General features: G+C 49.6%; 28 protein-coding genes across 28 annotated transcripts; 15 read left to right on the top strand and 13 right to left on the bottom strand.

Annotated features, from left to right (window-relative positions):
• On the bottom strand, nucleotides 1–534 carry ASPGLDRAFT_43330 (uncharacterized protein; the record flags this gene model as incomplete). Its single annotated transcript, XM_022545792.1, has 1 exon — nucleotides 1–534. A coding segment is annotated over one exon (534 nt), but the record flags the coding sequence as incomplete, so codon positions are not given.
• Nucleotides 535–990: 456 nt separating this feature from the next.
• ASPGLDRAFT_120148 (uncharacterized protein) lies at nucleotides 991–1,725 on the top strand (the record flags this gene model as incomplete). Its single annotated transcript, XM_022540119.1, has 1 exon — nucleotides 991–1,725. One exon carries the CDS (start codon nucleotides 991–993, stop codon nucleotides 1,723–1,725), a length of 735 nt encoding a protein of 244 aa, XP_022403563.1.
• A 231-nt stretch (nucleotides 1,726–1,956) lies between these two features.
• Nucleotides 1,957–3,491, bottom strand: ASPGLDRAFT_119666 (uncharacterized protein; the record flags this gene model as incomplete). Its single annotated transcript, XM_022540080.1, has 6 exons — nucleotides 1,957–2,293; nucleotides 2,352–2,463; nucleotides 2,513–2,575; nucleotides 2,629–2,686; nucleotides 2,738–3,295; nucleotides 3,354–3,491. 6 exons carry the CDS (start codon nucleotides 3,489–3,491, stop codon nucleotides 1,957–1,959), a joined length of 1,266 nt encoding a protein of 421 aa, XP_022403564.1.
• A 307-nt stretch (nucleotides 3,492–3,798) lies between these two features.
• ASPGLDRAFT_22956 (uncharacterized protein) lies at nucleotides 3,799–4,593 on the top strand (the record flags this gene model as incomplete). Its single annotated transcript, XM_022543230.1, has 3 exons — nucleotides 3,799–4,265; nucleotides 4,308–4,501; nucleotides 4,544–4,593. 3 exons carry the CDS (start codon nucleotides 3,799–3,801, stop codon nucleotides 4,591–4,593), a joined length of 711 nt encoding a protein of 236 aa, XP_022403565.1.
• Nucleotides 4,594–6,572: 1,979 nt separating this feature from the next.
• On the top strand, nucleotides 6,573–7,234 carry ASPGLDRAFT_43334 (uncharacterized protein). The gene has a single exon (XM_022545793.1). The coding sequence runs from the start codon at nucleotides 6,739–6,741 to the stop codon at nucleotides 6,892–6,894; it is 156 nt and encodes a 51-aa protein (XP_022403566.1). The 5' UTR covers nucleotides 6,573–6,738; the 3' UTR covers nucleotides 6,895–7,234.
• A 1,324-nt stretch (nucleotides 7,235–8,558) lies between these two features.
• On the top strand, nucleotides 8,559–10,763 carry ASPGLDRAFT_22958 (F-box domain protein; the record flags this gene model as incomplete). Its single annotated transcript, XM_022543231.1, has 1 exon — nucleotides 8,559–10,763. The coding sequence occupies one exon, from the start codon at nucleotides 8,559–8,561 to the stop codon at nucleotides 10,761–10,763; it is 2,205 nt and encodes a 734-aa protein (XP_022403567.1).
• Nucleotides 10,764–12,197: 1,434 nt separating this feature from the next.
• Nucleotides 12,198–13,578, bottom strand: ASPGLDRAFT_165097 (Efg1 domain-containing protein). Its single transcript, XM_022542594.1, has 2 exons — nucleotides 13,194–13,578; nucleotides 12,198–13,135 (listed from the first exon to the last, which is right to left on the bottom strand). Exons 1-2 carry the CDS (start codon nucleotides 13,531–13,533, stop codon nucleotides 12,525–12,527), a joined length of 951 nt encoding a protein of 316 aa, XP_022403568.1. The 5' UTR covers nucleotides 13,534–13,578; the 3' UTR covers nucleotides 12,198–12,524.
• A 213-nt stretch (nucleotides 13,579–13,791) lies between these two features.
• ASPGLDRAFT_165101 (uncharacterized protein) lies at nucleotides 13,792–17,226 on the top strand. The gene is made up of 4 exons (XM_022542595.1): nucleotides 13,792–14,556; nucleotides 14,610–15,611; nucleotides 15,660–15,752; nucleotides 15,807–17,226. Exons 1-4 carry the CDS (start codon nucleotides 13,992–13,994, stop codon nucleotides 17,078–17,080), a joined length of 2,934 nt encoding a protein of 977 aa, XP_022403569.1. The 5' UTR covers nucleotides 13,792–13,991; the 3' UTR covers nucleotides 17,081–17,226.
• A 493-nt stretch (nucleotides 17,227–17,719) lies between these two features.
• Nucleotides 17,720–18,829, top strand: ASPGLDRAFT_120087 (tRNA 2'-phosphotransferase; the record flags this gene model as incomplete). Its single annotated transcript, XM_022540115.1, has 2 exons — nucleotides 17,720–17,878; nucleotides 17,942–18,829. The coding sequence occupies 2 exons, from the start codon at nucleotides 17,720–17,722 to the stop codon at nucleotides 18,827–18,829; spliced, it is 1,047 nt and encodes a 348-aa protein (XP_022403570.1).
• Nucleotides 18,830–18,937: 108 nt separating this feature from the next.
• On the top strand, nucleotides 18,938–19,830 carry ASPGLDRAFT_1098872 (DUF3716 domain-containing protein). The gene has a single exon (XM_022539566.1). The coding sequence runs from the start codon at nucleotides 19,067–19,069 to the stop codon at nucleotides 19,544–19,546; it is 480 nt and encodes a 159-aa protein (XP_022403571.1). The 5' UTR covers nucleotides 18,938–19,066; the 3' UTR covers nucleotides 19,547–19,830.
• A 491-nt stretch (nucleotides 19,831–20,321) lies between these two features.
• On the top strand, nucleotides 20,322–20,929 carry ASPGLDRAFT_1098902 (DUF3716 domain-containing protein). Its single transcript, XM_022539567.1, has one exon. It carries the CDS (start codon nucleotides 20,380–20,382, stop codon nucleotides 20,836–20,838), a length of 459 nt encoding a protein of 152 aa, XP_022403572.1. The 5' UTR covers nucleotides 20,322–20,379; the 3' UTR covers nucleotides 20,839–20,929.
• Nucleotides 20,930–21,725: 796 nt separating this feature from the next.
• ASPGLDRAFT_64202 (intradiol ring-cleavage dioxygenase) lies at nucleotides 21,726–22,716 on the top strand (the record flags this gene model as incomplete). The annotated part of the gene is made up of 3 exons (XM_022548743.1): nucleotides 21,726–21,973; nucleotides 22,036–22,465; nucleotides 22,516–22,716. 3 exons carry the CDS (start codon nucleotides 21,726–21,728, stop codon nucleotides 22,714–22,716), a joined length of 879 nt encoding a protein of 292 aa, XP_022403573.1.
• Nucleotides 22,717–22,836: 120 nt separating this feature from the next.
• Nucleotides 22,837–23,910, bottom strand: ASPGLDRAFT_43346 (alpha/beta fold hydrolase). The gene is made up of 2 exons (XM_022545794.1): nucleotides 23,451–23,910; nucleotides 22,837–23,386 (listed from the first exon to the last, which is right to left on the bottom strand). The coding sequence occupies exons 1-2, from the start codon at nucleotides 23,881–23,883 to the stop codon at nucleotides 23,022–23,024; spliced, it is 798 nt and encodes a 265-aa protein (XP_022403574.1). The 5' UTR covers nucleotides 23,884–23,910; the 3' UTR covers nucleotides 22,837–23,021.
• A 502-nt stretch (nucleotides 23,911–24,412) lies between these two features.
• ASPGLDRAFT_22963 (uncharacterized protein) lies at nucleotides 24,413–25,372 on the bottom strand (the record flags this gene model as incomplete). Its single annotated transcript, XM_022543232.1, has 1 exon — nucleotides 24,413–25,372. One exon carries the CDS (start codon nucleotides 25,370–25,372, stop codon nucleotides 24,413–24,415), a length of 960 nt encoding a protein of 319 aa, XP_022403575.1.
• Nucleotides 25,373–25,512: 140 nt separating this feature from the next.
• Nucleotides 25,513–26,824, bottom strand: ASPGLDRAFT_1098948 (aldo/keto reductase family protein). The gene is made up of 4 exons (XM_022539568.1): nucleotides 26,616–26,824; nucleotides 26,546–26,556; nucleotides 26,411–26,468; nucleotides 25,513–26,350 (listed from the first exon to the last, which is right to left on the bottom strand). The coding sequence occupies exons 1-4, from the start codon at nucleotides 26,685–26,687 to the stop codon at nucleotides 25,637–25,639; spliced, it is 855 nt and encodes a 284-aa protein (XP_022403576.1). The 5' UTR covers nucleotides 26,688–26,824; the 3' UTR covers nucleotides 25,513–25,636.
• A 537-nt stretch (nucleotides 26,825–27,361) lies between these two features.
• Nucleotides 27,362–28,684, top strand: ASPGLDRAFT_64205 (putative translation factor pelota; the record flags this gene model as incomplete). Its single annotated transcript, XM_022548744.1, has 3 exons — nucleotides 27,362–27,439; nucleotides 27,507–27,995; nucleotides 28,046–28,684. The coding sequence occupies 3 exons, from the start codon at nucleotides 27,362–27,364 to the stop codon at nucleotides 28,682–28,684; spliced, it is 1,206 nt and encodes a 401-aa protein (XP_022403577.1).
• Nucleotides 28,685–28,838: 154 nt separating this feature from the next.
• ASPGLDRAFT_22966 (uncharacterized protein) lies at nucleotides 28,839–30,355 on the bottom strand (the record flags this gene model as incomplete). Its single annotated transcript, XM_022543233.1, has 4 exons — nucleotides 28,839–28,891; nucleotides 28,968–29,263; nucleotides 29,434–29,578; nucleotides 29,737–30,355. The coding sequence occupies 4 exons, from the start codon at nucleotides 30,353–30,355 to the stop codon at nucleotides 28,839–28,841; spliced, it is 1,113 nt and encodes a 370-aa protein (XP_022403578.1).
• Nucleotides 30,356–30,610: 255 nt separating this feature from the next.
• Nucleotides 30,611–32,177, top strand: ASPGLDRAFT_165117 (uncharacterized protein). Its single transcript, XM_022542596.1, has 4 exons — nucleotides 30,611–31,120; nucleotides 31,170–31,371; nucleotides 31,424–31,825; nucleotides 31,876–32,177. Exons 1-4 carry the CDS (start codon nucleotides 30,849–30,851, stop codon nucleotides 32,149–32,151), a joined length of 1,152 nt encoding a protein of 383 aa, XP_022403579.1. The 5' UTR covers nucleotides 30,611–30,848; the 3' UTR covers nucleotides 32,152–32,177.
• A 140-nt stretch (nucleotides 32,178–32,317) lies between these two features.
• ASPGLDRAFT_22968 (uncharacterized protein) lies at nucleotides 32,318–32,794 on the bottom strand (the record flags this gene model as incomplete). Its single annotated transcript, XM_022543234.1, has 1 exon — nucleotides 32,318–32,794. One exon carries the CDS (start codon nucleotides 32,792–32,794, stop codon nucleotides 32,318–32,320), a length of 477 nt encoding a protein of 158 aa, XP_022403580.1.
• A 277-nt stretch (nucleotides 32,795–33,071) lies between these two features.
• ASPGLDRAFT_165122 (uncharacterized protein) lies at nucleotides 33,072–33,974 on the top strand (the record flags this gene model as incomplete). The annotated part of the gene is made up of 3 exons (XM_022542597.1): nucleotides 33,072–33,185; nucleotides 33,246–33,740; nucleotides 33,803–33,974. 3 exons carry the CDS (start codon nucleotides 33,072–33,074, stop codon nucleotides 33,863–33,865), a joined length of 672 nt encoding a protein of 223 aa, XP_022403581.1. The 3' UTR covers nucleotides 33,866–33,974.
• A 1,635-nt stretch (nucleotides 33,975–35,609) lies between these two features.
• Nucleotides 35,610–36,954, bottom strand: ASPGLDRAFT_165123 (uncharacterized protein). Its single transcript, XM_022542598.1, has 4 exons — nucleotides 36,842–36,954; nucleotides 36,130–36,786; nucleotides 35,996–36,061; nucleotides 35,610–35,938 (listed from the first exon to the last, which is right to left on the bottom strand). The coding sequence occupies exons 1-4, from the start codon at nucleotides 36,926–36,928 to the stop codon at nucleotides 35,735–35,737; spliced, it is 1,014 nt and encodes a 337-aa protein (XP_022403582.1). The 5' UTR covers nucleotides 36,929–36,954; the 3' UTR covers nucleotides 35,610–35,734.
• A 1,781-nt stretch (nucleotides 36,955–38,735) lies between these two features.
• Nucleotides 38,736–39,841, bottom strand: ASPGLDRAFT_120424 (ER lumen protein-retaining receptor; the record flags this gene model as incomplete). The annotated part of the gene is made up of 3 exons (XM_022540137.1): nucleotides 38,736–39,335; nucleotides 39,396–39,682; nucleotides 39,745–39,841. The coding sequence occupies 3 exons, from the start codon at nucleotides 39,839–39,841 to the stop codon at nucleotides 38,736–38,738; spliced, it is 984 nt and encodes a 327-aa protein (XP_022403583.1).
• A 1,692-nt stretch (nucleotides 39,842–41,533) lies between these two features.
• ASPGLDRAFT_1099348 (SANT/Myb-like DNA-binding domain-containing protein) lies at nucleotides 41,534–43,203 on the top strand. Its single transcript, XM_022539570.1, has 7 exons — nucleotides 41,534–41,606; nucleotides 41,714–41,762; nucleotides 41,972–42,344; nucleotides 42,416–42,463; nucleotides 42,522–42,554; nucleotides 42,615–42,698; nucleotides 42,790–43,203. Exons 2-7 carry the CDS (start codon nucleotides 41,758–41,760, stop codon nucleotides 42,829–42,831), a joined length of 585 nt encoding a protein of 194 aa, XP_022403584.1. The 5' UTR covers nucleotides 41,534–41,606; nucleotides 41,714–41,757; the 3' UTR covers nucleotides 42,832–43,203.
• A 356-nt stretch (nucleotides 43,204–43,559) lies between these two features.
• On the top strand, nucleotides 43,560–45,811 carry ASPGLDRAFT_43357 (purine-cytosine permease family protein). The gene is made up of 4 exons (XM_022545795.1): nucleotides 43,560–44,340; nucleotides 44,392–44,618; nucleotides 44,668–45,487; nucleotides 45,556–45,811. Exons 1-4 carry the CDS (start codon nucleotides 43,879–43,881, stop codon nucleotides 45,637–45,639), a joined length of 1,593 nt encoding a protein of 530 aa, XP_022403585.1. The 5' UTR covers nucleotides 43,560–43,878; the 3' UTR covers nucleotides 45,640–45,811.
• Nucleotides 45,812–46,042: 231 nt separating this feature from the next.
• Nucleotides 46,043–47,395, bottom strand: cox5b (cytochrome c oxidase subunit IV; the record flags this gene model as incomplete). The annotated part of the gene is made up of 6 exons (XM_022542599.1): nucleotides 46,043–46,410; nucleotides 46,470–46,560; nucleotides 46,614–46,714; nucleotides 46,776–46,934; nucleotides 47,061–47,105; nucleotides 47,302–47,395. 6 exons carry the CDS (start codon nucleotides 47,393–47,395, stop codon nucleotides 46,313–46,315), a joined length of 588 nt encoding a protein of 195 aa, XP_022403586.1. The 3' UTR covers nucleotides 46,043–46,312.
• A 487-nt stretch (nucleotides 47,396–47,882) lies between these two features.
• On the bottom strand, nucleotides 47,883–48,955 carry ASPGLDRAFT_120238 (SANT/Myb-like DNA-binding domain-containing protein; the record flags this gene model as incomplete). Its single annotated transcript, XM_022540124.1, has 2 exons — nucleotides 47,883–48,002; nucleotides 48,056–48,955. The coding sequence occupies 2 exons, from the start codon at nucleotides 48,953–48,955 to the stop codon at nucleotides 47,883–47,885; spliced, it is 1,020 nt and encodes a 339-aa protein (XP_022403587.1).
• Nucleotides 48,956–51,996: 3,041 nt separating this feature from the next.
• Nucleotides 51,997–59,514, bottom strand: prp8 (U4/U6-U5 snRNP complex subunit PRP8; the record flags this gene model as incomplete). The annotated part of the gene is made up of 2 exons (XM_022548746.1): nucleotides 51,997–54,484; nucleotides 54,917–59,514. The coding sequence occupies 2 exons, from the start codon at nucleotides 59,512–59,514 to the stop codon at nucleotides 51,997–51,999; spliced, it is 7,086 nt and encodes a 2,361-aa protein (XP_022403588.1).
• A 466-nt stretch (nucleotides 59,515–59,980) lies between these two features.
• On the top strand, nucleotides 59,981–60,690 carry ASPGLDRAFT_22978 (60S ribosomal protein eL34; the record flags this gene model as incomplete). Its single annotated transcript, XM_022543235.1, has 4 exons — nucleotides 59,981–60,004; nucleotides 60,067–60,080; nucleotides 60,192–60,315; nucleotides 60,505–60,690. The coding sequence occupies 4 exons, from the start codon at nucleotides 59,981–59,983 to the stop codon at nucleotides 60,688–60,690; spliced, it is 348 nt and encodes a 115-aa protein (XP_022403589.1).
• Nucleotides 60,691–61,880: the final 1,190 nt, after the last annotated feature.

Consider the following 61,880-nt stretch of genomic DNA (forward strand, 5'->3'; position numbering starts at 1 on the left):
CCAATATGTCTGTGCGAGCTGTCTCAGGCGTTGTTCTTCCCTATCCAGCATTGATTGGCTATCCTTTTGCTCAAACAGTTTGGACAGCTGATCAGCTAGGCGGGAGTCTGTGGAGGATGTGTTGGCATTCATCTGTGCCTGGCGGAGTTTTGACATCTCCTCATCCTTCTGCTCAAGTCTGCGCCATAATTCCGCAATGAGGTCGTGGCTAGACTTCTTAGCAGGTCGTTGAGCAGCTTGGGTAGACTGCTCAGGCCTTTCAGACACTTGAGGCCTTTCCAGAGCCTTTGCCCGATGAAAGTCTTGTTCCTGAGGCTGGGGGCTTGATTGGTCCCCCCCTCGAATCGGTGTCGATGGTGTGTCGTCAGGGAATCCTCCCTGAGTAGTCGTCTCGTCGACGGGGTAATCACCTGGAGTAGGCGTTGTGTGGTCGTCAATATCCATTGAATCAGCCTGTTGGTGGCTATCATGCTGGATAGTTTGTGGGGTTGGCACCTGGGTAACTGGTGCCATCTTGGCCTTTCGGGGGGCCATATCGACGCAGAGGCAGTGGAATCAACTGTTATCGTCGGCGTCATAGTCAATTTTTGATTGATTGATATCGGAGCGCTTCAGTATGGATATAAAGCTTTTCCGACGAAAAACGTTTTCAGGGATAAACAGAGTGTACGATAGCGATTGATTCTTATAGGCAAATAGCGTAAACTGTTAGGCCAAACAAGAATAGCTCACTAAAGGAACCAACACATATATCGCTCTTCCCTTTATCGAGCAAGAGGGCTCATAACCTTTTGGTGTGTGGTGAATGGTTGATTGGTTTATGGCCTATCGGCTGAGCTAACTATATAAACTACCGGGCAGAAAGCGAGGGCGGTCAGACACGTGACCCGATGGGTACTAACATCTCCGCTATCTTATCGCAACGACCCCAAAAGTTCGACGAAGACAAAGAAACCTCTGCAAGCATACATACAAAAACCACCAATCAGAATGCCTGACAATATTTCAAATCAAACCGCAACCCCCGACTCCCTCATCAACCGCGATGCCTCGATAAAATACTGGAACGACATGCCCGCAACCGCAGGCGGCATGCTCGCCATGCTCGGCTCGTATCCCTGGTATACCCGCATCGACCTCCGCGGCTCGAAAGCCTTCCTCGCCAAAGCCCGTCGCTTGGTACCTGGCTGCTCAACAGAGGGCAAGATAACGCAAGCTGTTGATTGCGGTGCGGGAGTCGGGCGCGTGACGGAGGGGTTCCTCAGCCATGTGTGCGAGAAGGTTGATGCGGTGGAGCCGGTGGGCAAGTTCACGGACGTCATACACGAGAGTCAATTAAAGAAAGATGGTGTTGTGGGGGATATATACACAATGGGTATTGAGGATTGGTATCCGGAGAAGAAATATGATTTAATCTGGACGCAGTGGTGTGTGGGACATCTGACAGATGCGCAATTGGTTGATTATATCGTGCGGTGTCGGGAGGCTTTAAATGAGACGGGGATTTTGGTGTTGAAGGAGAATTTGTCGACGGACTCAGATGGGGAGGATATGTATGATGATGAGGATAGCAGTGTGACGAGAACGGATGAGAAGTTTAGGAAGATCTTCAAGGAGACTGGGATGAATGTTATCTCGTCTGAGATCCAGGGTGGCATTCCGAAGACGATGAAACTGCTGCCCGTTAGGATGTATGCTTTGCGCCCGATGAGCGCGTTGCGATAGACCTATCTTTATGCTGCGGCGGGCGTCTCATATTCATGATCCATAATGACATGCCTCATTAACATAAATAGAACCGATCTTCGCAAGAATAAATTCATGGAAATACACAAAAGGTACCTGCTATATCAACAAAACTTGTAGATCCGGCATCATATATATACCCTTCAATGCTCCAATGAACAGGATGGTTCGCTCAAGCATATCCAAAAACGCTGTCATATACCCAAGCCATCACTCAGTATCGGTATCTTCCCAAGCAACCGCATTCAATGCACCTTCACACAACGACTTGATCTGCTTCCATCTGTTCAATATCATTGATACCCTCGTATTCCGGCGCTCATCTTGCCCAGCGGCAATGTTCGCCTCAAGACTTTCAATTGACATCTCGCATTCTTTCAGGTAAGCGTTAATCCAGTCGGAGATGATCTCGGCTGTCTTCTGTGTATCAACGCCCTCGTCCGAATTGCTTTCCATGATGTGCGGCCAATTTTGGCGGTCCATGTATTTCATGCATGCGACTGCCCCGATGCGGCGGCAAGGTCCCTCTGAGGTGATTTCGTAGTTGCTGCCCAACGAGACCCATGTTAATTTGGATACTGTAAATGTAACCAGAAGGCACGTACCCATAGTATTCCCACTGCTTCAGCTCTTCTTCATCAGCTGGGCTCAGTTCTCGGAATATGATACCGTCTAGGTATACTGCGTCGCACACATTTTGGTCGAGAAAAAAGCCATCTGGTTGTCGTTAGTCTCCCATTTAGCTAAAAAGGTGAATGCAGCTTACACTCAATCAAGAGAAAGTCATTTGTGTGTGCGCCGTAGCTGATGTATATTTCCTCATCCTTTTCTGGAACGCGATGTCAGCTGCTATGTCCTTCTACTACTGATACGGGGTATTACCAATCCGTCGATTCGCCTTGAAAGTGTAATCCGTAGGTCTGAACGCGACATCACAAGTCTTCCTTTTGTCAGTGCTTCGCTATGGCGCATCTATGTCGGAGATACACACCCATTCATCCGAATGATTGAGGTAATCCACAAAAGGCACCAACCCTAGAGCATCATTCCAATCCTCCGGATCCTCCTTTCCTGGACCAACATAATAAAAGCTCCTCGTGTTAACAATACACCAATTATACGAAAAAGAATCCCAGTTCATATCAGGGATCACAGAAACAACATCCTCCCACGAACGCTGAAGACGCGTCCGTTGTCGGGAGAGGATATTCTGATATATCTCTTTATCACCTTCGCCCAATGGATTCGCCTGGGATGTTTCCGAGATCCCAGAAGCAGAAGGTGGTAGGATAATCCCACCAGCTCCTGAATCGCTCTGCGACAATTCGGGCCATAATAGGGGCATACTATCTTCGAATACCTGTCGACTCGGCCATACTTTACGCCATGCATCCCATTTCTTGAGCGATCTCCTATCGCCGTGAGTGAGATATGCAGCAAGAATAGCTTGGGTCGGAGTACCGGTTCGGAACTTCTTGACAAAAGTTGATGGGATACTGTCAACTGTCAACATCACTGACGATGGAATTATGATAATCGTCTCATCTTCCTTGAACAGATCGATTAGTCGAATGTTTCCCCCGTTGTATGGACATGCTTGTGCTCACTTCTATCGTTCTGGTTGCCACCATCCCAAGACCTCGACCGGGGAATCGGGCTGGAGTGACGCCACGGACTTCAGCGCCATGGGATATCGCCCATTCCATGCACTCAAGGTGCTCTTTTGGTAAGCCATCTGTTGCCATCGTATAAATATACTCTGGGGTTCGTACAATCGATGAGACGCGTCGCGATGAAGATAAACGAAAGTCACGTGAATCACGTGGAAGCGGAATATTTACATTCCGATCGCCGTGAAATTGGGGCTTAGGGCTGGCTCATGAAAAGATGACAGACATTCAAAGAATATGATGATGTCAAAGTTTGTAGCCTAGCATTTGCCTATAAATATCTAGAGAGCATTCCAAATATAATTAGTCCAACAAACTTGAACTATCCAACTATTGAAACTACTACTACGATTTGACGATCATCTACAGAACGTATCACAGAATGGAAGAACAATACCTTCCTGAATTCCACTGCCTCGGTCGAGGCTCTTGCGGAAGCGCCTGCGCAGAATCAGAGCGCGGGTCGGCGTTCAAGAGAGAAGATGGCTCGACGAGCCGATCTTCGCAGAATGACTTCGGCGTGCACCGGCGTGTACTTGAGAGCATAAACCGACTGATGGAAATCAAGAAGACTAGAATCTTACCTGCTAAGCGCGATGGGTTTCCGCAGATACAAGTCCCAGAATGCCGCAATTTTGTTCCACCACGTGATCACTGGTGGACGGCTAATGTCTCGAGGTTCAGGGCAGATTACCAGCCTTGCAACGCTCTCGAGTCTCAGCGTATCCCACCATTCCCCGACGCGACAAGAGATCTGCTGATCCAGAACTACCGTACACCCGAGAATAGGCATCAGGCCAGCGCACACAAAGCTAACCACGACTGCCTGATCAGACCATACCTGGGCCGGTGATGGATACGCAAAGAGCCCTCGAAATCCATCTCTCTCAGGAAGTATTCGTTCCATGTAGACCAGATGGAAGACATTGGCTTGTCGTCCCATGATATCAGCTTCTATGCCCGGACCTTGGCAGAGGCTTTGGCTACGCTGTACTGGATTGGAAAGGTGTACGGGAATGATGTTGAATTTGTCTTGGCGCCTCCGGATGGACAGCAGCGGGAAGATACCATGTCGAATATCCTGGGTGAGCATACCATGTGAATGCTTGACTTCGACCTGTGTATAGACATGGGAATGGACGAAGAGGGCGTGCGGAAGGCTGTTCGGGCGTATTGACGCAACGATCCGTTTCATCCTCGCCCGGGTAAGGAACCGTGGAAGGAGTTCCGGGAGAAGTATCTGCAAACTAGCCACGAGATCTGTGAAAGTTCAGAACTACTGGGACTTTCAAAATTGTTCATCGACTTTATCAAACAAGGAATAAAGGACTAGATAGTTAATGCAGTGAATGTCATACTTGCTCATGAATAGTTCCGCAGTCTGAGCGCTTTTATTCACGTAGACTCGCAACGTATATAACTACACAGAATCTTTCCCCTCTAGCCATCTCTTTTCTTCTTTTTACCGGTACTAGACAATCCATTCTATATTGCATCGATATGGAATATGGCAACTAGACAAAACAAACATGCCAGCGTATGGCCTACGTGTCAGTCCCTAGCATCTATTGAGCCACTGTGCTTTATCTAAGTTTCTACTATTTTACTTATCTCAGAACGCCCTAGGGACAATTGACATAGGCGCTCACTATTCCACTGAGCTTCGGGCACTGATATCTGCAGCAGCCCGTTCTTAATACCTATCCCCCCACGAACGCCCCGTCTCCGATAACTACATCTCTGTGATGAAGGCTTCCATAGCACTCGTTCCAAAGCATTGTAGCATGTACGCAGTTCAGTACGGCCACTGTTTGTTCGAGAGCTAAGCTCGGTGACGGGGCGGTCATTCCCCGCTCATTTACGAAGGAACTACAAAAACAGTCCCACACGAAATGCGTTTCAAGGGCTTATACGGTCCATTTCCTTTTGGATACAGCGTTTCGAGGCGATGAGAAAAACAGGAATATAGCAAATACGTTGCGACACAGTGATAACGTGGATATTTTGCCGGTGTGCAATTACCTAGAGGACAATACACTGTCACGCAAACCGTCAAAATGGAGTCTTAAGGTGAAGTTGACTTCTCGGATGATTAGCCACTCCCATACCGAAGAAAAAACGAGTGCACACTTACCATCCTGCTCCAGGTTATCAGCGAAATATAATGTGTCATCCTCTCCCGGGGGATGCGATTCTGCCATTTTGGCCATGACAGTCCATGATGGCTGGTCATTGTCGACCGAAGTGATCTTTTTGGTGGTGCACGTGACTTCAAAATTGAGATATTACTAAGCAACTGTATAGTTTTCATTCAGTGAGAAAATCTGTAGAAGTCTGGGTGGAAGAAGATACTGTTTGCTGGATTGAGAAAAAAGGTTGAATAGGAGGCCATGTGAATGTGATGCTTTAATGGACAATTGTGCCCCCTCCTCGTACTTCCCCACATCTTCGTCTATCCTGCTATTGCAAGTCAGGCTCATCTCGCGCCAAATTAGTGTCATTGTACCTCTTTAGTCAAACGAAGCTCATCAGAGAGGTATCCGTATTAATTATTTGATATGCAGGTATGTCAGATTAAAGAGAGGTACGATATCAAAATGTGTCTCGCGTGTTTGAGCATGCAATAATTGGAAACATATTCCGCAGTACATGCCTCTCTCGAACCCACGGAAAGCTTAGACACCAGGGCCTTTGATCTTATAGCGACCTCAAAGCGTCTTCAACCACCCAAACCCGGTACATTTTTATGCGCATGGACATCGACTGTCGGCTTAGATCTACCAGACATTGTGTATGAAAGATTCAATGTGCCACGAGTCGCGTAGCATGCAAGCAGAGACTCCGACTTTTGGAAAGAGGAAACTGGGCCTCTTTCTCGACACTCCAGCGTTTCCACGTGGTCGACGGGAGTTCCTCTACATAATACCAGGAGCGGCCGCCATGTCTTGATTGATCTTACCTGTACACAGACGGCAACTGGAAACAATAACTGTCTCATTCGTCTATACCTGGAAAGTCAATGCTTATCGACCAGGCGAAGCATGTTTTTCACGCTGCGAAATTTCAAAATGCATGCAGACCAAATCACGAAGCTTGACCAAAACGTTTGTCCAGCTGAAAGGGCCTAGAGACCTTTGATTTCGCTTCGCGCAAATGGTTGTGCCTAGCGCATATTTGGAAGTTCATGAAGGATAACGCATGGCCTTACCAGCCATAGGAATACAGAGAACGGCGAATTTCTTGGAATTTTGATTGCCCTTTGATAGAGCTTACAATCGTGAGCCGAACCTCCTACGGCACTGAAGTTATTGGGGATTCCGAGATGCATCAGAACTACGGCAAGGCGTGTCTGAATAGAAGGTTGGGCATCTGTACGCCTGTCCAACTCTGTCACGATGCTGTCAGGTATGCAGACTTGGATGGAAAACGCTCTGGCAGTCCTTCACTGGCATACCGAAATCGACGGCATGGATGTTGAATTTGTACTAGGTAGCCCACTGATAAAAGTGCCATTCACTCTGCCACTCCGTGCACGAAATTGGACGTGCATTAGGTACTAGTACTTTCATGCGCGTCACCAAGGTCGACAATCCAAGTGAGGTCGGAAGTAGGATATTTGGTTAGAAAAACGTACCCTTACGGACTCGCGCATAGATCAGCATGTTGGTCTTCCCTAATAATATGATCAATATCAAGATTTCAAGCAAAAGTATGCCCAAGGTAGCAATATAATTCCGTATTTAAGCATACAAACCAGTGCTGACTAGTAAGATACGACAGCACACCGATGGAGCTAATATAAATTGGAATGTGCATGTTCCCTAACAGTCAATGTCCCCGACGGCGTACAGGAACAACAGCGGTCAGGGCTGTAGGCGTAAAATATATGCCTGGTATTACCGGAAAACTGGGTGACGTTTTTGTGCCCGATGAATGCGTTATTTGTGAGTCCGATACGCCCCGATACGTGATACATCTCCACTGTCGCAAGGAGAGGAAGTCATAGCGTGACGAGGCTCAGATGACCTACTGTGTAGTATATCGAGTCATGCCAAACTGCAGCGTGACTTCTGTGACTGTCTATCTTTTTATCTTACTATCTTCTCTATTTTCTGGTATTTGTATGTATCTGTACTTGTATGTATAGAGGCTGTGCCACAGTATCGTACCTCGTAACGTACGGTAAGTGGCTCCCCGCTTTGCATGGAAGTTGGGGTTAGTGGCCGCCACCAAGTGGGGCTGGAATGGGCTCATCGTCCGATCAGCCGATAAGAAGCGCCGATAAGCCGTGTGGCGATACACCTTCCATACAGAATACAGTACATGTCGGTAAGAACAGGAACATTTTTTGATAGGTGGATGGTGTCGATTTCAGGGCACAATTATCCTGATTGGTGGGTAATTGGTATAGCCGTATGGGTTATCGGTATAACGGTCAGCTGACCAATACTATCTCCAAACATCTCCTGCTGACACTTTTTTTCTCTCACTTTCCCATCTCTCCATTCCTCTCGAATCCCCCTCCGAATCCTGCCTGTTTCCCTCCTTCGAATCCTCGGCTCTGGACCGTGGTGTTTGCTGGCTTCTTTGCAACCTGAATGATGCCCGAGTGACGTTCGCGTATACCACGACTACTAATCCGTACAGTACTCTCGCGGTTTCGGCTCCCCGGTTTCTCACGGCTTCGTCGTTCCATGGTACATTTCTAACCGAGAAACGCCTCCAATATCGGTCTCGGCCAATCTGCCCGAGTCGCCTGCGGTCCGCAACTTTCGCTTGTCTTCGCTCTTTGCCGGCTGGCGAATTTGATTATCAAATTTGGCCTCTTGACCTGTGCGATCCGGGATACTTTGGACATACATTGAATCACTCCACATCTGCTTTCAGGAACACTTTCGTTATCAATCGTCTTTTTTAAGGTTGCGGAAAGAAACTTATGAGCATAACGATATCGTTACTATGGATGTTTAAGAGAACCGTCATTGCGGAGTTCCCGCGTGTTGTCATCGAATTGTCGCATTGGGTCTTGGACCCTTATATCTGCTTTTCACTGCCTGCGAAAAGGATTCCGGAGTTCTTTCTTCTTTCTTTTCTTCGTCAATTGCGAGAAAGTCCCCGTGATTTTGTTTTACGGACGTCACCATGGCAGTGCCACGAGCTGTGCCTTCGCCGGTGAGTGCGTCTCCGGTGAGTCCGACGAGTCCGGCTTCGTCGAACGGTCAAATCCCACTGGGACAGCCTCCGAAGCTCAAGGGGCGTCGTAAATTGTTACAAAGCCTCCAGCGCATGTCGTCAAGTCCGAGTTTGATCAGACGCGGTCGATCCCATTCAGCCGGTTACCGTCGCGATGGCAAAGCCTCGTTATCCTGCGTTTCCCTTTCTCAATCCGCCTACAATCCGTGTTTGGGGAACGGCAGTTCGTCTCAGGTGTATGGTGGGTTGAATGTTCACCCGGTGACTCCAGGAGTTCCGGGTGAGGAGCAAGACGGAGGTCCGCGGATTCGCGTCGTCGGTACTGATTCCCCCAACGCCTCCCAATTGAGGACAGTGCCTCTTCCGACTGAATTGAGACCGGTATCTCGTGGGTCGCCATGCAATGAGATGGTCGAAGACATCGTTGAAGAGAGCGAATCAGTTGTGCAGCCGGTACCTACCACGCCATCGACCTCATCAAAGAAGACCTTCGATTTCTGGGGCGATATGCCCAACGAGATCAAGATGCGCATCTTCCAGCACTTGACCCCTAAGGAAATAGTCCGCTGCTCATCCGTTTCGAAGATATGGCATGACATGTGCTATGATGGACAATTGTGGGTTAATGTTGATACGACCGACTACTACCATACCATTTCGAGTGATAGTCTCGTGAGACTCATCATGGCGGCTGGTCCGTTCATTCGCAACCTCAATCTCAGGGGTTGTGTGCAATTGCGAGACAAATGGTTGACGGACGGTGATCGCATGTCGGAAACGTGCCGAAATCTGGTCAACCTTTGCCTTGAAGGGAGTCGCATTGACAAGCATACCGTCAATCACTTTCTTCAGCGAAACCCTCGTCTGGAGTACTTGAATGTCACTGGACTTCCAAGTGTGACGGATTCTTCTATGAAGACTATTGCCAATTGCTGCCCTCAGCTCCAAATTTTGAATGTTTCATGGTGCATCAATATCAGTACGAAGGGCTTGAAGAAGGTTGTCACATCGTGTCCCCAGTTGAAGGATCTTCGGGCTAGCGAAATAAGTGGATTTGAAGACGAAGAATTCGCCTTGGGATTGTTCGAGAAGAACACACTCGAACGCTTAGTTATGAGCCGCACAAACCTCACGGATGAGAGCCTGAAGATCCTTATGCAGGGTGTCGATCCGGAAATTGATGTCCTTACCGACCAGCCCATAGTTCCGCCTCGACGGTTCAAACACTTGGACCTCCACCAATGCCCCAACGTAACGGATGATGGCATTGGCAGCATGGCGCACAATGTGCCTGACCTCGAAGGCCTTCAGCTCTCCCAATGCCCCGAGTTGAGTGACGATTCCATCATTGACCTCATCCGCACCACGCCCAAGCTGTCGCATCTCGAGCTTGAGGATTTGGAACACCTGACGAACGATACCCTCATTGCACTTGCCAGATCACCATGTGCCCCCTGCCTAGAACACCTCAACATCAGCTTCTGTGATTCTCTAGGCGACATCGGGATGCTCCAGGTGATGAAGAGCTGCTTAGGGCTCCGTTCAGTTGAAATGGACAACACCCGCGTCTCCGACCTTACCTTAATGGAAGCCAGCTATCGTGTCCGCAGAAGGGGTTACGACAGGAACCTGCCTCAGGTGGGCCTGCACATGGTCGTCTTCGACTGCGCCAATGTCACCTGGGCCGGCGTCAAGGAAGTTCTTTCTAGCAACGCATATATCCCACGAGCCTACAAGAATCAGCAAACAATCGTTACTGTGTCGCAAACCCAGGACTCCGAACAGCCAGCATCGTCAACTAGCCCTTCAACATCCGCTCTCCCCCCCCCACCACCAGTATACCCCAACGAAATCATCCAGCTCAAATGCTTCTACGGCTGGCAGATGACGGTCGATGAACATAAGAAGCGGGTCTTGCGCGGTGACCTCGCTGCAGCGAGCAGACTCGATCGCAAATGGGCGGATTATATGATGGCCACTGAAGAGGCCGGTGCGACCGGCATGGGGGTATGGAGGAGAAGACGTCGCGCGCGCGAGGCTGAGCGGCTCTTTAACACGAATGAAGATGAGGATGTGTATGGTATTGGGGGTATCTCTGCGTTTGGTGGAAGACGTCGGAGAGCGCAGAGTGGTGGAGCTTGCGCTGTGATGTGAGACGCAAGCCCTTTTCGCCCCTTTACCTTCGTCTAAGGCAGGCATCTTATAATACAACATGATGATACTTTTTGGCCTCGTCAGTCTGGAATTGACAACTAACACCTTGATGGTGTTGAACCTGGTCTATGATTTACGATTTCCCTCTTCCTCTTATCCTCTCTCCCTTTCCTTCCTTCATCTACCCTTTTCTTCTTTTTTCTCTCTCACTCTCTCCGGTGTTTTGGGTTGGGTTGGGTTGGGTTGGCGCGATCTGCGTTTTATATTTTGTACGGGGATGTTCAAGCGTGGAGTTTGATTTGGGGCTCATGTGTGGTAGCCATATATGACTTCTATTAGACATTGGATGTTTATGAATTATGACACTTTTCATCAATTGACAAATTTTCGCACGATTACACTTGTAGCAGCTTCCAAGGCCTAAGTGTTGCGATATTCAACTGCAGTGAATGCCACATCTATAGTTCAGACTGCATAGTAAACATTTCCTTCACTGTCACCCATTCCCATCCTAATCCTCTGTTTCTCTGTCCCCATTTCTGATTCCTGGCCATTCAATTCTCAGTCCACCAGGGTCTTGTCAGAACATCAAACTCGTAGCATTCGAAGCCGATAAAAAAGCGAATACAAGCAAGATCGTAGAGTTGGAAGCCGGGATCGAAGCAAAGACTACCAACATCGCAGCTCAGATTAAACGAAACTCAGCATCAAGGAAATGGTGGCCGAAAACAACGGCTTAAATCCCGCCTACCCATTGAGGGAATGAGTGCTTTTGCTCATAGATGTAACGGCTACGCGTCCCAACGTAATCACTGAACGGGTCAACCGTATAATACGCTGGAAAACCGCATCCAAATGTTAAACAAGTCCATCTTGCATGGCGTCCCCAGTTTGTCATGTTCTGGGAGAGACGACCGCAAGCGGAGCTGCGACCATTCAGCCCTGTGTGGCATAAGGCCCGAGGCAATCCTAGAGATTGATAGGTTTCCATAATATCAATCCACCCATACGGGAATTTTGTTGCTAGCATATATCCTTCAAAAGTCTAGCGGCCAAAGGTCCGAAGGCACTACTTAACGTGCTGAACGCAGTCGGAGGAATCCGCCTAAACAACAATCGTCACCTGAAGGTAGAAGAAGAAGAAGAAAATTTTTCGAGGAAATCAAGACATTGCTTGGAGACGGAAGCCTCGAGTAAGCGAAGCACACTTTTCAAATCAAATGTTTACTTCCCTTTTCGATGGGATTTCATAGAATCAGAGCCTATAATGACTGATTACTTGAGGCTAGCACAAATAATGTGCTTAACAAGGCCTTTGCTTTGTGCTACTGGGATGTGTTAGGATGGTGTTTAATATGCAGATGACCACAGGCGGTGCAGTAAGTCTGCTGGTTGTTGTGTTGCTTGGAATCTGCAGGAAACACAAAGGTGCTGGGGGGATGAAGGTTGTCTGGAAGTCCAGCCATATGGGCCCTGGGACATCCGGAATCACATTGAGATGAGATGGGACAACTTATGAGGGCTCTCATTGCGATTACGCTTGCTGAGGAATTACGAATCGAACACTCTACGAAAAAGGATGGCATTCGAACTGAAGTAAAGGGAGATCCAGAAATGGAGGGAAATAACGAGTGTACTTAATTAGCCTGCTTGAGAAGAAAAATGCTGATATCCCGAACTCCTAAACTATGCACATGCGATATATAGCATCTTCTATACACACCATCCTGATACAATATGGTATGGCCTGGTAGAAGCACATTACATCTCGAAGAAACCACCGTCGCTGTCACCATCGTCATCCTCCTGGGCCTTGCGCATGACCGCCTCTTCTCTGGCAGCATTGCGCCTGCTCCTTCTGTTGACGGGCTCCGGCTCCAGCTCCGGCTTCGACTTGGTGCGGCTGTCTTTCTTCTCCGTTGGTTTCTTCGATTCCTTGTTAACCTTCTTGACAACGTCCTTCTTCTTCTTCTCCGTCGTTGTCGATGCCTTCTTCGCGTCTCCTCCACTCTCTCCTGGAGTGCTCAATTTGCCCTCCCGTAGAAGATCGAGCGTTCCCTCTTCCATGCACTTCTCGACGGTAAACCACATGGGAGGCTTCTCCGCATGAGCCAGAGTCATCGTCACAGTGGTATCCTTCTCGTCAGCCCCGGAATGGGTATCATCCGCGGACTCGGGCTGAGAAGGCTTCTTTTGCTTCTGTTCCGCGTAAAGGGAGATGTATTTGTCATTGAGCGGGTAGTAGATTGTGTAGTTAAGGCTGACGCGGGCGGCGTGAACTTTCTCGTGCAGAGACTCGAGGGCTTTCTGGTCTGTAGTTTCCTTTTCGCGGCGCTGGAGACGCTTGAGGTCTTTGGTTGCTGATTTGCGGTCTTTATGCATTCTGTTAGTTATTCTCTCCTTCTCATTGTCAATGGATTAGAGACGTACCCAGGAATCTAACGAAGTGATACTTCTTGATCATCTGTGACCTATCCCGTCTCTGCATCTCATCCTCCAAATCCTTCTCATACCCAGACAACGCTCGTTCCTGCACGATTCGCGCATCAGCGGGCAAGTCCACCTTTTCCAACAGTCGCTTCACAGCACGAATCCGTCTCTTCAATTCATTGACGGAGGGATATTCGTTCTTTTCGCGCTTTTGTGTCCCGAGTTGGATTTTCTTCTTGGCCGGTGGAGCATCATCGGAGGCTTCGCGGTGTTTACGCTTGTAGGCGCTGCGGTCGCGGTGAGCAGGAGATAGGTCTCTGGAATGTCCGTCTTTGGGCATTGTGGCGGTTGTGCTTCGTTATGATATGGGAGTGTTCTGTTTTCGCTGTCGGACAAAAAGATACAAAAATCTAGCGGATCATCAGTCGGTCCGAAGACCCCCAGATCTTGATCGAGCGACCAATCAGAGAGGCGGGTTTTGGATGACGCGCGGGTGGATTCCGGTGCGCTTGGCGGTTATTGGAGCTCTCCATCTATTATCAGATAATCCAGATCTCCAACTTCGTCTCTTATCTCTCTCCGTTTCTATAGAAGGAAGGACAACGGAGCTGTTTCCGGGCGTATGGGTTGTTGTGGTCACTCCCAATGCGCAATTGGCATCATGCAACACCCTTGAGCTTGATCCACCCGAGCTTTGCAAGCTGCACTCCAGGCTGTTGGTAATCAGGAGGGGTACGGCAACTACTCTAAACCGCCATCCTTTTCGTTGAAACTATACATCTGCTGCAAAACACCACCATGGAAGCAGCAATCCGCTGGTCGCAGTCGTCGACCACCACAGAACAACGCTTTCTCCTAGCAGACGTGACAGGCAAATCCTTCCGCCTATGCAAAGTCACAGCCTTCGACGGCAAAAACATCGAGCATGAAGTGCTCTCAACACATACTAAAGTCCCCTCCTTCCGCGCCTTCGACTGGTCCCCCGTGGACGAGTCGCTGGTTGCAGTTGGGCAGTCATCAGGCGACGCGACCATCCTGCGCATGGGCGGGGGCGGCGAGTCTGGGTCTGAGTCTCAGGAGACATTTTCGTTCCCGATTCGCAGTCAGCGGTATTGTAATGCCGTTGCATTTAGTTCCCATGGACTGTTGGCTGCGGGACTGGATCGCGTGAGGAATGACTTTTGTTTAAATATTTGGGATGTTAATCAGCGGCTGTCGATGAGGGGGACGAAGGGGTTTGCGGAGCCGTTGAGGAAATTGGCGAGTTCGGAGCCTATTACTAGTATTAAGTTCTTTCGTGATCAGCCTGATACACTTGTGGCGGGTGTTAAGGGCCAATTTGTGAGGATTTATGATTTGAGAGGTGCGTTTGTGATGCTTTTGTCCATGCTTGACTGGCTTTCTAATGGCTTTCAGAGGGCCCGGGGAATCCATCCCTGCAGTTCCCGACTCGCTGTGTGCATAACTTGGCCATCAACTGGCTTGATGAGAATTACATCGCGTCTTGTTCGTCAGGCAGTGATGCTACTGTCTGTGTTTGGGATCGCCGTGTAGGCTCACACTATACCACACCGGCCATAGGCCCAGGCGCCGCCCTGGAAACTGGTCAGAACGACCATGCCCTCGAGTTCAAAAACGTCCTGGGACCAAAGTCAAGCATCTGGAGTTTGCGCTTCTCTCGGACAAAACGAGGTTGCTTAAGTGTCCTTTCCAACACCGGGCACCTCAAAACTTACGATATTGCCAAGGACTATCTACCTGAAGAATATCGTTCTTCTATAGATGAGACACTTGGCCAGGGCTCTTTGAAGAACTATCCGGAGAAGGTCTACACGAGATACGTGCGCGATGTTTGCAGTCCGTACAACCATCCTTCCCGTGGCTGCAAGGAGTCTGAACGGGTGGTGTCGTTTGATTCGTTGAATATGAGTGCCTCGAATGAACCTAGTGCCATAACGCTTGCTGGAAACGGTGATGTTCAAATAGTCACGCTGCAGCCGCCAGCTCCGCCAGTGCATTTATCCTCTCAAGGGGTTCTGGTGCGCGGAGAATCCAATGGCGAGTCAGACTTCAAAACAATAGGCCCTTCATCACATCCAGACCTACCCATCTCGGAAGTTGTCCAGAGGATCCGCGAGCGTGTTCTGCCCAGTTTAGAGGAAGATAAAGATGGACTGAAGAGTCGACGAGCGAGCGCAGAAGATCAATGTTCAGAACATCTCTCGACTCGCGAATCTCGGGAACGTGACTTGTTGGCTTTTGGCACATTAGGGGAGCAATTGACGGCCGAAGAGGCTTTGACGTTGTTGACCGCTCATAGGCGCCGGTGCAAAGAGGGCTATCTCTTTGATGGCGCCAAAAACAAGCAGATATTGGAGGATGACCCTTACTTACAGGACTTCTGGGAGTGGATGGAGCGTGAGTCTCGTGCGAGTCCAGGGTAAAATGCGTACTGACATGGTGCAGGTGCACGTTTAGACTCAGCTGGTCAGTCGATGATTTTACATGGTTTGGACCTTAATTATCTAGGCATAAACAATGTCTGGAATAATGACTTGGGTATGTTGCTTTGCTTACCAAAGTAGCAACGAACTCCATACTGATAGTATGCAGGAGAAAGTCATCGGAGCCGGCAAATCGGCACCACACCTCAGCTTCCCATTCGTGATGCTATCAACATTTTGGTCCGTGATCAACTTAACTTACCAGAGACGAAAGTCTGCGAAACAAGCGATCCAGCACATCGCCGCCTTTGCCTTCGTCTTTGCGGCGCAGCACTATCGTACCGCGCGCTGGAAGGGCTGGTTAAGACACTATCAGCCGAAAATCAACATACAAAAGCAGCCGCCCTGGCCATATTCCAGGAAGAGCCAAAGCTGGCTTATCTGGCATTACGAAGCCACGAGCCGACCCAAGCCCATAAACTGCTTGCTATGGCGATTGCCGGTGCGGGCAGAAACGAGGCGGATCCGGATTGGGAGGAGACGTGCGCGGAGATCGCGAAGGAGCTTACAGATCCATATGCCCGGGCTATCCTGGCGCTGGTGAGCAAGGGTGACTGGGCTTCAGTGATCCAGGAAATTACCTTACCCCTGAAATATCGTATCGAGGTTGCTTTGCGATGGCTTCCCGATGACGATCTTACTGCATATCTGGAACGGTTGACGACTTCAGTGATCCGTCGAGGCAACATCGAAGGAATCGTCCTTACGGGACTCGGGCATCCAGCACTGGATCTATTCCAATCCTACATCAACACGTTCAACGACGTCCAAACCCCAGTCCTAGCTATGAGCCACACCGTCCCGCGCTTTATCAACAACGAACCCTTCAAAACCCGCTTCGAGGCCTGGTGCGAAACCTTCCGCTGGCAAATGAACTCCTGGAAACTCCAACTCGAGCGCGCCCGGTTCGATGTCGGATCCCGCAAATTCGCCGTCACCTGGGACGGCCGACGCCTAGTCGACCCCCCACGTCAACAGGTCAGCTTAACCTGCAACTACTGCACGAAACCACTCACCCAACACGACCCCTCTTCACAAACATCACCCTCAGCAGGCAATGAAGTCGTCCATCCCACTATCGGCAACCCACTGGGCACAGCAGCGATGTCGGGTATGGTGTGCCCGCGCTGTGGCCGACATATGCCTCGCTGCGGAGTATGCAGTTTCTGGCTGGGCGCTCCGGATCCGATGTCGAGGGCTAGCATCGCCGCTGATGCAGCAGCGGCCCAGGAGCGCAAACCTACAGAGGATGAATTGGTGAAGAGGTTTTTTGTGTTTTGCATTAACTGCAATCATGGGTTCCATGCGCATCATGCGAGGGAGTGGTTTATGAGGCATAAGGTTTGTCCTGTTGCGGAGTGTAATTGTATTTGTGATCGATAGCCGGAGTGCTCGTTTGTTGTTTGCTTTACTTTGGCGGGGTGGATGTTTGGTTTCGGGATATACCCAATACCTGATTATATAGGAGCAAGTTTTATCTCAATTTATTCTTTAGATCTTTAGAGAAATACAACGAGTGTCTTCGGTCATGTTCAAATATGTATGTAGATGGTCCCTCTCACTATCTTATCTGACCGCCCACCGATGATGTCAAAATAAAAAAGAAATACATCCCACCACAACATCTCCTATTCTCACCAACTTGCATTTGAATATTTTAAGCGAAAAAAAAAAAAAAAGCTGCGCGCGTTGATTGTGTTACCTGTACGATCATATAAGTTGAGCCTCTTCGCATTGTATGAATCAGATTTGCCTGAGAGGCACCAGGCCACCACTAACCAATCCAGACAATATTGGAATCCCTGCTAACAGACAAGATTCACTCCACAGGGGACTATTTAGAAGTCAGCAATTTCTACTCAAACCGCTACATCTACCACTTCGATTCTTACAGCGACCTCTCATCCGCCTCGGATCACTACAACAACCACTGCCACTACCACTACTACGACTAAAACCTACAACCCGTACCTTCGCAACAAAGCCCTCATTCCGAAAAACAAGAAACCCTCTATCCAGAAAATGCCCGGAAAACAATATCGCAACCCCAAAAGCAGGGATAACCCCACCCAAGGCCGCGAAATCGCCATCTCCAAAGCCCTGAGCTATATCCTCCGCCATGCGGCCGAGCGCGAGGGTCTGAAGATGGATGCTCAGGGATATGCGAATGTGGCTGATGTGGTATGCTTCGTCAACTGCTAATGGGTATATGGATAGTGGGAGATACTAATGACTAAGATATAGTTGGAATGGCGAAAACTCAAATCCCAGAAAGCGACGTTCCCTGAAATCATTCACGCCGTCGCGTCGTCGGATAAGAAGCGTTTTGCGCTGCTACATATTCCCTCTGATGAAGCCGAGAAGGACGCTGCGCCTACGGAGATCTGCACCACGGAACAGGAGTCGAGTACGGGTACGGGTACAAGTTCCGGTGCGGACGGACAGGAGAATGCGACGCAAAAAGCACTTACGGTGAACGACCCCGACCCAACGAACTTCCTCATCCGGGCTACGCAGGGGCATAGTATCAAGACTGTAGACGCAGCGGCGTTCTTGGAAAAATTGTCGCTTTCGGAGGAGGATAAATTACCGTCGACTGTTGTGCATGGCACGTATCACACTTCGTGGCCGGCGATCTTGGAATCCGGGGGATTGCGCTGCATGGGCCGAAACCATGTGCATTTTGCAACAGGGCCAACGCTCGAGTCTGTTCTCCCGCTGCATATTGATGGGACGAGTCATACCGCCGAAGGATTGAAATCTCTAGGCCTAGACGACGGACGGGTGATCTCGGGCATGCGCAGAGACGCACAAGTCCTGATCTACATAAACCTCCGAAAAGCGCTAGAAGCAGGGTGTCCATTCTGGCGCAGTGAGAACGGGGTCATTCTGAGCGAGGGGCTAGCCTCGAGTAAGGATGACGGGAACGGGAATCGGTTGAGTTTCGTGCCGCTGGAGTTCTTTGATGTTGTTGTTGAGCGGAAGGCTGGGTTGGGGAAGATTTGGGAGGATGGGAAGGGTGTGCAGGAGTTGCCGGCTGAGTTGACGAAGAAGTGGAATCCGAAGGTGAAGAATAATGAGAAGGGGAAGAAGAACGATAAAGGGAAGAATAAAGATAAAGGCAAAGAATAAGAATAAAGGGAGGAAAGATGTTGATGGTGATACCTAAAATATAAAATTCATTGATTTACTGAATCAAAGCCAAGGACCACAACGGAAACTCTTTTGATTTACCTCCCCTCTTTCAAATCCCTACATATTCACCATCTGCAGCGAGCTTTGCCCCCATCTCAGAGACCCCGCCGTGAGAAACCGAAGCCATGGATCTCTACGACAAGCCCAAATATCTCAAGTTGTTCAGTGTGTACTATGCCCAACCGCGCGAGCCGACTACGCGCCCCACTGAGTTGGCTAAACAGCTCGCTTCACGTTACTGTCGACGAGGTCTCAATTTTTGACGCAATCAAAGGGACAGTTAGTGCTGCAGGAAATCACAGAAAAAAAAAAAAAAAAAAAAAAAAAAAAAAAAAAAAAAAAACGAAAAATGAGGCCGCTTGGGTGCAGACTAGGGGAACGGAGACGGATCAGTTGTGTACCAACTGCGCCAACAACTATGGCCCGTTCTTGAGTTGCGTTGCTACCACTTTTAGAGATGGATGTGCGAATTGTCATTTCCTTGGTCTCAGATGTTCGCTCCGTAGATGGTACTGGTCCCTTTACCTTGAGCATCGACTGACTGACATAGCTACATCGCGCTCGTCATCCACCAATTCTCCCGCGCAGTCTCAGTCGGTGACGAGAACTCCGGCAGCTAAGAAGCAGGGCGAGGTACCAACAGCATTTCAATAAGAAGGCCAGAAGGCCAGAAGGCCGAATATGCTAACCTCAAACCGAGCACCAGGGCCAATCACAGGCACCGAAGTCAAACCCCGTTCTTCCTCTACTGAAAACTCCCCGGCGACCAAGAAATCTCGACTGGAAAATTCATCTCCTGCTGGAGCTTCCAGTTTCAGCTTTCGTTCTTTACTTCAACTTGAATTCGATAACAGTCATGCGTCTGCTCCTTCTCCGTCTACTGCTGTTAACGGCGCCCTCTCCCGTCCTCGTCCCGCTTAGTCTAAAGCTGACGGAGCTGTGTTGCAGTGTCCGCTCACTGCTGCCATGTATAAGGGTCCCAACCTACTGCGGAAAGTACACCAGAACTTGATGGGCTTTGTGCGCTTGGTTGAAACTCGCTTGGAGGAGATAGAGATTGCTGAGGACCCGGCGTACGACTTCTGGGGGATTGTTATGGTGCAGATGGGGAAACAGGATTAGGGTGGGAAGGGCGCTGGTAGAATTGGAGATAGGAAAGAATAAGGATAAGGGGAAGAAGCAGCTTGATGAGTGATATCAAGAATATAGAATGTATTCGTTCCCTAAAGTGCTATCAAGGCACAGTCCCGAGTATTCCCAAGAAGGTGACCTACATGCACTGTCAACCTCTCACGTCGTCTTGATACGCGTACGCGTGATATTCTCAGGATAGACGCTTTTCTTTCTTTCTTTCTTTTTTTTTTTTTTTTTTTTTTTTTTTTTTTTTCTTCTGCTCCCTCTGTGAGTCCCTACACACTCACCATCTCCTTTTCAGGGATTCGACCGTTGTCTCAACTACGGAATTACCACCAAACGCAATCGTTCACATGAGACACAAGCACCATAGATTAGAACCTCTCGGGCTTTCGCCGTGTGGCCAGCCTCTTGAGCCCTTGACTGAGCTGGCTAAGAAACTTGCATTGCGCCCTCGTCAGCATCTTCTCAAATTTCGCCTCGACAAGGCAGGACGTCCATTACTTGAGAGTATCGTCGAAGGAGTCAAGAATGAAGCTGCATGGGGCCAAACCAGGGGAGTATTGGCTCCTCATCCGTGTACCCGCTGTGCCTTTGGCCAGGGGCCCTTCTCAACTTGCATTACCGTTGGAAAGCGATGTTCGAACTGTCATTTTGATGGGGCTAGCTGCTCGTTCTGTAAGTCAGCCACTAGCGCGCTGGGTTGGTCGGTGCCTTTGATTAACGGCAATAGTTTCCTCATCCTCGTCAAATTCTACTTCTCGCGCTCTGTTGAAAGATTCTCAATCAACGCCGCTAATGTTTGGAGCTAGGAATGGTCAACCTGAGGTACGAATATAGGTTCCAGCCCCAAGCAAAGGATCGAGAGCCCTAGTACGCTAACCTCCAACCGGGAACTAAGGCCAGCCACAGACAACGATAATCCATTCCGCGTCTATTCAAGGCACACAGGCGTGCAAGAAACTTCGTCTGGATGAAGAAGCGTCCCCTTTCATGGCCCCCGATTTAACCCCATGTCCCTCAGTCTCACCGGAAGCTGATAAAAATCCCTCTACTGCATCCACCACTATTGATAATACCGTTCACTTCTTGTCTGACTCAGTTCAGTGCAGATGGAGCTGTGCTACAGTGCCCGCTGACCGCTTCAACGGTGTATTTTTCAATCCCCTGATAGAGTTACTGGCATATTAAGAAGACTAAATCCATCTAACGATGTCAATTGTACAAGCGCCCTGAGAGGTATAGAAAAAGCGAAAGGCGGTATCCAAGTACATAACAGGCAGAATATGTGCAGGCGGTGTGTCAAACGGTAGCTGTCAACATTCCAACAACCAGCCCAGCTAACCAGAACCCGTCTACATCCGACATCCGACCGACTGCGGGGAATTTGTATCGGATCGAGCCCTGCGGTTCCGTTTCCGACAAGCAGCCGGGACACTTTGCAATTCAAGCTTCCGAACACCAGCTCATAACGGTCCAACAACAAGCGTTGAGAACCAATCCGACAGCAATATGGCTCTGAATGTACGGGGTCACTTTGTCTTCTGGGGAGAATCCGCCGGAACCCAGCGCATTGCCGCCCGTGGACCAATCATGGATTCCGTGATTGCGCCAGGGTCGGGGAATATAAATCGACCTTTTTTCTCTACCTGACTTACTCTACAGTGAACAATTGTAAAATTCCCAAAAGACAGACAAAATGGCCACCCACCGCTTCGACCCCGATTTCACCGACAATGTCATCAAGTCGATGGGCCCTCAGACGCCCGAGCGATTCCGCGAGGTCATGACCAGTTTGATCCGACATGTCCACGACTTTGCGCGCGAGACCAATTTGACCGTTGACGAGTGGATGACCGGTGTTAAGATGATGAATTGGGCTGGGCAGATGAGTGATGACAAGCGGAATGAGGGGCAGCTTCTGTGTGATGTGATCGGACTTGAGTCGTATGTTCCCAACCCCAATATCCAAACATACAGAGAAAGGAACTAACGTGATTAAACGATAGTCTCGTCGACGAAATCACCCACAAACTCGCCCAAGAAGCCGAAGACACCCCCACCGCAACCGCAATCCTAGGCCCCTTCTTCCGCCCCGACACCAAATGGCGCCAGAACGGCGACAACGTCGTCCAAGACGTCAAGGGCGGAGAAATGGTCTTTATGCACGGCCGCGTCGTCGACTTTGTCACCAAGAAGCCGCTTGTGAACGCTACAGTGGAGATGTGGGAGGCGTCGACGAACGGGTTGTACGAGCAGCAGGATCCGGAACAGGTTGAGCATAATCTGCGCGGGAAGTTTAGGACGGATGAAGAGGGGATGTATTCTTATTATTGTTTGCGGCCGACGCCGTATCCGGTGCCGGGTGATGGGCCTGCTGGGAAGGTTTTGAAGCTTATGGATAGGCAACCGTTCCGGCCTGCTCATATTCACATTATTGTATGTCTGCGCCCCTCCAGCATGTCTGTTCTATGTACTAATGATCCCAGGCCACCTACGACGGCTACAAACCTCTCACCACCCAGATCTTCGACAGCAAGGACCCGTACTTGGCGAACGACTCGGTCTTCGCCGTCAAGGACTCGTTGGTTGTGGACTTTGTCCCTCGCGAGGGTGATCCTCAAGCTGGACTTGAGCTCGAATATGATATCAAGTTGGTGCCGAATGAGGGCAAGGTTAATGGGGCATGATTTCTATTCTCTTGCACTGTAAATTAGTTAGTTGTTTGAAGCATATACCTTTTGATTACTCCGTACAATTGTGTATTTTTTTTTTTTTTTTTTTAATCATAGAATTTAATGTATAGATCCAAATTAATTGGTATTAGCCTTCGTCACCTCCGACATGTTTATCATAGTACTTGTTCTGTATCAATGATCTTCGCGGCTTGCAAATCACCATACACAATGTCTCTATATGGCGCCAGATGAACTAAAAGGATCACTCCAATTGGTATTCAAATATGCTCATAAAGAACCCCCCCCCATAAACATACCTACAAACCATGCTCCACAAAATCCAAAACCGCCCTCCCAAGCTGATCCGGCGCCTCAACACAATGCCAATGCCCAACCCCCGCAAGCACCTCCATCCGCTTCTCCTTCCCCTGCACATTATCAAAAATAAACTGACACCCATCCAGTGAAGCAGACTTATCCTCTTCACCTGCGATCAGTAAGAAAGGCTTGTTGATGGCGGAGTAATCGATGGCCGGGGCGGAGGCGATGGCGTTGCAGAGCGCGGCGTAGCCTTTGGGGTTTTGGTTTAGGATGAGTTCGCGGATGAAGGATTTGGAGAGGGCGGAGGCGCTGGTGCCGGTTGCGCCAAAGGGGATTGTGTTGGCCATTGGTTCCATTCCGGCTGGTTATGTTAGCTCCTGTACACAGCATGGCTATGGATGAACCTGGGAGAAGGGAGGGCATACATTGTGAGACGGTTTCCGCTCTCTTCGTCATAACGTTCACCAGCGTCTCTGACGGGTGCGTCGGTCCAATCGCAATAACACCCTTAACGCGATCTGCATATTTCGCACCCAGCAGCGTCACGACGAGTCCGCCCATTGAGTGACCGACAACCACAGCTTGGGGAACTTGGAACTTATCCAGCAAGGAGACTACATCCTGCACAATGGACCCGATGGAGATGGGCTGGCCGGTGTATTCGGAGCGTGCGGCGCCGTAGGTGTCAAGGGTGATGCAGCGGTGTTTGGGGGTCAGGTAGGGGATCACGGGGTGGTAGAAGTTCTGGGAGGAACCGAGGCCATGGATGAAGATGAAGGTAAGGCCGTTTGAGGGAGCGCCATCGGGGTGGGAGTCGGCGTAGTGGAGTTTGTGGGTGTTGACTTCGACGAAGGGCATTTTTGCGGCTGCGTTGTATGAATGTATGGAGAGAGGACAATGGTCAATGGGTCTGTAAAGGACAAGAATCAATTAGACAGGATCTAAATGGGGTAGACTAAGGCTACGCTACACTTAATAAAGAAAGCCCACCTTGTTGAGTTGTGTAATTCTCACGGCTCGTTGACGTCGACGTCAATATTCCGCATTGAGTATTCGGAACCATGGACGTGCCTTATGTTCCTAATATCTTTCCATCTGCTTCTTTGCCTTCTTCCCCTATTTCTCCTCTTCCATTGGCCCTCTCACCTGAGTGCTGTAGCATCCATCGGATCGGTCGAGGGGCCTGCGTCATGGCGGGGATAATGGATGGCAGCTTATCACCGCGATCCGATATATGAGCTGCCGATCCGAACAATTCCCGACGGGTCGGATGTTCGCATGTGCGCGATGCATAACAATGGGCTGCATAGGTCATGTAGATTATCCTGCAAATATCCAATGCACCAGTAAAATGTATCCAATACCAATGTACTTCGTAAAAGGCAATTCAACCCGCGTTGAGTTGGACCAATTCTCTCTCGAAATCTTCGTCTGGCGCAAACTCTCCATCTGCGCCGAGATCGCAACCAAACTGCTCCAAGAAGTCTGCTGTATCGTCTCGAAATGATTCCTCTATAGCCAGTCTTGGTGGTGGCTGTTGTATTGGCTGCGCTACCTTGTGTTCCTTGTGTTGGCTCCGGGGTTGTGCGGTCGCACCTGTCCCTGCTCCCCGATGCGCTTCCACAACAGCTGGCTTCGCTGCTGTCTGTATCGATTGCCCTTCCTGCGGTTGCGATGCCTTCTTTTGCTGTCCACTTTGTCCCTGTGCGGTTGTATCTGCCTCGCGAATGAAATCTTCATCGTAGAAAGCCGAGCATTCCGAGAATGCATCCTCATCGTCTTTGTTGCCGTTATGCGCTCCCTCGTCATGCTTATTATGCCCATTGGCCTCCGTAGAACCAAAAATACCACTGCGAATTAGATCCGCCGCCATCGACCGAATCAGGACCGGGGGTTTTCCCATCATCCTTCTATCTTCATCCACCATCACCCTCCGATCAAATGCCTCTATCTCCGCCTCATAACTATCCACCGAGCACACCTCCGTATCATCCCCATCAGATTGCCCCTCAAAACCATCATCCTCAAACTCCGGAGTCTCGACAGACGGCGACTCCAACGGCGACGCGGACTTCGGTTTCGCAAGGAACTTCGATAACAACGGCTGACTAGACGGCACAGGAATCGCATGCGGATCCGGTATCCCTTGTTTCCTTTTCTCTTCGCGCTCTTTAGCTTCCTTCTCTGCTTGCTTCTTTTTATTCGCAATGCGTTTCTTCTCTTTCTCCCGCGCGCGGTGTAGTCGTTCTTGATCGCGGTCCATCCATGCGAGTTGTGCTGAGGTGAATCGGCCCCCGCGTTGGGGCTGGCGGCGGTCGACTCTGGATTTTCGGCCTTTGATGCGCATGGTTGGGTTTGATTGGGATGGGGACGTCCATAGTACTTTGTACTATGTTTGTTATCGTTATCGCGTTGCAGTTGCAGTTGCTTTGTTTGGCGGGGATACGTTGTGCCGATTGCGGAGTGTCAACATTAAGGCAGAAAGGCATCAACTGCGTGCCTTCCAACGATTGAGACCATACTGCAAGAGATTATGCCAACAATGTACAATTTGGTATTGATATCGCTGACCTTCTAACTATATACTAGGGCACATTCATCAACCAAGCGCTTAAAGCTTAGAGTTGTTAGCAGGATCCCAGCAAACAGGCGCATGAACATCCGTCGTCAAACTGTCCACATCCTCCTTCGACAACTCAAAGTCAAACACCTGCCCATTCTCAACAATCCGCGACTCAGTAACCGACTTCGGCAGCGGCACAAAACCCTTCTGCAAGCTCCACCGCAACAAAACTTGCGCAGCAGTCTTATTATACTTCTTCGCCAACCCCAGCAAAGTAGGATCATTCATGCGCGTAGCCTGCACCAAAGGCGAATACGCCTGCACAACAGCACCACGTCTCTTCAACCACTCAGTGATATCAATCCGTCCACACCACGGGTGCAACTCATACTGCCCAACAGCAATCTGGCCACCGCCACCGTTCTTGATGTAATTTTCGAGTTCTTCGAGGTGGCGGATGCCGTAGTTCGAGACACCGATGGAGCGCACTTTCCCGGCATTTTGAGCTTCGACGAGGGCTTTCCAGGCGCCCAGGCGGCCTTCCTTGCCGCCGTAGGGGGCGTGGATGAGCATTAGGTCGATGTAGCCCAGGTTGGAGGCGGCTGCGAGACTTTCTTCGAGGGCCTTCGTGGCGGATTCGTAGGTGCCAAGGGCGGGGACAGGGATCTTGCTGGTGTAGAAGATCTTGGAGCGGTCGATACCGGACTTGTGGATGGCGTTGGCGCATTCGGCTTCGTTTTGGTAGTATTTGGCGCTGTCGACCTGTGGGATAACTTGATTAGCGAAAAAAAGAGCGTCAGAGATAAGAAAAGAGAAACATACGTGGCGGTATCCAACTTCCAACGCCTTCAGAGTCGTCTTCTCAGTGACATCTGCGGGGCTGCGGCGGTATGGTCAGCCAATCGTTCGTTTTTCAAACCAATTCATTATTATCTAACTGCTTGAACAGCAACATACGTTTGGTAGACCTGTTTTCAGACTCCGACGTTAGCCTACCCTCTGCCACAGACAGAATGGATGTACTTACACCAAAACCAACAACGGGAATTTCATATCCCGTGACCAACTTAGCGGTCGAAGAAAGCGACGAAAGAGCCATATTTGGGTATATCGTATTGTATGGTTGACTGAAAATGCAGGAACAATTTCTCAGGAAGAATGGCAGGAAATGCACTGATTGATAAGCGGCGGAAGGAAACGCGCGGAAAATCAAGAGGGTCCCCTGGTATTTATATCGGCCGAAGAGAGTCTAGAAGTCAATTGGTTAATAAATTGCTTTATTGTTTTGTCTCCCACTCTTTCGCAGATCAACGTGGGGCCTGATATCACCGGCTGTTTTCTGACTCAAAGGCCGAGGTCGGAGGGAGTACGTTTTAAGTAGTCTTCAGACAATTCCCTAAGTCAATGTAGAAAAAACAGAGTAACGAATTAATTGAAGATGGTGCTTCTGAGCTATTCATTCTCTTCTGTATTCCCAGTAATCTCAATGAGATGCTTGTACACAGATACTGCACTTACCATTCCGGAAGACTAGGGCTCAGGGCTCAAGGCAGCTCTTATCGATAAGTGTCATCAAATGACACTAGTCCTATTTTAGAGTGTCCCGCATCGACCTCTCTTGTCGCCTGTTTTGCAAAGCAGCCTGCAACTTGTTGATCACCATTCTTCACTCTACCTTTACTCTATTTCAGTCGCTTTTGACAATAACGATCTCAAAAACCTAGCGATCGAGATACCTACAAACTTTTTAGCACTCCTTTCAATACACGCGAAATGCGCTTAATAAAGAACAAAGTCGAGCTCAACGGCTCAGGCACCGTCACCCTCTGCCCGGAAGAACCAGAAGACATGGTAAAACACCCACCCTTCCATTCTCGACTTGCGCTTCTATTTTCGCGTTGCTAATTGTACGCGACAGTGGCACGCATACAACCTCATCCGACCTGGCGACCTCCTCCGCGCCAGCGCCATCCGCAAAGTCACAACCACCCAAGATACCGGCTCTACAATCTCCACACGGGTCCATCTCACCCTCGAAATCCGCGTCAAGAACCTCGACTTCGACCCGCAAAGCTCGCAACTCCATGTTGGTGGGCAAATCGTGAATGAGACCCCGCACACGAAAATAGGCCAGCATCATACCCTGGATCTGGAGCTGAATCGCAATTTCACGCTTGAGAAGGAGATTGGGGCGAATGGTGAGGGTGTGGGATGGGATAGTATTGCGGTTCAGATGTTGAAGGATGCAGTGGATGAGGGTGGGAATCGACGGGCGGAAGCTGTGGCGGTGGTTATGCAGGAGGGGATTGCTCACATTTGCTTTATCGGGCAATTTCAGACGATTCTGAAGCAGAAGGTTGAGATGTCGGTTCCTAGGAAACGGATGGGTGGCAGTGAACATGATAAGGTTTGTTTTCCTTCATTTGGTTTGGTTGGCTATTTACTTACCTGCGTCAGGGCATGTCCAAATTCTACCAGACTACTCTAGACACTCTCCTCCGCCAACTCGACTTCAACACTAGCATCACATCTATGACGAGCAGCGAAGGTGTCAGACCAGTCCTGCTCGCATCCCCGGGCTTCGTCGCCACCAGCTTCCAAAAATACATACAAACAGTCGCAACCAACACACCCGCCCTCAAACGTCTCCTACCAAGCATTGTCGTCGTCCACTCCGCCTCCGGCTACCTCCACTCTCTATCAGAAGTTCTCCAATCCCCCGCCGTGAAAACCATCCTAGCCGACACCAAGTATGCCAGAGAAACCAAGCTCATGGACGACTTCCTCGAACAACTCCGCAAAGAAACCAACAAGGCAACCTACGGACCGCGCGAGGTCGAATCAGCAGTTGACCAAGGCGCCGTTGGTCGCGGGGGTGGTGTCTTGATTATTTCAAACCGTCTCTTCCGATCGCAAGACGTTGCGGAGCGGAAACGATGGGTGTCGCTTGTCGATCGGGTGAGGGATATTGAGGGTGGTGACGTTCGTGTTCTCAGTTCGGATCACGAGAGTGGGACGAGACTTGATGGATTGGGGAGTATTGCGGCTTTGTGCACGTTTCCGGTTCCGGATGAGGATTTCTCGGATGAGGAATAAGCGTTTTGAGTGTTATTTGCCATGTTGAGTGATATCCTAGATTGATGTGTCATGATATATATAAGGTTCGAGATGTTGGAATAGACGAATCTTGCTTGTTTCCTGTTACTAGCGCTGCAGCGGAGATGCTTGATTGATTGGAGATAATTTATAACTACATATAAGAAGTGAGATTTTCAGCAAGGACAGTCCCTAGGACCAGCCTACCTGTCCTTACTTCAAGCTATTCACTTTCCAAAAGCCCTCTCGTACTCCGGCAACGCCCACTTCCTCATCCACTTACTATCCAATACACCCTGTATAGTCAACCGCTTTTCAGGCTCCCAACATAACATACATTGAAACAACTCCGTAAGCGCGTCTCTCTCCTCCACATCGAGCTCTGGCATCCAAGCTTCGCGCCGTGATCGCTGGATATCCTCTTCAAAATGGCTTTCCCAACTCGGATGTTGCCATTTAGAGCTTAGTCGCTCACCTGTCTCGGTGAAGAACTGGTGTCTTGCTTCCCATTTCTCCCACCAGTTTTGGGGCGGTTTGCCCAGGATGTCGACTTCTTTGGCAATTATCTGATCATTGCCGCTATAGCCATGATAGAACAACGGGTATTCCGAGGAAAATTCGCATATTGTACAGCCCAGCGCCCAGATATCGGACTGAAAAGAGTATTTCGGGTCTATATCGAAGCGCATTCAGGCGGCAGTATGCAACTGGGGTTGTGGATACCACGACCATGTTGACTTTCTGCTGACGGTGAGTATGTCTCCCCGAAATCGGTGATGAGGAGTCTGGCTTCTGAGGGGGAGTATTGCTCGGGGTCTTTCCCGAGCCAAGCCGGACGAGTAGCAAGTTTTGGGGCCTCGGAGCCAAGTGGCTCTTCGTCATCACATAGGTCGACTTCGAATTGTTTAGGTTCGCCGTGTTTGTCTTACAATTGCTTGATTGAGAGGTGGTCTAAGTTGGAAGGAAGATGTAGGAGTGTGTTGCCTGTGTGAATGTCTGTAATTGGTCTTGGGTTAGCATGAATTTGTCAAGTCGTTGAGTAGTTTACGAACCCCCATGAACAAACCCTCTAGCATGTATGTATTCAACAACCAGAGCCAGCTGCGCAGCAAGTGACCGACCAGTTTCAAGTTGAAAAATAGGTCTCGATGACCGTTCCATCGTATCAACTACACTGCATCGTGCAGGACTCGTCACATAGCAAGGATGGGTCCCATTGACTCCATGGAGTATGAATCTGTCCTGAACCGAGGGTATCATATTCCTTCCCAGGTGACCCATAGTGGAAGCATCGATATCATTGAGGCGATCTAGAATATCGGCCTCTCGCGCATTCGACACTCCCTTTGCGACTTTGACTGCCACATACTTGCTGGATTGCTCATCTCGACAAAGCCACACAATCGAAGAATCTCCCCAGCCCAACTTGTGAACGACTCGATATCGGGACTGCAAAACATCTCCAATGCCTATGGGATGATGTCCACCGGGCTCGTAGTGATAGTAAAATTCAATGCCGCCGTTTCCTTGATATACGGGCTCTGGCGCGGGGGGGGGGTGACTGGAAGCTCTAGTCGACTTGAATGCAGCTTGAAGACCTCCAGTTCTCCTAATACATGCTAACGGATATATTTGACAAGCCCAGCGTGAGAAAACTGCGAAGAGCATCATGGTAGGGAATACTGCCGCGAAGACAGCAGTAAAAACGGTTCCCTGTCAGCTGACGGTGTCACATGTCAGGGCTGGTTTGTGCCTACTTTATCAGGCAGGCATAGTTCGACACTGACCAACTAACTACGTCACTATGGGTCCATCAAACTCCATGTGGCTGGTGCATGGTCAGGTGACAGCTCATGCCTGACATACCTGACATACAGCTCGTTAACTCTACAGAGTACTTGTTACGTCCATTAAACCGAAAGTCTCTCGGAATGCAAATATCGACCAGCTGCCTATCATGTACTCCGTATTATGGATGCTTGTGTTCGCAGATCCGGCCCATTACTAAAATCCCACGGTGACATCATTCGGTTAAGTCCCCCATGGAACGTGCACTTCCAGTTCCGGAAGTTTAAAGCACTACGGAGACTTCTCTTAAAAAAATCTCGAGCCTCACAATCTCTCTTTCCAAAGGCACCCTGAAATGCGACTACATTAAGATCTCATGTGCGAAAATGGCTGTCATTTCAGTGGGCAACAGGTGGCCGCCATCTCCATCACAGAGCGCGTCTGCTCGGCGCTCTCTGTCGCCGCATCGTGCATCATCATTGTAACGTTCCTTGGGTCCAGGAACTTCCGGAGGCCGATTAATCGACTCGTGTTCTATGCGACTTTCGGGAATGTTATGGCCAATGTTGGCACGTTGATTTCTGAGTCGGGGGTTGATCATGGTGCAAATAGTGCGTTGTGTCAGTTTCAGGCGTTTATGATTCAGTGGTGAGTTTCGCTTGATTATACCACATGAGCCCCGGACTGATGTATACAGGTTCATGCCTGCTGATTCGTTATGGGCTTTTGTCATGGCCTGCAATGTATATTTGGCCATGTTCCATCGTTACAAAACCGATCATCTGCGGCCGTTGGAGTGGAAGTACTTTCTCTTCTGTTACGGCCTGCCCTTTGTTCCAGCTCTTGTGCTTTTGTTTATCGAGAGCAAATCCCGTGGCAGAATATATGGTCCTGCAGTTGTAAGTTCTATCCCTTTTGATTCATAGCAACACGGTCTAACTGTCTCTGCAGCAATGGTGCTGGATATCATTAAAGTGGGATTATCTGCAAATAGCCCTGTTCTACGGACCAGTTTGGCTTATCATCGGCCTGACTTTTTGTATATACGCTCGTGTGGGTATTTACATCTTCAAGCAGCACAGACGACTCCACAAGTACACCTACACGGACACGACGATCGATAGCGAAATGCCGGTCTTCGTGGAGGCAGATGCAAATGTTTCAGACGGAGGACATCCGTCAATCCAACACCAGGGTCCAAACAGCGACCAGGTCCATCCTTCTCTCGACCTCCCGAATACGCCAGGCGATGCGCAAGGCCTGGGCATATCAGGCTCGTCTCCAGAAGCGGTAGCAGTTCGGGCATATTGCAAATACGCGTTGCTTTTCTTCCTAGCACTTCTCATCACCTGGGTTTGTCACCTTGCCGCTGATCCAAGCTACCAGTAACTAACGCAATACAGGTACCTTCATCAGCCAACAGAGTCTACGCATTATCCATGTCGAACCAGTATCTCTTCGGCTTGACATATGCCTCCAGCTTTGTCCTACCGCTGCAGGGATTTTGGAATACCGTTATCTATATCACTGTCTCCTGGCGTGTCTTTAAACTGGTCCCGGCCCAAATATCGCGGCTGGAGACCCGTTCCCTTCCTACGCTTCTTGCTGGCAGGTTGCACAGGATGGTCTGGAATACGCCGTTTGTAAATATTGTAAAGAGAAAATTAGGGTATACATAGTTTTGAATTGAATATTGCAAATGAACCATAAGTACAATTCGAACGATATCAATCGAGTTTTGTATCTAAACATTTTTATCACCACAAAGCTCCCGTTAATTGGTTAAGAAACCATACCGCACTCAATAGCGCTTCATATAAAAGTTGAATACGCTAGAGCCTATTTTTACTCTTTGCGTTGAGACCGAGAGCCATTTGCCTGTCCTGTATGCCAGTTCCACGAAGATTTCATATCTCCGGGGGCTCTGTCGGGACCAACCCCGAACTGCTGCGCGGGATAGAACGCGATGTCAGGCACGAGCCCCCCGCTGGCGGCCGACACTTCCGTGATGCCGGTTGTTCTGTTTATGGCCTTGGGTCTTGAAGAGCGCGCCTCACGGGCTTGGATACGAGCTCCGTGGACCTGTGCCTGATCATGTTCTCTGCTTTCACAGGCAGGGGAAGGTGGAGAATCTCTGGCCAAGTTTGTTGTGATGAGGAAGTTCTGATATCGCTGGAGGATTGTGGTTACAGTAAACTTTGGGCCAAGGATTTGTGTATCGAAAGAGGTGCCTTCTGCTGCAAGTAATCCATGAGGGTGATTAGACCAGCTATCATGCCAAATAGAAGGCCAGGAGTTGCTAAATTGATAGCGCGGCGACATTTTTCGAGTAAGGTAGTTTGAATGGTTAGATGGTAACTGATTCTAGCTGTACTGGTCATTCTTTGTTTGTTTTGACCCTTGAATTCACTTACAAGCGTGTCTTCAAGGGTGAAAGAGAAAACTTATCCATTGATTCCTTCACTCTTGGCCTTTCTGCCAAGGCTATCATAGAAGCTTCTTTGTTCTGTGTCCTAGGGTTACTGTGGGTATGCAAACGCATCAAAACCAGTATACGTCACCACCAGCATTTCAACCCCGGCCTCTTTGTGCCTTAGTCATGGAGCTTGATGTGAGGCGTTCAGAGATAGTTTTCAGAGAGAAGTTGCACGGCTCTGACTACTCTGTTTCATTCCTGGTTGACTTCAAAGGAAAACTATGTATCATGAAAGTGGTATGTCTTCATCCCCACAGGACTCGGAGCTGCTCTGAGTAGTTACGTTAACTTATACAGCATCACTATCAGGAACCATTCTCTGACACCCCGCCAGATCGCGAAACGGATACCTTCATCTGTGAATATAACGCATACTTGCGCTTAAAAGAGACGGGGCTGTGTGAGCAAGACATCGTACCCAACTTCTACGGCGCCATGAAAAAAAAAATCTACCCCAAGCTCTACCGCCCTCATCTCGATACCTTCCTCGCCGATGACGGCCTACCAAACGCCATCCTCCTAGAATACATCCCGAATCTGGAGCCACTCAGACCATCCAACTATAGCAAGGCGCGGGAGGACGGTTTTCTGGGCAGCCTCGACAAGATCAATAAAGTGCTGATTGATCACCGTGATCCAAGTCCGCACAATATGATGGTCATTAAGGATGGTCCGGCCCGGGTGGTCTGGCTCGATTTCGATAGAGCACAGACATATGAACATCTAACTCCAAGGAGACAAAAACTGATAGAATTCGAAGACAGCCTTACAGCTGACCTCTTAGAGGGAGTTGTGAGTTCAAATTGAGAATCTTGGTGAAATGGCAAACTGACACATTTCTGACTGAATTGTAGGAAGCTGGCGCTGCAGGGAAGGATTGGAGCGAGATACAGAGATACTTCTATTTCGAATCATGACTGCCAGAATCCTGCACGGTCTCGAATGTTGAATTTGGTTATTTAGACACTCCTTGCTGTAGATTAATTAATGTACTCTTTTGTTGGGTTTGGGGATATATTTTCATGCAACGTATATTTGTCAGACTGTTTATGCTTGTCTGCTCTCTCGAGTTGCCAGAGCTTTCGCCTTAAAACAACGGCTGCATTGTTTATCCAACCGGTTGAAATCTCGATACTCGTAATTTCCGAATCGGCTCAATTCATAGTCTGAAAGAATCTACTTGCTCGTAGTTTTTTCCGTCAGTCCACGGAGCGCACCAAATGCGCAAAAGAATTCGTCTCGAAACTGTGCCTCTAGCCATTAGCTGATGCGAATTTGTCATGTGCGCTTGTACAAAGGCGTGGTTTGGGGAGCTTTTGACCGGCAATTCGCAGATCTGCGTGATTCCGGTAGACGTTCATTGAGAACTTTTGGGGGTTTTAGTATCCCCCAGAAACTCGACGCATCAAAACCGTGTCAGCGAGAGCAATTTCTTTTCCAGTGCCTTGTAAATCTGCTTCCTTCTCGTGCACACTGGACGGCAGCACGTGTACCACAGCTTTCTTTGTGATTGCTTAATTGGTATAGATCCCATCTTGTAACAGAGGGATATAGGTGGGCAGTAGACACTGCAGAACAAACGGGATGCGCCCATATTAGAGAGCTTAACTCGACCCGTTTGGCTGCTATGCTGTGTTCATATGGAAATGATTGTGCTATTGCACGCTCTATGAGTCGTTCAAACAGTATAATTGCTACACATTTGAGGTATCAATCATGCCTTTTCTCGCTTTTTCGGTCGAATTGCGTTCCAGCCAGATTGATAGGTCTATAATGGGGGTTAGCCTGGGCATGAGTCACTTGATCAAAGTCATACAACGCAAGAAACAAATAAAGAACGTAAGTACTAGTAGGTGCTCATCTGGTGTCTCAAAGGGATATCCAAAGCCTTTTAATCTCACAGCAAAGGACTTCCATCTTCTGGACGTAGGCAGTTGCGAACCTCTGCAAGCTCTGCTCAAGTATAATATCTATGGACATGGCTTGGTGATCGAGACGAGTCAACAACGAAAACGCACTGCTCTAGATCAGTTCAAGGAGGGTTTCGAGCTGCTCATGTAACACGATGCCGAGAAAGCACAGCTTAGGCCCTCCAGTAACCGTTTTGTGTTTTGATAAGGCTTGTGCACAGAGCCGAAGCGTGTATGCTGGTTGAGCTTCATCAATTATGAGTAGCATATCCGGAATTCAATCATCAAGGTAAGCGAATCTGTATTCCTCGGAAATATCACTAAATTGCTGAACGGGGACGTGATAGGATTACCATAATCACTTTTCCACACTATGTTAATAACAATGATGGTAGAGTAGGTTTGCTAGAGTGGTTTTCTCAGATAGCAATGTGCCTCATGGGTTCTGTCTAATGCTGTTACGGTCTCTGTTCGAAGGTGTATTTCAAATCCTGGTTTCGAGTGAATTGCTGACGGGGCTACTGGGCCCTATGAGTGGCTTGGGATATTTTGGATTTGGATGAAAGTGATGAATGGTAGGTTCTGGAAAGAGAATTTTGTAGCCCTTACAATAGGCCTCATGGCGACTCAATGGATGGAGACAATCTGAACGCCACTCTGACTCTGATGGGCAGATATAGATTACCTACCCAAATTAGAGGGAAGGGATGGAAGATAAAGATAGAATATTATGAATTTGGAATTCTCAAGGGTCTGTAAGTGTCAAAAGAAGACATATATACAACAAATTCTGAAATAACAATCCTCCTCTATCAACGCCATGCTCATAAGTAAAACGTATAAACCTCATTTCTCATAACCGAAATAATGCCAAGTCTATCCACTTGTAGTAACCGCTATTCTCGGGGTATATCTCGATGTAGCTCGTCGTTGCGCATGCTCAGGTCCAGGTATTGTCGAGTGAACAGTATAGGGTGTAGTTCTTATTTGTTCCCGTTGTTGTTGTTCGTTGTTGAGTATTTGAAGTTGTGCCTCGCATTGTTCTGCTGTATATGACCTTCTGGAACCGAGTTCTTGCATCTGGTCGTATCAATCAGTGACCTGCCTCTCGTCTAAGGCTGGGAAAATCGTGCTCACCTTTCGCGCAATAAGTTGATACTTCTCATGCTCCCAGTAATCTCTTGCTCTTATAAGCAACTGTATCTAACATATTGCGTGTTAGTATGATAAAAGAACAAAAGGCAAAGGACTAAGATGGCACACATACTCACATCACTCTCGTCCCACCGAGCAAGACGCTCTTTACGACGACGCAACAACCTCATCTGCAACCTCGCCTCCGACGCATCCTTCTGAAACCTCTCCCGGAACATCTCCCGAATCACCTTCCACGCCAGATTTTGCTCGCGCAGTCCCTCCACATACGCATCCTCTTCTGCAGCCTGCGGATCCTTCCGCCCCCGGCCCGGAGCGCGTGGCCGCTGATGCGCATGAGCCTCAGTCTGTCCCCGTCGCCGCTCCTGCTCGAGGCGCTGCATTCCTTCTGGATGCGGGAGGATCGATACGGGATTCTCCCGCATGGATTGTGGCTGTTGCTGTTTGAGGGATCGGCGGGCCCGTTTTGCGGGGCGTGGGTGGGTGGAAGGAGCCGCGTCTGTTGGACGGTAATGTATGTCTTCTGACGGATACCCTATTGCTGAGGAGATGTTGCGTGGGTAGTTACCCGGGAAGGGTGCGGCTATGCCTAGTCCATGCTGTGTGGGGGCCGGATCATTGAGGCTGTGCTGGTATTCTTGCGAGTGATGACTCAGGACTGGACTGGGCCTTGTAGGGGCGAAAGCGCTGTCCGGGAGGCTGACTGGGGTCAAGATGGAAGTGGCAGGGAAGGCCGCTGTGCAGTAGGGGCGATTGGCGCTCACGTAAGGGGACTAGATCTCGTCAGTCTTGGTTGGATTTTTCGTGGCACATGGGTGTTTTGCATACTGCGTCTAACCCGGTCCATTGTGCTTGTAGGTCCTGGTAGAAGTCTTCTAGTCCCTGTCCAGGGACGGGTTGGCCGTGAAATGCCATGGTGGTTGTCCTGAACGAGACAACAACAAACGGGTTGGTATAACCGTAAGGAATCCAAAAAAAAAAAAAACCAATTCGAAGGAACGACGGCTATATAAAACTCTCAGTAGAGCCAACAATATAAACAGTCCAATGGAAGCGGTGGCAATATCAAACAGTGAACAAAGGTCTGAAGGAAGAATAGAATTTTTTACTAGGATTGCCCTGAAGCTTGCTCTTTTCAGGCCACGGCCAAGGCACGTATATATATCTCTCAAAAGAAAATAAAGAAAAAATAAAAACATAGAAAAAAGGTAATCCACTGACGTGCTGCGCCATTTCATATATCAGAATCACAACCTATTGGAAAGTCGCAATGCCTCGCAAGGCAGGGCCAAAAACCCAGACTCTGCAGTCAACAGCAAGCTCAGGTCACTTCAGCAAAGCGAATACCGCTGGCGATTACTGTGCCGCATATGCGAGAGGCTCTTAGTGATGGATGCGTACTCGACAACAAACTGAATTTAAGCGCCAGCTTATAATCCCACTGGGCTTGGGGAGGGGGAAGCAGGCCGTGCCGTATGAGTAACCGTGAATTAAGAATTCCAGCCCCCAAAAAGGAGCCCCTGGGGCGCAGACTCTACATCCATCCTCATTGCTCACCCACCGCAGCGCGTTTTCTGGGGAGAAAGGGGACAACGGATAATAGAGAGCAGCGGCGACGGTGGCGCCGAAAACCGAGAAAGAACCCGACAGTTTGGATCGGGCGGGACACAGTGCATGAAATGGGAGAATTGAAAGCAGGCTCTGAGATGCCTTGGGAGCCGGGACCAAATCATGAGAGGAAGGTTAGCGCTAGGAGTCGATGAGTCGATGACTTGGCAATCCCCCGAGTCATGATAGTAGTTCCCTATCCAGATGCCAGCATGCAGGTAACCTTCCATCCTGTTCCTAACCGCTAAAGGATGGCGAAGTGCACTAGCGATCGACACGACGAACAAGGCACGAACGAAGATCGGAGCTGGTCAAAGACAGATCCATAAGTGCACATTACTTGCGGGCCATTAAGCGCTTCTGCGGTGGGGATGTCGTTAGACGCCTGAGCGGACTTGAAGTGAGCCTAGCGAAAACGGAATGGCATCTCGTGTCATATCAGCTTGAATACGGACAGTCTCGGAGAAAATGCGAGAGTATTACTGTAGTCTGAAGGAGCCATATGAAATAATCCAAAGCTTCTCAAATAACTACCCACGTTGTCTTGATGACATTAGCAAAGAGAATAACTAGTTAGCGCTTAGTCGGCCGGTGACTCTGACAGAGACAGCCGACATAGCCGATGCCGCTGTCGAGACCTATGTGCATAGCAACTCTGGCGCTCACTATCTCTCCATATTGCGATCACTTTCGTCCAGTTGTTCTGACGCTGCAGTTGTCGTCGCCGTCGCCGCCAGTCACGTGGTCAGCACAGGAGGGCGAACACAGCCTTAGGAGGCTCATTTCAGCTGAAACTGCACAGTAAGGCACTTCAATGTGATCATACCCATAATCTGGCGCAGTAGCCGTGGCTCAGAGCCAATTTGAAACAACGGAGGGTGTTTCATCGTCTAAGCTGAAGCATTGCTCCGTCCAGCTTACAATTGAACAAATGGTAGTTAGGCCAAAATGACAGAAATAACTATTTCCAAAATCATATAGATCATAACGTACACGCTAAATTGCATCAAGACATAAGCAACCAGGCGACGTGAGCATGAAAGTAAAACGACTATTCAAAAAGCCAAGAAATATCAAACTATCCATAACTAAGCCACCCTCACGAACCAACAAATCAACCGTGGCCATTGACGGGCGACGACTTGTGCGGGCCCTGCTCGTCCGACCCGCTGTCCTCGTCATCAAGGATTCCCTCCAATCCATCATCGTCCGCGTGAGGTCCAGGGCGACTCTGGTTGTCCAATGTATCATCGGCAGAGATGGAAATGCCTCTAGCTCCCCAACGGTTGTTACCAGGCCTGGCGTCCGTTCCCGGTTGGTTTTCTACATCCCCGTCATGCAAGACCTGCTCCTCATCGGTGCTTTTTCGTGATCGGAAGTTCAACACTTTGTTGACCAGCCAGCTCTTGCTGAAGTCTTCCGAGTCGACCACCCCGCCCTGGCGAAGCTTCACACGCTGACGCGAATAGTACACCCAAGCAAAGTCAAGGTAAAATGCGGTTTGAACAATACCGAAGATCACCGCAATAGGATCCCAGTAATGTTCCTTTCCGAAACCGCGCCAAAGCCAGTTCAGTATGTAGAAGCCTCGGTAAGAGCCTAGGGTGACAAGGTAGTAGGAATCAATGACAGTCGGGACGGTGGTTTGGCGCAGGAGAAGGAGCTGGGGAAGAATACAGACAGACTCTAGGATGATAGAGAATGTCCAGAAGATCTAGATAAAAACAACTTTATTAGTCGCGATTCGAGTTACCTCATATTGTTCGATACTCACCTCCGTGAACCAGTGAGGCGGATATCCTTCTTTGTAGAAAGCTGGAAGAATTGGGGCTAACACAAGCGACCCTCCCAGAGACCACAGTGCCAATTTCCATGCCTTTTCCCTTTCCCTTGTCCGAGGATAGACCTTCATCATCAAGAAGATGATGTAGAAGGACGAGATTATATAGAACAGCTTGAAGGAGACCAGATAAAAGCTATTCCATCCTTCTGCGCGGAAGAGATCGAGGTATCGGGTGATGAACACGGCAGCATAGAGCATCTGGGTGAGTAATGAGACGCCTATTGAACACAGAGGTCAGTCGCCGAGCTCAGGTTGATACCGGGAGTCCACTATATCATACCCTCGGCGCTCTTATTTCGATGAATGGCCCATATCAATATGCATTTAGAAGAGATATGGGAGAGATCTCCCACTAAGCGAAAGAAATTCAGATTCATGGTGAACGAAGTGTCGCGTGGTCAAGCGTCGTCTTAAGAATCGTGACGAAATCACCCCTTCATGTCAACCACGAGCTGTTCTAGCACGGCTGTAGCAAAATGAAGCTAACAATATCGTTCAATCTCTCGATCTTGGTTCGGAGGAGTATGGGAGCTCGGCGTAGGTCTGGTATCGGGATCTCTATCTTAGATAAAGCAGTTAGCCAGTTGCCCGACTGTAGAGTGTGCGGGCACTATGTAAATACCTGGACGGAATCAATATAGCTTAAGAGGCAGTCAATCGCGTTCTCCAGCAATACGCAGTTGCTGCCGGATGGACCAGCTGCTGTCCTGTTCTTATCACACTATCCCGCATCCCAAAGGAGCTTAGTTCCGCTCCCCGGACGGTGAGCCGCGTGTTAGTACCCATCGGGTCACGTGTCTGACCGCCCTCGCTTTCTGCCCGGTAGTTTATATAGTTAGCTCAGCCGATAGGCCATAAACCAATCAACCATTCACCACACACCAAAACCGCGTGTGCATCACGTGATATTCGGGCAGTGACATCAGTGCTTTCTTTACTGAAAGACATGTCTATCCGGAGTATATCGAAAAACAATGCGATTGATCGATTTGGACAACAATCCTCTATAACTATGGATATTTTGATCTCACCTGAACAACTAGCAGCGCATTCACGATATGCAGATTATTCCTCGGACTAGTTAGTGCTTACTGCTTACTGAAGAGATCGATTGTGACACTTGATCGACTCTTGTCAGCAAGCGCTATTTATGCAGAACCTCTATGGCAGTCAAAGCACTGGCCATTATATCTGCTACTATATAAAGGATCTAATTCGAGTCTTTGTATGTCCCCGGACGTTCCGTACAATAGTTCCGTTTGAGACCATTGTCCGTATCAACAATCCCAAGTCATTTTCACGAAAGAAATCATAGTTTCGGTGGCCCTACGGTGCGAAGATCTGGAAGTGTCAGCTTGGTGCCGAGGATAGGTGTACTATGGTTCAGCCATTGAGAGGTGTTCTCTCGGTATCAGCTCGGTTCGGGGGCTGTTCTGCAGAATGACAAGGATTACATCTTATGATCTTACTGGAAAAAACAGAGGGAGAGACTACAGGAAAGAAATCAGTGGCGTGTGTACTTTTGCTCGGACTTTGCGATGCTCGACGGAGGGGAAACGGACTCTGTCAACATGTCCGGGAGGAACATACACACTGTATGCATGCAGCTTGGATCGCATCATAATATAGCAATAGAAGACAATTCGGTCTCTTGTTTATCATGCAGAACGTCTCCAATTGGACTACTCTTAACGAATGTGGTGAGCAGAACCCCGTGAGTACTCGGAGGCGCGGGTCTAAGTGTCTCCCCTCCTTCTGGCTGTCTTTCCCCTCTGTACCTTTGGCTTCTTTTCCCTTGATATTCCCTCTCTTTTCTACCTCTTGTATATATTATCTCTTCCGCAACCCAACGGTACTTTTATCTCTTTTGTTACTGTATCGGGTAAGCTACTGAAGAGTACGTCGTATCGCCCTACCCCACATGCTCGATGGATTGATATCTTGTGAACTCCAGCTTCATCCTGTATCTCCAAGTCGCAACAGTCAGATTCACTTATTTTATCCCTCTTTTTTTTTTTTTTTTTTTTTCTGGAAATTCTGTGGCTCTATATAATTATACTACCATATACCGGACCTCTCTGTTCCTCTCGGTATAGCTGTGCTCACGCCGTGGGATGCGCCCGTGTCATCGTTGCTTCTAGTGTAACGAACAAGAGCCCTTTTTTGCCTCTCTCCTAGGCTCGAGGACCAATCTTTCATACCGTTTCCAGTAACAGATTTGCTAATCTCCTAAGCCTGTGCATGTACAGATGATCCGACGCAGTGTGTTTGGGAAACCTGCGTCTCTACTACCATGTCGTAAGTCCAACAACTTTCTTAGAGAGAGACAAATGTGTCAGTGGAAGTCACCTCCCTTTTATCTACTTATTCTTTATCAGACCGGTTTATTTTGCTTGGTGTGTTGTGTCTGGTTTCTCGCGGAAACTTCCCTTTTATGCTGACTGACCGTGGCTGTCTGTACCTCTGTCCCTTTTTCCCATTCACTCACTTCTTTCTTCCTGGACCAGGTCACCTCCAAATCCTAAGCGTTTCAAAACAACAGTCCCTGCCAGCGCACCGTCTCACCTGGTACCACAACAGCAAATTCATTCTTTTCCTGGCGTCTTGAGTCCTTTTGACGGAGTTCCCCTTCCCCAGGCTCCGATGCAGTCTGGTTCGAATCCGCGCAAGCGCCGTTCGTCGCCTCATCTAGGCTCTACAGCATCCATGGCGGCTCCTGTTTCTACGGGTCTCGTGCAGGACCCTAATGTCGCCAGCGTTGCGGACACAGGTCCAGCGCCCAAGAAGAAGGGGAGGACTAACACGCCCTGGACGGCAGAGGAGGAACAGAGACTGAAGTCGATGCGTGACGCTGGTCGCAGCTGGAGTGAGATCGCTAAGGTTCGTCGGTGCTCAACATGATGATGACTCCGTTGGGAAGGCCGTTCAGTGCTTACTCTCGGGTACCGCAGACGTTCCCGGCTCGAACCGAAGGTAGCGTCAAGAAACACTGGTACAAGGTGGGAAACTGTTGGGAATCGTTGAATTATTTTGCCTTTCGCTGATATCTTAACCCAGGACATGCACTATGCCGAATTTGCGGAGGACGAGGTAAGGCCGATCATGACGCATCTGCACCACATGTTGTTTCTAACCCTACCCGCGAACCAGTCTGTCGCACTCCGCGAGGCGATCAAAGAATACGAAGCAAACAAATGGAAGGCCATTGGGCAGAAAGTCGGGAAGCCTGCAAAGGTGAGTTTCTATTTTTTTTTTTTTTTTTGTAATTATCTATCTTTCGATATCTTCCTGTCGGACCCTGCTGAACCGGATCCTCACATGGCAGGCATGCGAGCAATATGCAAAAGAACATTTCAAGAGTGTGTGATGTGTGAAGGATGCCCGGACCTTGACGAAGTGATGACCTTGTTTAACGACCTGTTGCACCTATCCTCTCATCCTTTTTTCCCTCAACTCTACCGTCGACAATGTCAGCAGCATCTGTTTGGGGACACATCTTCCGGTCCCGGTTTCACGCAGAGCGCCTCGCACCTCGCACCTCGAGACAGTATGGGTTATATACGATGGAAGGTTCTGGAGTTTGGTTTTGGCTTTTTCGTTTCTATCTTTCTTCTGTACACGGTTCCTGCATCTTTAATGAGCATCTTCTCCCCGATGCAAAGGCGGCATATCCACGAATTGCATAGTCATGAATCCAGGATTTGGCATTAGTTAACATTTGATTTGGTATATGTTTCTCCCATTCTCAATGTGTGGTATGGCAATTCCTGAGGCAAATAAACTACTAAATTGTGACGTCTTGGCAACGCCGTGGTTCGGAGTTCTGTTCTCGTTCCCCGCCGCGATTTCGATCTTCTCATCAAATCTCCTCACTCTCTCCTCTCCTCTTTTCCCTCAATCGACCTACTTTCCATTTTATTCTAGTCGCACCGCACAGGCGACATTAACCAGTGTTGTCACTCCCTCACAGCTCAAGGCCAATTGCAGTACCAGTGCTCAGTTCCGTCAAGGTGAAATCCCGTTGATAAAGTTTTGCGACATAACCGAGAACCAAATTTGACTGACACCTTTCTCTTTTTTTATTCCTGCCAGGTGCTCGAGATCTCAGTGTACTACTCCCGTTCTCCCCCAATTTCGCTATACCGGATGACTATCATGAACACGAGTAGCGTGGAGTTGTCTATCGATCAAGGTATCTAGGTAACGTGCCTGCATGAAGACCGGTGTTCGTCGACTATTCGTCTACCTCGCGATCTCGATTGCTTCTGAACAACAAGAAACATTGAGAAAGTGGTTGGCGCAGTCGTCGTTCTGAGATTATACGGTTGAACTTGATCTGGATAATTCCAGCGAAAGGACTCATGCGCGCATCTTCCCCCAACACATGGAGTTAAATACTGATCGCATAAGTAGCATGGCCCCGGAAAATGAAAATCCCTCCCTAGGAGGGCGCACGGAGAAACTGGACTCGAAAGTCCAGTCGACAGAACAACCATTCGAACCGAAACAGTATGGCGATGACGGTCATGGTGGCGATGTGGCCAGCGGCAGGCCTACGCCTGGGCGACTTGGTTTATATTTCAGGAAATTCGAGCAGTACCTGGTCGAGTATAATCTTGAGGCACGTGGACTTGAACGGGTGCATGAGAGTGAACGGATGAAGAAGTTGTCCTGGGTTTCGTACCTGCAGGCGGCATTGCTTTGGGTTTCGATCAATCTGGCTGCCAACAATATTACACTTGGGATGTTGGGGCCGGCTTCGTATGGATTGGGTTTTATGGATGCATCGCTTTGCGCTGTGTTCGGAGCGCTTGTTGGCGCTTCGGTTGCGTCGTGGATGGCGACTTGGGGGCCTCTTTCTGGAATAAGAACAATGGTATGTCTCTCCTGTTTCTGACGTCTTGGGGCCGAAAACTGACAATATCAGGCCCTCGGACGCTATTCAATGGGCTGGTGGCCAAGCAAGATCGTTGTCATCCTGAACTTGATCCAAATGATCGGGTACTGTTTGATCGACTGCGTCGTTGGTGGACAAATCTTGTCAGCGGTGTCACCGCATGGAAGCATGTCAGTCGCTGTCGGCATCGTGATCATCGCCGTCATTAGCTGGGCCGTAGCCACATTCGGTATACACGTCTTTCACTACTACGAACGGTGAGTGCGAAGTCCCAAGAAGTCATCAACGCAGTGCTAACAACACCAGCTTCGCCTGGGTCCCCCAACTCATCGTAGTCTGCATCCTCTTCGGCGTCTCATCCTCAAACTTCGACCTCACAACCCCATCCACAGGAGACCCCCGCACAGTCACCGGCAATAGACTCTCCTTCTTCTCCCTCTGCATGAGCGCCGCAATCACCTACGCCCCCCTCGCCGCAGACTTCTTCGTCTACTACCCCTCCACCACCTCCCGATCATCCATCTTCCTCCTAACCCTCACCGGCCTCATGTGCTCCTTCACAATGGCCTTCCTAATCGGCATCGGCCTCGCCTCTGGCATAAACACAAACGCAGCCTACAGCGCAGCATACAACCAAGGCCAAGGCGCGTTGATCGTAGAGGGCTTCTCCCCACTCAACAACTTCGGCAAATTCTGCTCCGTCGTCGTCGCACTGGGCCTAATCGCAAACACCATTGCGCCAACCTACTGCACGGGAGTCGACTTCCAAGTCCTCGGCCGATACGCCGAGAAAATCCCCCGCGTAATCTGGAACACCGTCGGCGCGATAATCTACACCGTCTGCGCGCTCGTTGGACGGGGCCATCTCTCCGAGATCTTCACCAACTTCCTCGCGTTGATGGGCTACTGGGTCGCTATTTGGTTCGGCATCCTCCTTGAAGAACGGTATATCTTCCGTCGACGCAGTGGGTATAGTTGGAGTGCTTGGAACGATCCTTCAAAGCTCCCGATTGGAGTCGCGGGGTTTATTGCGTTTTGTGTCGGTTGGGTCGGGGCTGTTCTTTGCATGGCGCAGGTTTGGTATATTGGGCCGTTGGCGGGGCTGGTGGGGGAGTATGGTGCTGATGTAGGTTTTTGTCCCCTTTCCTTCTAATTTTGTTTTTTGTTTGATGTGAAAGGATGCTAATGGTGTAGATGGGTAACTATGTTGGCTGTTCGTGGGCTGCTGTGGTTTATCCGCCGCTGAGGTATCTGGAGCTCAAGTTCTTTGGGCGATAAAGGCATCCTATATGACCCTGTTCAACAAGGGTTATTGACTGGAAAATGCTTCCAGTATATACAGAGTAAGAGACCTATGAGGTCTCAATCACCAAAAGTTCATCGTTTGATATCTCATCTACATTACACTGTTCATAGAAGCAATGCAATACAACCAAATATAATCCTGCCATTCTAGACCTAAACCTAACCAATGCGAACATCCATCTGCTCCAATTCCCCCTCTATCTAGAACCCTACAGGGCAGACTATACACTGCGGAAAAAGACTCCGCAATCGGCCGGAGACATCACATCCGCTCTCCCGTTCCGCCCGCTCAATCTAGGAATTAAATCATGATCATGCCATACCCAATCTCGGGATTTGCTCACACATATGGTACGTTTGTTAGTATTGAACACTCCATTCATCCACAACTATTCTACAATTAAAAACAAATGAAAGAGACATGCATGCACCTTCGGTGTCGGTGTACAGATAAAAGCAGAAACAAGCTAAAGACCTTCAAGCAATGACTAGACCGAAATTAATGGACGTGAATGAACCCGTATATAGTAGACCCAATGCTTAAATACGTTGCGTTTGACACTCTGGTACTAGCCCGTCTTGATCCGTCCCTTTGCTTGTTTCTTATTCTCTTTTTTGAAACTCGCGCGTCGTACTGCGGGGGTATTTACCGGTACCAGTACTCGGGCTTGACGTAGTCGGCGAAGGTCTTGGGTTCCTCGGGGGCAGCGTGGTGGCCGTGGCCGTGGTCGTGGTCGTGGTCGTCTATGAAAGTGTATCGTCAGAACATGATCAATTGCAAGGCAGAGAGGGTAGGGACATACGGGCGTGAGGGTCCTCCTCAGGTCCGACGTAGTTCAGCTTGACAACGTTACCGCACTCGCCGCAGCGCTCGAGGGGGCGGTCACGGGAGACCTGCATCATTAGTCTGCGATCAAACCATAACCAAAGCTAAATCGCAATCTTACAGTCAACCAGTTAACCTGGTGAGAGTCAACAGGGTAACCAGTGCAACCAGCGTACTGCTCGTCACCAGCACCGTTGACAACAATCGGGTCCTCGATAGTTCCTGCACCAATCAGCATCATGCTCCCTTATCGCACCAAGCGCAGGAAAAGCAAGCAGCATACCCTTGCGGGAAGCATCCAAAGGCTTCAAGTCGAAGATGTCAATGCCCTGCATTTTACCGACGAGTTCGAGACGCTCGAGACCAGTGGCCTGTTCGATATCGGTAGGGATGGTACCGGGCTTAGCACCGGGAGGGATGAGGTCGTCTTCGGTTTGGATCGCTATTCATCCCCCGTAGTTAGCTTCTGATCGCAAACACCCGCGGTAAACCCGGATCGTCGAACCGGATAGTTCACGACCAATTGCCCGGTAAATCAAAGCATTGAGCGGTAAATGTGTATACTAACCGTCAAGAGAACGGAGCTTAGCCTCCTTAACCTCGTACTTGTGGACTATAGCAAAACAAATCCAAGTCAGCCCACCCCGTCTGACCTAACCAGTCCAGTTCAATCCAATCCAATCCACCAAAACCAAAACTACCCCTCCACAGAGCCCAATTGAGCCCCGCAGACCTCACAAAACCAATCCACCACCACAGCATCTCCCTTCTCACAATCACAACACAGTTCCGGGATCGGGTTTACGCACATCGGCTAACGGACGAAGAAAACGGGCGCGCGGCAGCAAGGCCCCGCACGGGGGTGCGCCTCGCGAGGGTAGACACCGTACGCTGAAGGAACATGGTCCTTGTTGTAATCGGGCGGGCAGGAGTAACGGTCGAGGGGGGACGGAGGGGTGTTTGACGTTGGGAGCAAAGGGAAGATTGGAATGAGGTGCTGGGCGAGTTTGAAGCCGCTTCGGGCCGTTGGTGATTGGTTGGCGGGTTCCGTCACCGCCCGGGTTAGTCATCCGCGGTGATTGGTTGGAGCTTATACGGCTGGACATATAGACCAGCTGTGCTTAATTTCCTGATGCGGAAATACTGTAGGGCTTAGGGTAACCTTGCATCGATGTAGAGATGAAGTACAACATTCTATCATATGGTATATACGACAAACACGCCAGCCTTCCCATATAGACATCCCAGACAAAAAAAAAAAAAAAAAAAAAGCGACAAATGAGAGACTCCGCGATATACAATACCCCCATCTTCCCAATGAAAAACCATAACCATAGTAATAACCATAACCATCACGACTCCATAGCCCATCATCCATTCAACCCATTCGTCAAAGATCCGAAGCCATTTCTTCACATGCCTCAGCCGTAACACAGTTTCCAATCTTCCCCGCAATGTGGCGCCATTTGTTTTTCTCATAGTCTTGAATAGCACGTTGAAGCCGTTGTATCTGTTGTCGTTAGTATGCGCCAAAAGAGGAGAAGAGAGGAATGGTAGGGATACCATTTCTTCCGTCCAAACCACATTCTTCTTTTTCAACCTCGTGCAATACCGGACCTGCAGCGTGCCACTCGTTCGACCAGGGAAGAACTCCTCGATTTGCTTCCACGTCAGTCTCTTGTTCTCTTTCAGATCCACCACCAGTTCATCGTCATCTTGCGTGAACGGTTTTCTCTTATGCGGCGTTATTGGTCTCGGGTTAGGCATTCCCGGCATGCCCACGAGGCTTCGTTGGCCGGAAGAATAGTTCGACGACCGAGAGTTTACACTATGGTGGCTCGATCGCATCGTTGCTTGAGGCGGCATGTGATGGTGGTGGTGTTGCTGCGGCAGTGCCATCGAAGCCTGCGGGCCAAAGCCGTTGCTCGATGCTGCTTGCTCGGACTGTGTCGAGAACAGAGCATCGGGTGTTTGGGAAGCCTCTGCGGACCCCTCGACTGGGAATCCCGACAGATGTGATCTGACCCGTCTGCCATCGTCGTGATCTGGATCTGACTCTGCATGAGGTCGCTTTTTGCCGTGTTGCGCAGAAGTGATTTCGAGGCTGGTTGATGGGTACTGAGGCGAAAAGTGATGCCGGGGGAGCATCTGGTGCGGTGCAAGAAGAACCGGCTGTGGGATCCCATGGACGATCGCTTGTGATGTCGGACCTGGAATGACGCCTGCGCTTGCATGTGGATGATGTTCGAATGCTGTATGCGGTGACCCCCCTGCCGCTGCCGCCGCCGTTGCAAAAGGGACGTCTGGCGGTTTGTCATGATGGTGAATCTGAGGTTGCTGCGAGTGCTGCTGCTGCGGGTGGTGATAGGCGAGTAACTCGCCATGGTTATCGGGTTTGCAATTGGCAGGATAGGAATAGTCGATTGCGTAGTCTCGATACGGGTTTGCCTGTGTCGCAGACATACATCGGCACCGCAGGAGCCCGGAAGCCCTGACAGGCTACCCAGTCAAAATGGGGGAAGAAGGGAAGAAAAGGGAGGGATGATATCAACGCGATGCCGGAACAAAACGGTGGTCGCGTGAGAATCGCGAAAACCAGCTCTCTCCAAAAGGGAAAGGTTCAAGTTTGGCTGGCACGAGCTGCCTGCAGCATATATGAAAGCGGGCGAGAGTGACCCGAGGACTCGAGGACCCGAAGACTTGAAGACTCGAAGACTTGAAGACTCGAAGACTCGGGAATACCAGATTCCAACGCAAATCCTGCTCGAGGATAATGTCGCGTTCAAGAAGTTCGCAATGAAGTTGGAAAAGACGAGGAAACTTGCCTTTCTTTCTAAAACGTGATCGTCGCGACAGGCACTAGACAAGACAATCGACCATAGTATAGTAGAGTAAGACAGGAACAGAAACAATGAAGATGAGGTGCATGTGCATTCAAGAAAGGCAAGCGGGATGTTTGTTAAGAACAAGCTAGGGCCAAAACCCGTCCGGAAAGGGAGAAAATAATATAGTGTAGTAAGTAAGTAATAATAGGAGGGAAAAAAGAATAATAATATAAGGCTCACCGGACCTGCCCTCGAGCCATTTAAAAAGGGACGGACGCCACACACACCCCCCAGACTCACCACTGTTCACCAACCGGATGGTGCGCGGTAACGGAGTCAGGCCGTTCAGTTTAATAGGATGGATGAGGGAAGGAAACGCCGTTTTTCTCGGGAGGTCATTTATTTCTCATGAGCAAACTAGCAGGTGTGGTAGTAGCGGTGGACGGGCGTGAAAATGGCAAGCAAGAGGGAAGACAATCCCAGGCAAAACCCAAGCGGCTGATTGTCCGATGGGGTTCTATATTTAAGGGCGACCAAGCCAGAGAACTGGGGCCTAATGAAAAAAATAAAATAAATAAATAAATAAATAAAATAATACTAATGTGGGACAATTCAGTTCCAAGGGCAAACTCTTACTACTCCTACTACGTATTCAGCGAGTCAGTATTTGTGCCAACTTGTACATATAGTTTAGTTCCGGCCGGCGACTAACAACGGTTGCGAGAAGGAAACCTTCTGGAAGATGTCATGTCGGAAACGAACGAACAAACGAAACATGGCCAGATTCAGAGAGTTGCAGCACACTGGGTCGAATATGTCGCATTTGACGATCTGCATCTGCGTTCAGGCAAGCTTAGTTTTAGGGGGGATGAGTCTCCCCGAAAAGCAATAAAATAATTAAAATAATCGAATAAAATAACGCTCTCTAGTTCGCGGGACTTGAAGACCGTAGACTGAGACTGATATCATCAAGCATAAACATACAGTAGGGTCGCCTTGTTAGCATACGACTCCGTGTTTGCTCTCTTCGGAACATCGCCTGGTAATGCACAAATGCCAAGGCAGTGAGAGAAATAATTTTTTGCTGGGCCGTAATCGAAAAAAAAAAAAAAAAAGGCGAATCATGAAACACCCTTTCTCAGACAAAGGATTCTCAGTGGTCGTTCGCAACTTTTCGGTTTGGCTTTTGGGCAAAGACGGAGGGTGCCGCAGCCACCGTCGTCGCGTCCATATGCCTTACCACCACCACCACCACCACCAGATTGGTTTCTTCTACTGTAATTCGTATAGTTAGCTTCGGATCAAGGGAAATGAACTACCCTCAATGTCATCATCGTGTTCAGAAAGCGCTAAATTAAAGAAACTCTGGGAGAAAAAAAAAAAAAGGGAAGAAAAAGGAAAGGATACTCGGAGTTGGTAAACAACGAGACACACCCCGGTCAGGTTGAAAGGACCAGTAGAAACCATCCATAATAATTCATCGAGAAATTTCTCCACTCGAGCCCGTAAGACTGTCCCGTAATTTCTGGGCTTTGGAGCAAGTTGGTTTGCCGGAGTGGTTTAGTTCGGTGGACCATGTTTTTTTCAGTCGGAGGCTCGGAGGGAGGGCGTTCCAGGCCATGCTTCACTTTGACTGGGGCATATTTGAACAATCCTGGTCTATAACAGAAGCCACCACGGACGGGAACGGGCAATGAAAGGAGAGAGTGTTAGAGAAGACGGAGGAGGAGTCCGGATGAGATCCAATCATAATATCCTGTGGCTGGTTTCTCCCGCTTTTCTTTCCTCTCTATATTTTTGCTAGTATATTCTGTCTCGCTCGTTTATTCCTATTCCCAAGCGTCGAAACGGTCGGAGCAAATACGGCCGCGGCCATTCCGTTAGTTAGCGGCCGAAGCGGACTGTAAATCATTGCTAGACCAGAGATATCAGGATCACCATCAGCACCGACTCTGTAATTAACGGGAGGCCACACGGGTTACGGAGTCAGTGGAGGAGCAGGCAACTCAATCCGACTGTTTGATTTTATCGACTGTTGTCAATTCAGCTTTGTAGGATGCTCCGGTTTGGGGTGAAACGGTATGTATCCCTTCTGCTCTGTACAAGTATATACTCCGTACTCTGTATGTACAAGTACTGTAGATGCAGATGAAAAAAAGCAAACATCCTTCGGCATGCTCCGACCGAAGACTAGAAAGTGCGTGTGTGGATGGGAAGTGGATAGCATCACTCTAACCGTTGGCGATAATCCGATCAGGAGGTTATCCACTACTGCTCCATCTTAATTTCGCCGTCATCTCAGATCCGCGTCCACAATTAGACAAAAGCAAACATTCAGTTATTCAGACTTCGTCCATACGGATTGCGAGGAATGCGCGACACTTGTTGTCACAGGCGAAGACCGAGGAGTGCTTATGATTGACCGATTTCTGGGAAACAATCCAATCGAAACACTTACTGTACAAGCTGAATTTCATTCCTTCCGGTAAATTATGCCTCGTGATTGCTTTGCTTTTCCTCTCCGATACACACTCATTAGGCCGAATAAGCAGAAAAATAGCGCCAGAAAACAAACAATGCCATGAGAATACAATGTATATGAAAAGGAAAATCAAATAGAAAAAAAGGAAAAGAAAACAACGCCCAGTAATCACATCACATCACATAATACAGCCAATCTCACGCAAAGTTATCGCTCCGATCAACCCAAATATCCTCCAACTCCGCAAAGTTCTGGAAATGCAGCGGCCGATGCTGGTCATCGTAGAACCGCAACGGCGTATCGATCTTGGTATAGATCGGTCGCTTCTCGACACTTCCAAACGAGCTGCCCATGAAACTGTAGTTCCACACATTGTCCTCGGGAACCAGGAAGTACCCGCGCAACCGGTCACTGAGCAGCAACTGACACTTCTCGCCCATGCTGGTGGAGAATCCCTGGGGCTGGTCCGAAGTCGTGTCCTTGTTCTCCGCTCCCCACTTGTATCCCTGGGGGGTGAGACCCCAAGCCGCCAGCGAGACGGAGCCGGGCGTGAACGAGACAGTCATCGTCACCGTCTTCTTGTCCCAGGACGGGTGTTCGTTCATCAACCGTGCGTGTTGCGTCACGTCCATCGCGGTCATGTATGGGGGTTCGTTTCCGGAGATCGTGTGGATCACTCCCAGTGGCTCCAGGCCGTTCAGGTAGTCATGCTGCGGCAGTTGTTGCGGCAGCTGGACGTCTCGGGTGTTGCCAACTTGAGGAATCATCACAATCGTGCGCACCTCCTTCACTTGCTCATTATCCGGTGGCGAGCTACCGTACAGGTATCCGGCAACTTGAACCCGCAAATCTGCGATCGTGATGAAACGCTTGAGGACATTCTTCGGCATGATGTATGTGTACCCCTCTTCCTGGATATCGTCTGATGAGACGTAGATGTTGTTCGACCTGGAACGCAAGTTCGATGTCGCAATAGCCCGGGTACGCCATTCTGTCTTAGACGCAAACGACTGCTGTTCATACTGAGACGTAGTCGTAACGATAATGTCTTCGCCTCGCACGTTCTGCGTCTTGGTCGTGACAGCCGTGAGCTGCTTCTGCTCCTCCTGCTGTTTCTCGATCTCCGCGGCCTGCTGTCGCTGCAACGATGGCGCACTAATTTCCATACCCAGGATGATGTCCCGAACTTCACTACTCGTCAAGCTCTGCACATTAACGTTGTTCTTCTTGCCGTAGTCGTTCAGGATCAGATCACGCAGCTGGATTTCAACGTTGATCCAAGCATCGTCCGAGAGCGATGGCCAGATGTGGTGCTCCTGCGTGATAACACTCTTGTCGGGGCGGAGGATAATCTTGGCCTTGTCGATGTTGACATGGAGAGCACGGAGAATCAGAATCAACCGAGAGAAGGCCGTGTACGGCGAGATAGACTTTAACCATTCGTCATACAAGTTGAACAAGACCATCTGCGGCTCAGTCGCCCGAAGGATCATGTCTGCAAGCTTCTCGACCTTCATAGCGGCCTGGAACGGAAGCTGAAGCTCAGAAGCACGGATGGAAATGTTGGGAAAGTCGAGCAAGTGAACTTCAAGCGGATCAAGAAGACCCTTCCGAGTGACAATCAGCTGCTTGGGCTGTTCCTCAACAGGGAGAGACCGAATGAGCGCTGCAACTTCTTCTGCCGTCTTCCACTTGGCCAACTGACCCAGACGCTTCTGTCCCGCCCACACACTGGTATGGATGATCTTCAAGAAGAGCTGTCCAGTACGAGGGTTGAAGATGAAGATGGCACCGTTGATGGGCTTCGTGGTCAAGTTACCTTCAAAGGTTTTGTGGATCGTAACACGGTAGACGTTGGTGTCGTCAATGAACAGCTGGATCTGCGGACTGAAAAGCTCAGAGTAGTTCTGCGAGTTCAGGAACTCCTGGTTGCTCTCCGAGGCGTACAGCTGGAGACCCTTACGGATACGTTCTCTCAGCACATACAACGCAGGGTTGGCCTTCATGACCTTGGCCATGGCCTGCTGAACCAATGTCTTGAGACCAGGGAAGTATTGACCGTAGGCAGAGTACAGGTTGTAAGCCAGGTCGACACCGATCATGAGACCAGTGGCCGAAGGATAGATACTCATGCTGTCCGTAGTGTAGTCCAGGTACTTGGCACGAACGTATCGCTCAATGTCGTGCGAGTCGTAGTCACCGTACCGCAGCTGAACGTCCAGCCAGAACTTGTTGGTCGTCGTGGGTTCGTAGACATCCTTGGTGTCAAACAGGATAGACGGTCTGGTCACATTCCACTTGTTGGTGGCGAAAAGCAGAATGTCGGCGCAAGAGCTGTTCATCTTGTACGATTTACGCGGGTGAATCGTCTCTTTCTGAACGGCTTCAATTCCTAGTTGCTCCAACTCTTGGTCGAACACCTGACACAAGTCCATAACTACGGACTCATGAATCTTCTGCCACAAGTGAGCACGGAAGATCTGAATCAAAGAAATCTTCAGAGTAGGAATCTTTCCGTGCAAGAAGATACCAGTAAGATCCAGTTGCACCTGGAAACCAACATACACGTTGGCACGGTTGATAGTCGGAGACCACCAAAGCGTGAACCGACGGTTGGGGATCTGGTTCAAACCGGATCTCTGGGCATTGGTAAGCTTCTTGAACTTCATCGACTCTTCGAAACCACTGTTGTGCAGAACAAGATAATCGTGGCGCAAGTAGAGCTGGTCTTTGTCGACTCGGAAACCGGCCCATTCTGTCGTCTCAGCTTCAAGGCTAATGTCCTTGATGAAGAAACTAGGAGCTTGGGCAACCAAATCCCCGGACGCCTGGGTCCACAGTTCAGGGGAAGTTCTGGGAGATCGGTACTGGCTCCTTTCCGCGGCATCAAGGGCGGCGAACTCCTCTGCGGTAATTTCAACAGTCTCGTTCTCCCGGCGGAGCACCAAGATATGGTTTGGCGTGACCACAAGGTCTTCTATCTCGGAGTCGATCCTGATGCGGTAAAGACGGTCTTGGCCGTTGACGATGTTGAAAGCGCGGCGGGGCGTGCCGTCAGGACCAAGAAGTTCATCTCCTTCTCGGACGTCTTCGACATTCACCTCGGAACCATCATACCGCAGCAGCCGTGTTCCCTTGGCAAGACAGGCACGTTCCCAGAAGAGACCTTCCCACGAGGGGAAAGCTGTTGCCTTAAAGAGGGTGTGCTCCAGGATGGTTTCAACACCACCAAGGGCCTGGATGACATCCGTACGGTAGGCGTTAAGGTTCCACAGCTTTCCGTCGTGTCGCTGGCTGGTCCACCAGAATGGGTTGCTCTTCATCAGCTGGTACTGCTTGAACTCGGCTCGGAGACGGAACCCCTTGTCGAAACTGAGCGTGCTGCGGTCCTTCTGGAACAGGGTGTTGATACGAGGAAGACCACGGTCCCAGCTGTCTTCCAGGTCCTCCAGCGTCAGACGACGGTTCTGCTGTTGCGCTTCCATTCGCTTCTGCGAGTACTCAATCCACACCCGCTGGGAGTCGATGAATTCAGCCTCCCAGGGAATGATGTACCGGAAGATGTTGGGAATCAAGGTCTCCTCATCGTGCGACATACCCGCACGGAAGTGAGTAATACCGGTATCCGTCTGCTTCGACCATCGCTTGTCACTGGCGGGAATGAGAATGTGAGATCCGGAGATCATACCCAGGCCTCCCAGTTCCTTCGGAGTGTAGAACACAGCCGGAGGGAAACGAGAAGGCATCTTGGAGTTCAGACCGATCTTGACACGGGTCTGAATCTTGGTCTCACATTTGACGATGGTATCGAGCAGGTTGACGGTCGCAACAGCACCTTCACGGTAGTATGTGAACAGCGCAATCAGGGCAGTGTTCCACTTGTTCGCGATCTTGGTGAAGGTTGTCGATCCAGAGGACATGAGAATCTGGCGAATCCGGTTGTTGAACTTCTGGATGTCCTCTTCGGTAACCTGGAGGAAGGCGTGGGCCGTACGCTCCTTGGTCGAGTTGTTAACCAACGACCAGACACTGTCCTTCACCGAGAACTCTTCATTCTGGTTACGGTTCTTGGGCAGAATGCGGACCTCAAAACCACTCATGGAGAACAATAAATTGGGGTTGTCTTTGCTGTACACGCTGGCGAAAGTGTCATCCCATTCGATAGTGGTGATGGATCTGGGAAGGCGGTTCTTCAAGTCCCAGAATGCCGCACGACCCAGGTTGACATCGTGTCGCATCAGACGCATCCGACAGTCACGAGGCCAGCACTTCTTATTCTTGTATCCGATAACGTTTTCGAAGTTCGGGTCCGGGTTCTCGGTCAGGAAACGCTGAATCAGGTCCCTGGAATCGTCGGCAGAGAATCTCATGAACACCCAAATCTTGTCGACGTAACGAGTGTACAGACGGATCGGGTGCCTAGTCTCGGTAGCGCTGTCGCGGAATTGCAAGAAGTCGTTCGGGCTCTGCGGAGGACCAGCCATCTCGCTAGCTCTCTGCAAACCAAGGAGCAGTAGATCGATCATGAGACCATAGTACTGGAACACGAAACCCGAGAACTGCAAGCCACGGATCAACCCATAGCTGTTGGTGTGGTTCATGTCCTTGTAGCTCAGCTGCACGTTGTTCTTGGAGGTAATGTAGTCAGCCAAGTTGTGGTCCATGATCAGTCGGAGCAACCGGTTCAGCAACGTAAGATCAATCTTTTCGTAGACCTTGGACAGCTCCGTTTCGACCATCACGTTGGTCTCGCCTTCAGAAGTCTCCCAAACATTGGACAAGTTGTTAATTCCTTGGGCCCACTTGTAGGTGAGCAGAGGAGGAACTTCGGAATCGGAAGGCTTGATCCAAGCAGGGAAAAGGTGGCGCTGCTCGGCCTGGTACCACAGGTATTGGTCTAGGTAAGCATCGGTAATCTTCTCGATCGGCTCGATATCGTACACCGGGTTGATGTCGTTGTAGTTGTCATTCATGTCAATGCCGACTTCCTTGAACGCACGTTGGGTGAGAAGGAAACGCTTGATTCTGGCCAGCGTAGTACCGGGCGAGTCGTATGCCTGTTCGATGAGGGCAAGTTCCTCACGCTGGCTCTGGTTGAGTCGGCCCTTGACAGAGTATGCCTCGCGCAATCTTTCCAGGGCGAGGATCAGGATCTTGGTGTCGTGCTTGTAGGAAACACTGGGGAAGGGAATCGGAGAGAATTTGCGGGATTCCAGCCAGTGCACCATGGTGGTGTAGATCGCCACGGCTTCTTCAGACGAGACGTATGGGCCATCCTTCAAGTAGTTGTGCTGTCTTTCTTGCTCAGACTTGAGCCAGAGACGCGTAAGTCGACCCAGGTTCTTCTTCGCGACCGTCTTGTCGACAGTGGCACCCCGACGAATACGTTCTCTGTTGTAGTGCGCAACGGAAATCCACCAGTCGGCCTTGCTCTTGACGTAACGGAGAATGATGTTTTCGATCGGAGCAGGAAGACCGGGCACCTTCCAAGGAATGTTACTCTTCCAGCATCTCCATGCCTCCGAAAGGTGTTGAAGGACCGTGTTGACCTTGTTCTGCTTGATACCCTCAGGCATCATATCCATCAGGTCGGCCATAACCGAAGCTCGCAGCTCAAGGTCGAAATGCGATTCTACACGCTGCTTGGTTACGGTCTTGGCAACGCCCTTGCTGTGACGACCCTCAAACTGACGAGAAAGCAAGTTTCCAAGCCATCTCTCGAGGAGAGGGATGATACCACGCATGAAGAACAGCCAAACACGCCAGGCGGGTGCCCAGAAACCGCAACCAGGGCCCTTGCCGACCGGGCCGGAGTTGAAACGGTAGTAAATCAAATGCTTCAAGTCCTTGCAAGAACGGATTTGATGCATAAGCTTGTACTTGTAACGGTACATACCAGTCAGCTGACCGACGTGGTTGAAGGCGTAAAGAATACCGTCTGCCAGCTGGAAAGCATCGATGTTACCCAACCGGTACTGAACTTGAGCGTCGACGATCAACTTGGTCAAGCGAAGAATTTCTCTCATCAGGTGGAAAGCGTTACCGAAACGAGACTTCTTGCGCTCCTTGGTGGTGAGGGTCTTGACGGGCTTCAGGTTAAAGTTGTAGTCGAGATGCAGGTAGGTCAAGTTCTTGCGGTGGATCAACAAGTTGAGCATGTTGAAACCCTGGCGGCAAACTTGCAGACCAGCCTCAACCCAGTCGATTGTTGTCTGTTGGAAGAACTTGGTCGACTTAAGCGTTTTGAGCAAGTTCTGCTTGTTCTGGGCCTTGGGCTTGTTCTTGTGCAATTCATTAAGCACAAAGGATTTGAGCATCTTCTGGTATGACACCCGGACTTTGACGGGTTGACCCTGGGGGCAGTGCTCCAGATACCACTGCTTCACCAACGGCACATCCTGTGCACGCACCATCTTCCCAGAACGCTTGTTGAACGGATGAGGTGCCCACCAAAGTGCGATAGCCGACGCCGTGTCGGAAGTGTAGAGTTCTTCGTCACCGAAGAAGGGCTCAGCCTCTTCCGGAAGTTCGAAATCATCTTCGTTATCGTCGCCGAAGATCTCATCTTCGTGGCTGACGGTGATGTTCTTCGGTGCAACGGAGCGTGAGGAAATGGGGTTGATGACGGGGTCGAAGTAAAATGCTGGGAGGTTGGGGTCGTCGGTTCGCGCGTAGACTACCTGGGGATGAGAGTACCAAGAAACCTTGACACTTCGGGGAAGGGTATTATACAAGAAGGGGTAATCGACGCGGTATTCGGTACGGATGGGGGCGCGGAAGATGATGCGGTCGATGGCGTTGAATTCACTAAAGTCTTCGTCATTGGGGTCGATGTCCTTGTACAAGGGCTCGAATCGAGGACCACCGGGAATGGCAACGTTGAGCGCCTTGGCGGTGAAGAAACTGTTAAGGTCGAACATGTGGAAGTAGTTCTTATCCACGACATCGCTAAGTATTTGATGACTTAACCGGTGAAGGGTAGCCATCTGCGGGAGTGTCAAGTTCCACTCTTTATAACTAGGGCCGTTGACATGGGGGGTATCGAGGAGAGGTCGGTGGTCGTAGAGCCATTCGTAGACGGCGGCATCTTCATTCTCGTCGAGCTCCATCTGAATCGGCTCCAAGGGCTCGACGTCTTCAATGTTCTCCGACCAGGAAAGCGGCGGTTCTTCGTCATCGAAGGGAGGAAAACGCATTCGCTTGAAGTGTCTCCGATCACTCTTTTCTCTCCGCATGCACACCCACATGGTAGCCCATTGGGCATGGAACACCGGCTCGATGACTCTCGGAGTCTCGTTCACCAACGTAAGACACCCATTCACGTGGTATAACACCTTAACTTCCTTGGCCGACTCCCAAGGCATGGGCATGTTCTCCAGAAGCTTCAAAACCGCGTGCGGCATGAACTTGAGCGCGCCGAGGTAGCTACGCTTCTCGTTGCTGAACTTTTTCTGCGACACGTCGCCGATATCCCGAACGATCTTCCGCAGATGCTCTGGCGGCATGTCTGCCTTCTGGGTCTCGACGAAGCCGGCCTTTCTCTTCTCCCCGAACCGGTTACGCTGTGTCCGCAGCCATTCGTTCTTCTTTTGCGCAAACTTTGCGACAGTCGGGTCGGCTGGCGGTTGGTATCCCGGCGGAGGAGGAGCCATGGGCAAGGATGGAGGCGCCGATGCACCCCATCCCGGGGGAGGGGGAGGAGGCAACGATGCCATTATGATGGGTTTGGGGATGGAAGAAGTCTCTTCGTGGAAGCTCGTCGATGGTCGATGCGTAAAAGTCGCGTCTCAAATCACGTCAAGTTAACTCATTAAGACCGCGAATCCATCAACGAAGAAACAGGAAAAAGGCGTGAAATAAAAAGTCAAGCAATTAGAATAATAAAACCCGGAAGAAAAAGAACCAACACCTGGACAATCCCCCTTCTCGCGACGGGTGAAGCTCTAACTAACGTAGGGACGGCAATCCTTGATGGCAAGCTTGAGAGGTGGCGGCTCTGCTCCGGAAGCGCGCTAGTCCCTATCGGGCATAGCGCCAGCTCGCCAAATTCCCGCCCAGGGCTCCGAGCGAAACCCACACAAATCCAGAAACCTTTGACAATTCTACGAGGTCAACGACGACACCCGACGACGCCGCCGCCAACTTCTTGACCAGCGCTGCAGAGGTCCGAGAACAGACAAAATGGCGAACAACAGATTGCAATACGTGAGTTTCACGTTCTCTCCAAATGAATTCAGAGGATGAAATACTGATCTTTTCTTTCACAGCGGAGACGGAACCCGTATGTTTGAAAATTCCCTTCCTCAATCGCCCGGATTCGACCTCTTGTCTATCCAATTTTCACGCGAAACACACCACTGCTGCGAGACAGATATTGATGGGAATTCTACAGGTACAACACGCGGTCCAACCAGGTCCGCATCGTCAAGACCCCCGGCGGCGAGCTCCGGTACCTCCACATCAAGAAGAAGGGCACTGCTCCCAAGTGCGGTGACTGTGGCATCAAGCTCCCTGGTGTATGTGCTCCCGAATGAAGTTTTGGATTTGCGAGTTGTGTGGGTTTTGCGGTATTGGAGATCTCGGTTGAAAAATCTGTGGTGGACGAACGACAACGAAAAAGACGAGAATGCCGCACAATCCGCACGATACCATCGCTTTCCTTTGCGAGTCGAGACGACAGAACGCTGACGATGATATTTTTCCAGGTTCCCGCCCTCCGTCCCCGTGAATACTCCCAGATCTCCCGCCCCAAGAAGAACGTCAGCCGTGCCTACGGTGGTTCTCGCTGCGCCGGATGTGTCAAGGACCGCATTGTCCGTGCTTTCTTGATTGAGGAGCAGAAGATTGTCAAGAAGGTTCTCAAGGAGTCTCAGAAGGCCGGAAAGCGCTAAACGGAAATGCATAAGCTACGGGTGTTTTTGTCATTTAGTGGGCGCGAAATGATATGAGAACAAAAAAAGAAATTTATTCTCGGCTGGGAACGGTTTTTTTTTTTTCCTTTTTCATTAATCTCTTTTAGTTTTTTCCAAAAAAGAGATGGCTGTCTGCCTGTCTACGGTCCAGTCTAGACATTTATTTGACGATGGCTGTAGCGGCAAATGAATATATTTGATTCACGACAGTTATTATTCGCTGACTGTTAAATGCTACAACATACATATATTGATCTTGATCCCTGGTCCGGACTGCATTGACTATGGCCAGCAATCGCACGTGGTTGGAGGGCGTTACTCGCGCAAGTCAAAAAAAAAAAAAAAAAAAAAAAAAACAAACACATCCTTGTCAGCGTCAAATGCGATTAGATATTGTCGCTATGGGCGCTATCCTCGGCACCTCGCCAAGGTAAATAATGAAATGCAGCCAATGCACACAATAATGCCCCGTAGATTAGATGGTATCTCCCCAACCAACGCCCAAATCTCAAATCTAAGATGGACTTTCAACTTACACGTGCAGCGCGTCATTACGCCCAATCCGATCCAATCCAATACCCCGGACGAACGTGTTTCGGTGAGTCCCTGTCGATAATGCGGCGGTGGTTATGGTTGGTTGTTGTCAGCGGTTGGGATTGCGATTTGAGCCAGGCTGTGGTGGTTGCATGGCATAACATAACATAGCATAGTATCAGCATCACTTGTGATCCTTGTTGCTGCCCATATTATATATACGACCGGAATAATAGTATGTCTATACTATGGGTATGGACAGGGCGTCATCGTGGGGGAGCGGTAAGTGCACCATCCATTGTAACTGAGATGATGGCACGTGGGTGTTCGTGTTCAACCGACTTTTTTGTTTTTTTCGGGCGCGAAGGAGCAGCTACGTTCATATATAGGATTTATATCCATGAAGATCATACAGAATCATGCCAGGATGGTTGTGTCCTATCATCGAGCTTCGTGGGTTTGGCGGTTCGAAGATATATGTATAGTTAGCCTCACCTCACCACGTACTGCCATACCTGGTGCACTCTATATTTGAATAAGAAAATAAACAACCTATCTAATCAATTGAGCCCCCACTATTTCTACCTTGTCACTGTTACTGACTGTCACAACCACCGCCATCTGTGCACTGTACA

Source organism: Aspergillus glaucus, assembly GCF_001890805.1.
Source record: "Aspergillus glaucus CBS 516.65 unplaced genomic scaffold ASPGLscaffold_4, whole genome shotgun sequence".
Lineage (NCBI taxonomy): Eukaryota > Fungi > Ascomycota > Eurotiomycetes > Eurotiales > Aspergillaceae > Aspergillus > Aspergillus glaucus.

What these genes read in the sequence shown, in the direction of transcription:
- ASPGLDRAFT_165097 (XM_022542594.1), bottom strand. Translation starts at nt 13,533, where the DNA reads ATGCCCAAAGACGGACATTCCAGAGACCTATCTCCTGCTCACCGCGAC. An exon ending in TCACTTCGTTAGATTCCTGG is followed by an intron (nt 13,136 to 13,193) that starts GTACGTCTCTAA and finishes GAATGCATAAAG; the next exon opens with ACCGCAAATCAGCAACCAAA.
- ASPGLDRAFT_43357 (XM_022545795.1), top strand. Translation starts at nt 43,879, where the DNA reads ATGGCCCCGGAAAATGAAAATCCCTCCCTAGGAGGGCGCACGGAGAAA. An exon ending in TTTCTGGAATAAGAACAATG is followed by an intron (nt 44,341 to 44,391) that starts GTATGTCTCTCC and finishes TGACAATATCAG; the next exon opens with GCCCTCGGACGCTATTCAAT. An exon ending in TGGGGGAGTATGGTGCTGAT is followed by an intron (nt 45,488 to 45,555) that starts GTAGGTTTTTGT and finishes CTAATGGTGTAG; the next exon opens with ATGGGTAACTATGTTGGCTG.
- ASPGLDRAFT_43346 (XM_022545794.1), bottom strand. Translation starts at nt 23,883, where the DNA reads ATGCCCTTCGTCGAAGTCAACACCCACAAACTCCACTACGCCGACTCC. An exon ending in AGCGGAAACCGTCTCACAAT is followed by an intron (nt 23,387 to 23,450) that starts GTATGCCCTCCC and finishes TAACATAACCAG; the next exon opens with CCGGAATGGAACCAATGGCC.
- ASPGLDRAFT_1099348 (XM_022539570.1), top strand. An exon ending in GCTGGAGTGAGATCGCTAAG is followed by an intron (nt 42,345 to 42,415) that starts GTTCGTCGGTGC and finishes CGGGTACCGCAG; the next exon opens with ACGTTCCCGGCTCGAACCGA. An exon ending in CCGAATTTGCGGAGGACGAG is followed by an intron (nt 42,555 to 42,614) that starts GTAAGGCCGATC and finishes CCCGCGAACCAG; the next exon opens with TCTGTCGCACTCCGCGAGGC.
- ASPGLDRAFT_165117 (XM_022542596.1), top strand. Translation starts at nt 30,849, where the DNA reads ATGTGCGAAAATGGCTGTCATTTCAGTGGGCAACAGGTGGCCGCCATC. An exon ending in GAATATATGGTCCTGCAGTT is followed by an intron (nt 31,372 to 31,423) that starts GTAAGTTCTATC and finishes CTGTCTCTGCAG; the next exon opens with CAATGGTGCTGGATATCATT. An exon ending in TAGCACTTCTCATCACCTGG is followed by an intron (nt 31,826 to 31,875) that starts GTTTGTCACCTT and finishes AACGCAATACAG; the next exon opens with GTACCTTCATCAGCCAACAG.
- ASPGLDRAFT_165123 (XM_022542598.1), bottom strand. Translation starts at nt 36,928, where the DNA reads ATGGCATTTCACGGCCAACCCGTCCCTGGACAGGGACTAGAAGACTTC. An exon ending in AATGGACCGGGTTAGACGCA is followed by an intron (nt 36,787 to 36,841) that starts GTATGCAAAACA and finishes GACGAGATCTAG; the next exon opens with TCCCCTTACGTGAGCGCCAA. An exon ending in CTCGGTGGGACGAGAGTGAT is followed by an intron (nt 36,062 to 36,129) that starts GTGAGTATGTGT and finishes GCAATATGTTAG; the next exon opens with ATACAGTTGCTTATAAGAGC.
- ASPGLDRAFT_43334 (XM_022545793.1), top strand. Translation starts at nt 6,739, where the DNA reads ATGCATCAGAACTACGGCAAGGCGTGTCTGAATAGAAGGTTGGGCATC.
- ASPGLDRAFT_1098872 (XM_022539566.1), top strand. Translation starts at nt 19,067, where the DNA reads ATGCCCAACCGCGCGAGCCGACTACGCGCCCCACTGAGTTGGCTAAAC.
- ASPGLDRAFT_1098948 (XM_022539568.1), bottom strand. Translation starts at nt 26,687, where the DNA reads ATGGCTCTTTCGTCGCTTTCTTCGACCGCTAAGTTGGTCACGGGATAT. An exon ending in TGGAAGTTGGATACCGCCAC is followed by an intron (nt 26,351 to 26,410) that starts GTATGTTTCTCT and finishes GTTATCCCACAG; the next exon opens with GTCGACAGCGCCAAATACTA.
- ASPGLDRAFT_1098902 (XM_022539567.1), top strand. Translation starts at nt 20,380, where the DNA reads ATGAGACACAAGCACCATAGATTAGAACCTCTCGGGCTTTCGCCGTGT.
- ASPGLDRAFT_165101 (XM_022542595.1), top strand. Translation starts at nt 13,992, where the DNA reads ATGGAAGCAGCAATCCGCTGGTCGCAGTCGTCGACCACCACAGAACAA. An exon ending in GAGGATTTATGATTTGAGAG is followed by an intron (nt 14,557 to 14,609) that starts GTGCGTTTGTGA and finishes AATGGCTTTCAG; the next exon opens with AGGGCCCGGGGAATCCATCC. An exon ending in TGTCTGGAATAATGACTTGG is followed by an intron (nt 15,753 to 15,806) that starts GTATGTTGCTTT and finishes GATAGTATGCAG; the next exon opens with GAGAAAGTCATCGGAGCCGG.